We start from the raw sequence: 72089 nt of genomic DNA, 5'->3' as shown, positions 1-72089 counted from the left end.
GAACAAGTGCAACTAGAGATTTTGGATCTAAAAGCAATCCTTGATTCCCCTTTATCGCTACACCATGAAATGCCACATCTCTAGAATCTGCTACTACACACTAGTGCACAAACTTTTATGTTTGTAAACTATTAAGTTTTGGATTAACTTATGAGCAAATAGACTAGGAAATGGCAAAACGAGACACCACGAGGCTTCAGCGAGTTTTGGTCTGCTGAGTCAAATGAAGAAGCACAGATGAGCAATTTCTTGTATTTAGTATTTTTCATTTAGTAGAGAGGAGAATTCAATCCTCTCCAACCCTAAGAAAGAGGTTAATGACAAAATAATGATGGCCATCCTCAAGTTTGATACAAAATTTTTCTTGTCTTTTTACTTTAGTATTTGGTTGAATTTAATGATCTAATGTTTGTTTATGTTTTGTTGTAGCTTGGTTATATTAGAGTTTTCTAGATTAGAACAAAGCCATGTATACATGTGCGATTCCCTCCTTTTAGCTATACTTAGCAATAAGAAATATCCCTTAATGGATGTTTGCACTTGGTTACAACCTCTAAATTTGGAAGAGTTAATTTTATGCCATATTACGAGGTGTAAGTAACATCGCAGCCTTATTTTTACTCTTTCATTGGCAAGATTTTATCAAATAATGATTTTGTTAAGTGGTTATGCAACTCACATTGGAGTTAGTTGATGTTGGACCTTCAAGCAAACCACCACTATTTTGCCAATTCAATTGCAGGCTATCATGACATTGTATTAGGGTACATGAACTCTAATTTTGCTACAATTGGGGAGGAGCTCACAATTTTAGAACATGAGATTCAATGTTCACCTAGAACATCACAGCCTCTAGAGGAAGTAGAGATTTAGGCTACATCCAAAGCATCACAGCCTCTAGAGAAAAGAGAGGTTTGGTGTACACTTAAAGCTTCATAGCCTTTCTAAGAGGAAATAGAAATTCAGCCTCTAGAGGAAGTTGCTATTTAGTCTATGCACAAAGCATCACAACCTCCATAAGAAGCATCACAAGAGTCTAGTCCACATTCTCCATAGGCAAATTTACCCTCATGGAGCATGTAGCCAATGGTCGGAAAGCCAAATTTTCTTGTAATAAAAACAAATTCCATGTAAATATAACTATCTTTCATGTTTTCATGGTGCTTTTTTCTTGTTCTCTTCTTCAATTATATGACATGTATCATGATATTTTTCAATTATATTAAATGTCCAAATACATGAGAAGCATGTTCTCATAATGTTTACTAATCCATGTATTTGTTTAAAAGTATGTGAATATTTCATGATGTTTTTTTAACATTGCATTAAATGGAGTCACTGCAAATAATTAATTTAAGCATCTCATGATGCATTTTTATCTTTATAAGCAGTTTTATTATATTAAATGTAAGTGCATCATGATATGTTTTTTACTTTTATTAAATATGTAATCTTTCTTTAATGTCTCATGATCTTTCTAATTAATATTTATCTCATGATCTTTTTAGCTATATTATATGTCTACTCATAGACTATTAAACCTTGGTTGATACCGTCACATTTTGCATCTTCCTATGTAAATCCACATTCATAACATGTGACATTACTTTTGTCCCTAGGTTGTCCCTCCCTTCAACAGGTGGCATGTATAAAAGGCCAAAATTTTGACTTTGGTCTTCAGTTCTTGTATGCAAGTTTTGGTGGAATACAAGCTCTCTATTCCTTCATAAGTTGTGTCTTGTCTCCTTCATTCTCTTGCCTCTTGTGAATGCCAGTCATCCCCTTTCACCTTTTTTTTCCTACTGACTTCCCCTTCCCCTCTCAATTCCCCTCCCTTATCCCCCTTCTTCTCTTGTGGATTCACCATCGCAACAACTTTGGGAGCCACTTGCATGACACTTGTAGACCGTTTATGCTTGTATTTCTCTCACAAGGAGTAGCTTGGAATAGGAGACTTCATTGGCATTCTTCCGAGATCCCCCCTGCGACATATGAATCATCATCGGAGACTACACAATTTTGGTGCTATTACTGGGTAGTTACAGATATGCTTTTTTGCACGTGCTTCTCTCATTACTTTCCCATTTCCCAACACTTAGTAGCTTAGTGAAATGTGGTTGGTTTTGGTGTATAGGAAAGGTGTGATCTAAAAAGAGTGGAAAAGAGAGTGAGAGAGAGAGTGGAAGTGAATTTGAGTTGTTTTTTTAATGCTTTTTGAGGCTTTGAGCTATCCAAACATAGGAAAAGTTTTTGATTTGTCCAAAAACCGTAGAGACAAACATAGGAAAGACAGCTAATTGAAAAAGAAAAAGGAAGGAGATGGGCAACAATAGGATACGTAGGAAGCAAATGTAGCAAGTATTGTGTTGCAATATGGCTCAATTCTTTCATTGAATAATATTACTAATGTAGGGATAGTAAACTTAGGGACTTCATTCAATATTACTGATGTAGGGGTAGTAGACTTAGGGACTTCATTTCATGCTCGACCTCATAGGAACTATTTTCAAGGCTACGTTCAAGGTGATTTTGGACAAGTTTATTTAGGTGATGATGAAGCAAGTAAGGTTGTTGGAAAGGGCAAGGTGGTGATATAAAATTGTAGAATGGAAACCAATGGTTGTTGAATGAGGTAAGGCATATTCTTAATTTAAGAATAATCTTAATTTCATATGGACAATTGGATGATGAAGGTTGCACAACCACACTTATAAGAAATTTGTGAAAGGTCACTAAAGAATAAATGGTAATACCAAAAGGAGACAAGTTAGTACATTGCATTTGTGTATCGGTAATGTTTACTCCTCTATTTCTTTAGCTTCCACAAGAGTAGATACAGCTTTGTGGCATCATAAGCTTGGACACATGACTAAGAAGGGAATGCATATTCTTCACTCGAGAAAATTATTACCAGGTTTGAAGCGAGTTGCTTTGGATTTTTGTGAGAACTGTGTTTATGGAAAATAAAAGAGAGTTATACTTCTCAAATTTGGGAACTAAAAGAAGAGAGAAAAGTTAGATCTTATGCATACTAATGTATGGGATCCTACTAATGTATCATCTCTTGGTGGTTCTCACTATTATGTTCTGTTATTGACAATGCAACTATAGAAACTTGGGTTTATTGCATCTAAATAAAATCTGGTGTCCTTGAACTTTAAGAAATGGAAAGCTTTGGTTGAGAATGAGACAAGAAAGAAGTTGAAGGGTCTCTGATTAGATAATGGAGGCGAATACTCTAGCAAAGAATTTGACAGTTACTATCCATGCAATGGAAATTATAGAGAGAAGAAAATTCCAAGAATACCATAAGAAAATCCTGTGTGAGAGAGGATGAATAGAACAATCATGGAGTGTGCAAGGAGAATGAGACTCCCATGAGACTACACGCAGGGATAACCTTATAGCTTTGGGCTGAAGCAGTAGTGAATGCAACTATTTACTTGATGAATAGATTGCCTTCAAGTTCCTTAGATGGTGGCCTTCCAAAAGAGGCGTGGAAATGCAAAAAGGTTAACTATTCTTTTCTAAATGTTTTTGGTTGTGAAGCATTTGTCCATGTTGATAAGAAATTGAGAACAAAGATCGAGAAAAAATCCAAGAAGTGCAACTTTATTTGATATGGAGGTAGTGATTTTGGTTATAGTATGTGGGATTATGAAAGTAATAAAATCATTAGGAGTAGAGATGTTGTATTCAATGAGATTGTTATGTATAAAGATCCCTTGTAGAAAAGGAAGAAAGAAAATGAAGACACAAAATACACAAATCTGGATGAAATCATAGGAGATGAAAATCCATAGGTTGCAAAAGATGAGGATGTGTACCAGCAGCCACAAGAACCTCAAACTCCTCCGAGTGCACTTAGAAGGTCTATGAGGTTACTAGACCACTTTTTTCCTTCTTTCAACTATGTTTTGTTCACTAATTCTATCGAGCCAAAAATGTATGAAGAAGCATTGCAGGTAAAATCGAAAAAGGAATGGGAGAAAGGCATGAAAGAGGAAATGGACTCACTGCTACAAAACGAGACTTGGAGTTTGGTTTGCTTGCCTATGGGTAAAAATAGCATTGTAGAATAGATGGGTTTATAGGATGAAGGAACAAGATGGAGGAAAAAGGTGGTACAAGGCAAGGCTTGTTGTAAACAAGTTTGCACAAAACAAAGGTATGGAATTCGATGAAATATTTTATCTTATTGTTAACGTGACTTCAATAAAAACTATTTTGAGACTTGTCGATGTAGAAGACTTGCATCTTGAACAATTAGATGTGAAGATAGCTTTTCTTCATGGGGAAATGTTGGAGAAAGATATTTGTATGTAGTAGCCATAGGGATATGAGGTCAAAGGAAAGGAGTAATTGGTATGCATGTTGAAGAAAAGTCTGTATGGTTTAAAGCAAGATCCAAGGTAGTGGTATTTGAAGTGCAACAAGTTTATGGTAGAACAAGGTTATAGTAGATGTCATTTAAACCATTGTGTTTATTCTTAGAAACTAGACAATGGCAGATATGTTGTCTTATTATTGTATGTTGCAGGCTCTAACATGAAGGATATAAATGTGCTCAAGAGAAATTTGGCAAAATTTAATACATTTGCAATGAAGGATTTTGGTGCCACAAAGTAAATACTTGTCATGAGAATAACATGAGAAAGTAAAATTGATAAATTGACATTGTCTCAGAGTGAGTACATTGAAAAAGTAATGGAAAGGTTTGAAGTGCAAAATGCAAAACTTGTTTCTATACCTTTGGCTAATCATTTCAAGTTATGCAAGGATATGTGTCCTTAGGCATAGAAGGATATCGAGTATATGTCATGGGTTCCATATGCATCAAAAATTGGTAGCTTGATGTATGCAATGGTATGCACAAGGCCAGATTTTGCACATGCAGTGGGAGTTGTGAGTATCTTTATGAATAATTTGATGGATGTAAAGTGGTTTCTTAGATATGAGAGGTACAACTGCTTATGCATAATTTTTTAAAGGTTTAAACGCTTTTCTTCAATGATAAGTTGATTCAGATATGGCAAGCACCACCGACGCATATTTTTTTCACTATAGGTAGTAAGTTGGGTTTCAAAGTTGTAAAAGGTTGTTGCACTTTCTATAACAAAAGAAGAATCTATTACAGCTACAGAGCCTACTAAAGAGATGATTTGGTTGCAAAGTTTTATGAAGGAACTTGGGAAGAAATAAGAAAATTATAGCTTATATAGTGATAGATGTCCAAAGAATTGTAGTGTGTAGTAAAGGTGGAGTTACTATGATGAGTCTCAAGTGGGATATTATTGTATATGGATCCCGATACATTTCTAGTGCGGAGTTGTCCATCCTATGCACAAACATATTTCAATGGTAAATCATAAATTAATGAACGACACAAGAAGACAATATCTCAAAACATGCATGCTCAATCTTATTGTACGAGAAAGTCATCCTAAGAGAGAGAGAGAGAGAGAAAGAGAGAGAGCTTTAGAGAGAGAGAGAGAGCTGTAGAATCAACAGACCTCCAAGATGTGCTGAAGAAGACAATGCATTTCTTTCCTAATATGAAAGGAACCGTGAAGTTCTGGCAGGTTCAAGCAGTAGTAGAGTAACTGAAAGTGTGTGATGTATCTTTCTAAAGAGCAATCTCCAAGGGCATGATAACCAACCTGAAGAATTGTGTGGATGGAAAATCCCAATTGTCATCTCAATCCATTGGAGTTGCGATGTACCTGATGGCATCTACCCTCAAAGGGATTTTTTAGAAATACGATAAGATCTCTGAGAAAGTGACTTTCTACAAGAGAAATCCACCAATGTAGCAAAGGCAGCACAACTTCAGAAAATTTTCAGGGAGGGTGCAGAAGCCAAGGTAGAGGAGGCACAAGCGAGGGCCTTGCAGGCACAACAATAAGCTAAGGCCGCTGCAAAAATGGTGGTCGACATGGAAAGGCATAGAAGAGAAGAAGCAGAGAAGCGCATCAAGGAGCTCCAAGATAGGCTTAAAGAAGTCAGAAGTGATGGGGACATCACAGACAAGAAGATAGAAATGATGTGAAAGGAGCTTGAAGATCAAAGAGTCGAAAAGGAGGGTCTTAACAAATGACTCTGCAACATGCAGAATGCATTGAACTTTGAAAAAGACCAGATGATGGAGGAGTTGAAGAGAGAGAATGAAAAAACCAGAAAGGTTATGCAAGAACTGCGAGAGAGCTTCAAGGCCAAGAAGGATGGAGCATAGAGCAGCCGGGGTGGAGAAGACAATGAAATAGCTCTCTAGGCTAGGAAGGATGCAGAGAGCAGCCACAATGAAGCAAGTTGCGGCAGCCACGGTGAGGGTTGTTTTTTCGAAACACTGTTGGAAGTTCAAAGAGTAAGCTACAAGACCTTGCAATAATATTGCGATAGGGTTATGCACGAGCTTGCTGTGGCTTTCGACAATTTTGAAAAGTAGTCCGTCATCCTGAGAGATTTCCAAACTAGAGTGGAAGTCTTGGAAACAGACCTTGTTGATGTTTTTGAGCAATTTAAGCAGCTTCAACAGATGCTGAGGGATTCAAATGAAGCTATTGCAGAGAGTGAGCAAAGAGTGGAGGGAACTAGCCCCCTTTGGGAGAGGAGTACGAAAAGGAGCAAGGAGGGCTGAGCCTGCAATCAAGGAGCTCAAAAAGGCGACCTGCTCAAAGTAATGTGGAACCAACCCGCTGAAGGAAAGGAGTCCTTGAGATGTAATCTGAAGGAAATGAGTCTTTGAGATGTAATCTACGTAATCTGTGTGTAATCTATTGAATTATTAATCTTCTCCAGAGTTTACTTAGGCAAGTTTACTTAGGCAATGTTTTCTCAGCTATGGAGCAACTATGTGACTAGATAGTGTCCTTAGACACACCAATGACCATAAAGTGAGATGAAAGATTTCAATTAGACAACTAATGTAAAACGAAAGATTTTAATTAGACAACTGAGTGGATGAGAGGGGGGGGAGGGGGGTGGAGGGGGGTGGTGGTGGAGGGGGTTGAGACCGGGGGGGGGAGGGGGTGGAGGGGGGGGCAGGGGTGGAGGTGGAGGGGTGGTGGTGGAGGTGGAGACTTGACGGACGGGAACATTTGACATAAATTCAAAGGGAGGAGGGGATGGTCACCTAGAGCCACGTTGGTCCTTCTGATTGACAACATCTTCGACATTGTGTGCTCAAGCCGTTTCTCCTTTATTTCAAGGGACACTAACATAGCTAATGTCGACCTCTTTATAGTTAGTTTATCTAAGCTATGCACCCCTTTCACTTTCTGTAGGCCATTTCTTAGGCTAGCATCTTCAAAGGTCACGACCATGTGCACTATGAGTCTCCAAGCTGCCATGTACTGTTGCATGCAGAGATGACCCTCTTGGGCATACATCTCCCAAGGTGTTGGTAGGGTTGTTACTCTACAAACTTTAGGGTGCAGGCTAGAGCTTGTGAATGCTCAATATTAGTAGTCACCTGAATGACCTGATGTTACTACCTGGAATGCACCCACCAATTGTGACATCATAGCTCGTATTCTTCGCTCCTCTATGGCAATGATCAAATAAGTGGATCTGCAATCGCTTCCTGTTGCTGCTCTGCAAGGAGTCTTCTTTCTTCTTATTGTTTCTCCCTTCGAAGATGTTGCAAACGTGTCTTCTGTTGCCGTTTTGATACTGTGCCAGCGCTTTCCTCCACCCGCAATCTGTTCCTTGTGCCTTGACCTAGATTTTCAGCTATCCTATCTCGCAACCTTTGTCTGCTTCTCTTGCAAGCCATGGCAAGCTGCATGTTGCCATTTACGCCATGGCCATGATCAGTCTAGAATAGACCTAGAGAAGCTAGCCAGTGATGCTATGAAAGAATAGAAGGCAACTTACCTGAAAGAAGACAATGGCAAACCAAATTCTGTGCAAGCTCGCAGGGTGTTTGCAAGGGGGTAGGTTGCAGGTACTTAATCTTCCAAGATTTGATGGGCGAGGGGTGTGAAAATTTTATATTTAAGTGTGTCCTTGGGTTGAGTAGAAGCCGATGTAGTATACTTTTGAATGATTACTTGGTTGCATGTATGTATAAAATAAAATTTTAATGTTTTTGAATAAATTGCTATATCCTATAGTCTTCAGGATGCATTATTCACATGCAACATAGCACTTGTAATGCTTTAACGGTCTTGTTCCGAATCCTTATTCCATAGATTTTTGTTCTCATGTTCAAGTTTGAATGTGTACTACAACTTGAAGATAAAGTTTTTTGAATTTCGCTCAGCAATGCATAGGTTATGGGTCATGCAAGATACCTACACAACAACTATTAGCACGTCTATATAGCAAACAGACATGCCTCTAGACACACCTATAGATGTGCTTTTAGACACTCTGTAGAAATTTTTAAAAAACAAAAAGACGCATACATAGGCGTGCTTATAGAGGCTCTACAAAATCTTTTTTTTTAATAAAAGCAAAATTTTGTGTGGTTGAACAGAATGCTGTGTATGTTGTGTATGCTATGTGGTTACAAGAAATCCATTCCCACATTGTGCAATTCAATTCTTACAGCCAACCGCATTTTAATTAGCATGATTCCAAGCACGTCTATAGCCGATGATTACAATTCCGAATAAAACATTACAACTCCAAAACATTTAGTTCATAAGGCATTCATTGATAGAACGTTGCACAAGGAAATTGAAAGCCAAAAAAATAAAAGGAGTGCATATTAATTCATAGCCCAAAAAGTGTTTATATGTACATATAGCACGAAGTCAAGCCACATCTTGTGGCTTCAAGTATAGAAAATAAGAGGAGTGTATATACAAGAGAGGCACGAGAAGCCAAGCCAATGGCTTCAAGTACAAAAAAGAGTAGCTAGCACTACTTCTACAACTAATCTAAGTTCTCTACATCCTTGCTCCCTTCTTCACTCCCTTCTTCCTCATCTTCTTCCTCTTGATCAGCCCTAGGCCCTGTAAACGAGGGGCAACATGTATCAATGTATGAAAAATCAAATCTTTATTTATAATATTGACATTATTTAATTACTTTTAAATACCTAGGGGGGCGCTCCAGTAGCCCAGATATACTGCTCCTCAGTAATCAACTCGTCATCATAGAAGTGCCTCCATGTATCTCCTCTGTGATGGTGGCGGTGGTAGGCTGTCTCGACAGGAGTAGGGCACCTGCCCACAATATCAAGCTACAAGATGACACAATTTGTGGAGGGGTTAGTACAAAGAAACCACATAAACACAATATAATTTGAGATCGATACTTACAAATTGGGCCTCCCATGATTCAACACCCCCTGCTCTAAAATGCACGTTTTCATATTGCTCCTAATAAACCACATAAACATAATATAATTTGAGATCGATACTTACAAATTGGGCCTCCCATGATTCAACACCACCTGCTTCAAAATGCACGTTTCCATATTGCTCCATTTGGATCCTTCGTGCCTCCATGTGCTGCAGACTAGGGTCCACCTTGGGTGCCTTCATTGCTTTCTTCCACTCACGCTTGTGAGCAGTGTGGGGCTGTCCCCTTGGTGGTTGACCTCCCTCTCTCCTAGAAATCTCATCTAGTGCCTGTCTCTTAAGCAAAGATCTTTTATTGGCAAGTATCATAACAATCTTTGACTTTGCTCATTTACCTGTGAACTGAACATTGGGGGGATTGGGATACCTAGAGCGAACAGCAGTGATGGTCTCATCAGCCAACCTTTTTGGCTGCTCTTTGTAGTGAATAAAGCAATCTCTGTAGTTGTTAATAATTACAGAGCGCATGAAGGCCATGCTGTCCTTCCCTCGTGCATCCATCAAGATGCCTCATGTCTGAGTGATGTCATAGAAGATCATACCATCACCTTATGGCACATCTACATCATTCGAATCTCGCCCCCACCACTACCCCCCCCAAAGCACTGTGCCATGCATCCCCCACCTCTCTCCTTGTCGTGTCGAGCTAGTACGCTGGCCACTCGTAGCTAGAGAAGTGACTCTCGACTGCACGGGAGTACGTCAGTGGATATGCAAGGCAGAAGGGCCTCCTAACCACAAGGGAGGAGAAGGGGCTCAGTTTTATAGCCTGCTAGGCTGTCTCGACTCCACTAGGGTAATCTCAGCTGGTGTGGGATTGGGGTGGTTTGGAGTCTGTACTACCGACTCCTGGGGGGTGTTTAGAGTACCCGTCATGTATGTGTATAACTCCCCAAGAGTGGGAGGGTGCCCCAAAATGTTATATAACTCCCAAAAGATGGCATGCCAAAGATCAGGTGAGGCTGAAGAGCTTCCTATCCACATGATGAATTAAAGAAAAGAAAAGAAGAAGATTACCATTGAGCATGCCCTCTTTCCATCATGCAAAAGAAAAAATAGAGTGACAGCCTGACATTGAGCAAGCATTTATAGACTCTTGCATTCTTTGAATTAGAGTGATAGAAGTCTGTATCTGCTTGCTCAATGTCAGGCTATTGAAGCTTCACGTGGGGAAAAAGAGAGAAGGAAAGAGAGGAAAAAAGACAGGAAAAGATGGGAAAAGAGAGGTAAAAAGAGAGGAGAAAAAAGAGAGAAAAAGAGAGGATAAAAGGGATTAAAAGAGATTTGAAGGAGAAAAGAGATGAAAAGAGAGAAAAAGAGAGAAAGTGAAAATAGAAAAAGAGAGAAGAAAAGAGAGGAGAAAAGAGAGGAAAATAGAGGAAAAGAGAGGAGGAAAAAGAGAAAAAAAGAGAGGATATAAGAGAGAAAAAGAGAGGAGAAAAGAGAGGAAAAGAGACGAAAAGAGAGGATAAAAGAGAGAAGGAAAAAGAGAGAAAAAGTAAGGATAAAAGAGAGAAAAAGAGAGAAGGAAAGAGAGGAGAAAAGAGAGGAAAAGAGAGGAGAAAAAAGAGAGAAAAAGAGAGGAGATAAGAGAGAAAAAGAGAGGAGAAAAGAGACGAAAAGCAAGAAGGAAACAGAGGATAAAAGAGAGAAGGAAAAAGTGAGAAAAAGTGAGGATAAAAGAGAGAAAAAGAGAGAAGGAAAGAGATGAGAAAAGAGAGGAAAAGAGAGGAAAAGAGAGGAGAAAAGAGAGAAAAAGAGAGGAGAAAAGAGAAGGAAAGAGAGGAGAAAAGAGAGGAGAAAAAAGAGAGAAAAAGAGAGGAGATAAGAGAGGAAAAGAGATGAAAAGAGAGGAGAAAAGAGTGAAGAAAAAAGAGAGAAAAAGAGAGGAGATCAGAGAGAAAAAGAGAGGAAAAAAGATAAGAGAGGTGAAAATAGAGGAAAGGAGAGGGGAAAAGAGAGGAACAAAGAGGAGAAAAAAGACTGAAAAAGAATGCTCCATCATGCATGCCTCTTTCTTTATCCCGCCCTCATGCTTCAGTCCAATTTTCCTCTTTTTTGGACCTGCCCTCATGCAATCACTTATTTCCATCATTCATGCAATCCCTTATTTCCTCACGAATGCTTTAAGGAAAAGAGAAGGGGAAGGGGAAGGGGAAGGGAAAGAGAAGGAAAAGGAAGGGGAAGGGGAAAGGGAAGAATACATAAGAAACCATAAGAAAACTGTCATAGCGCATCTATAGGCACGTCTAACAGCGTGTCTACAGGCGCGGCTGCCTGTTTTTCCAAATGTTAGATGCGCTATTTGATGCATCTATAGATGCGCTCCGACAGATGACTTTTTAAAAGAAGCTGAAAAGGACATGCACCCGACCCCAAGAAGAACAACACTAGTACCAAAAACATCCCTTCCCTACATACGACAAAGGACAAATCCAAAGAGAGCAACGTCCAAAGAAGACCAACCGCCAAGAGACTTACCTTGGATAGAGGTATGGAAGCTTCTTGTCCTTCTTCAAAGTTTCTTCTCTTTCTTCTCTTCCTTGTTCACCCTCTTCTCTTGTATGCTTGGGGATGACTGTGTAAGCCTGGAGATGAGTGTGGGTGCTTGGAGATAAGTGTGGATGCCCGGAGTTGTGTCTGTTAATAGGAAAGCAAGCCGCGTGATGCTGAAAGTATGTGAAGGAAAGAAAGCACGCTAAAAGTAGGTTCGAAATCAACTCACAGTTTGCACGTCTAAACACGCGTCTAAAAGTGCATTTAAACATGCGTTTATCAGCATGGCTAGACGTGTCTATAGACGTGTTCCACAGTACAGACGCGGTGTTAGATGCACTTTTAGATGCTACACAGAGTTTTGACATTTACAACTCATGCAAGAACACATTTTTTGGGTTGTTTATCTATAGGATGTCTTCATCTTCAACAAGTAGCTCTAGTGAGGACGAATCCCTCCATATCCACCATCGCGAAATGTAGTTGAAGCAAAAAATCAAATGTATGTGTGATCGATGTCAAGGAAACATGTATCGTGCACGCAGAATTACACTCAATCACGTCTCAAAGTATGGAGAATGAGATGCGACCGTAAACATGGTAAGTGTTAAAGAGTTAAGGTTGATTGAGATACCTATGGGTGTTCATGTGTTTGATATATGATCCTTTTTTAATTTTATATAGGATGCAATGCCACACTCACATATGTTGCCCTATGCTCGTCATGAGGAGACGAAGCGTCGGTGATATGAAGTGGGATCTTCAGAAGGGACCGTTATGGATGCATGGAGTGATGGTGATAGTAACCCTCCACCATTACCTCATGAGGCCATGGAGGAGGAGGTGTTTGATGATATGGTACAAGATTTATATGTCCATCAGTCCTCAAGTAGGGATGATAGCATGGAGTAGGGCGATCTTTTTACTACAGCATCGACTCCACTATTTGAGGGGTGCATATTCTCTGTTCCACATGCCTCCCTTGGGTAACTAAACTTGCAAACCATCTATGGATGCAGCAATGCAAGTTTGAATGCTTTACTTAAGTAAGCTTTAAAGTCTATTTGGCAAACATGGTGAATTATGCTAGTGGGTCAATTACTCAAATGCTTTTTCTCATTTATGGTCTTCACGTGCAAGCTATTGTGTAAAATGCTTCCAAGGGAGAATAAATTACCGACCTCAAGAGATATGGCAAGGCAACATGTGACCTCTCTTGGAGGATTAGATTACAAGCGCATCCATGCATGGGTCAACAATTGCATTCTATTTCGTGGACCACATAAGGATGCAAGAGAGTGTCCTACTTGTGGAGAGGCAAGATATAGAGCAGATCTCAAAACTTTAGATGTGCCTCATAAGGTTGTGCGACATTTTCCCATAATCCCTCACATCCAACATATGTTCAAGTGCAGAGCTCATGTCATGGCATTCCTCCCATGGCAAGTGGAGAACTCCCACAGACATTCTTACATGGAAGCATATTGAAGACACATGGTCAAGCTTCAAGGAAGAACCTAGGAACTTGAGACTTGGATTGGGTATGGACGGTGTGAACCCATTTGGTCTCAAAAGCACCTCTTACAGTGTATGGCCAGGGATATTGGTGAATTATAATCTTCCACCCTCTATGGCGATTAAGAAAGAACATATTATGTTATCAATCACCTACTTGATCCCATGCATATCTTCAAGAATGTGGCGTCTACCATTTGGGAACATTTGAATGGGACATAAGATTTCGCAAGCATAAGGAAGGATCTACGCAACACAGGGAGGATGGGTGAAGCTTGGCCACAAGAGAGCCAAATGGGCGTGTCTTTTTACCTCGTGCACCGTGGAGGTTATCAAAGCTAGAGATGGTGGCGGTGAAGTGAGCTATCACTACAATTCGTACTCCCACTGGATGCATGAGGTGTTTGAAGGGGGCCCTCACAAAGAGCAAGAAAAGAGGTGTAGAGCAATCATATGGCTTGAAATCTCATGATTGGCACAAGATGCTCCAAGTAAGTATTTTATGTGCATAATATCTTTTTCCTTCCAAATTTGTGAGTGAATTAGAAGCAACTAATCAACCACTCCTCGTGTGTTCAGTTCATACTACCTACTAGCATTTCTCGTAGTGCATCGAAGGATGTGAAGGATTGTATTTACAAGATGGGCGAGCTTGTGAGGTACTTTATAAGATACAAAATGTAAAGCGTATCAATGCTCCATGAAAGGGTTTCAATAGATCCAACTATGCTTGAGAATGCTCGAGTTATGTCAGTGGAGGTGGTTTATTTAGTGGAGGAGACATTTCCACGTTCTATTCTCACAAGCCAACTACATTTGGTGGATGAGATTGCTATATGCGATACTGTACATGCACGATGGTTGTTCTTCCTTGAGTGCTTCATGAAGACCTTGAAGGGTTTCGTGAGACAAAATGCAAGGCCCGAAGGTAGCATGGCCGAGGGTTGGTTGGTACAAGAGTCACTTGTATATATTTCTGACTTTCTTGTTGATGTGGATAGCTCTCTCCCACGACTATGGAGAGATGATAAAGACCTAAGGATGACCTCTATTGTGCCTCAAGGGAAAGGACGGAGCAAAGAAATACACACGGAGTTGCTTAATAATATCAATCTTTATTGCATGCTTAATAGTGATGTGATGAAAAGATGGGTGACAAAATACGAGGATGCAAAGGCAAGAAGTCAAGGAGAAAGGGCCCTCTTTCATACACACCACGGATCTCGTGTGCCATACGCTCAGCATCTAAGAGTACTTCCAAAGGATATTCATGTGGATTGGCTACTTGACGAAATGGAGAGAGCAGAGAGAGACGAGGGGATGAATATCACAATGGAAGAATGGGAGTATACTAGGGGATGCATGAGCGAGGTCGGTATATAGAATGTTATGCATAAGTTAGGAGCTTTCAACAATTTAGATTGCTTATTTAATTGATTTTGTCTTGGTGTAGTGTACTATGTTTAATGCTATATGGTATGAGGGTAAGCATTTTCGAACACAACGGATTGATGATAAGAGGGCGTCATTGCTAGCTTTGAGGGAGCCAATGGAGCCATGGATGATTATTATGGCATAATCCAATATATTATTAAGCTCGACTTTCGACACTTCTTTGTGTATGTTTTGGATGTCAAGTGGTTTAAGGACGTGGTGCAAGGAGGCCCTAATGCAACAGTCAAACGCCATGCAAGTGGCTTTGTAACTATTGACTCCACAAAGTTTTGGCAGTTGCACCACCATCAACATATGCCTCTCCAACACTCATGCCTCCACACCATGCATCCACTCTTGGGCATATATCTAGAAGATCTTCCACAACCATCATCTCCATCTCTCTTCTTGTGGGCTCCTGCTCATTACTTTTTCTAGGATTGTCCAATTTCTTCCATTCTCTCTTGGGCTTTAGGCATAAACTGAGCAATTGTGTAAAAGATATATTGGTTGTCCTCCCCTTCAAAGTCATTCATAAGGGTGTATTCCTCTTGACGTTGACCAATATGCAAATTCAAAGTTTTGTAATGCTTCCTGGGCTTTCAACTCTTCTTTTTAGGCTGAGGGTTGAGATCAAACTCCACGTTCTTCCCTTTCTTGGTAGATTGTCCATTCTCTCCTATTGCACTTCTCGTTCTCTTTGCCACCAGCATGATCTCTGGAATAGTCTCTACACTAATCAAGCTAGTTGCCTTTCCTTTTCCCTTATCTTCCTGATTTACTCCACTAGTAGAGGGCTAGTTCAGATCTTTCACTTCCACATTATAGTCTCCTGATCTATCATTTGTGTGTAGTGGTTGGGTAGGCCGCCTAATTTTAGACTAGGTCAAAGACTAGACTCCATCATCACAGCACAAGAAAATAGACAATAAGTGTTTCATGTACAAATCTTCACATCATAATATAATACAAATATTTTTTTTCTCCAAATAAAATGATCAAGAAAGATCATTTCATAGTGGGTCTGAAGCCTACACTCAGATTAAAGATTGAGCTAAAAATTTTGGACAACTTTGAAGATGCAGTCAGAGTGGCCAAAGAAAAGGAGTGGAAGGTTAAAAGACTACCGCAATTAGGCATGCAAGAAAAGCCCAAGACATTGGCTAGTAGTCCTGAAGTGGTGAAGGCATATGTAGAGAGGGAGATTGTATCTGGTCTTGTGCAAGAGGATTCACTTCAGAAAGATTTGCATGAGGCAGTAGAATATATGAAGTCACGAAGCTTGAATTGGATGGCAACAAGGGGAAGAGGAAGAGGCCGAGGTGCACTGAATAATAAGAAGGATGCATTGGCAGGAGGTGAAAAAAGCTCAACTAGAGTAGGAAGAGGATGGGGTTATATGAGTAATGTACAATGCTAGAATTGTGGAGAGTGGGGACATATTAACCGTCACTGTGAAACCAGCTAGAGTAGGCAAAAAAGTCTATCATAAAGAGAATGTATAACTTCATTCAATGTCATGGTCATGGATACAACTGATGTGCTAAGCTCAACACCATGTACAATGCCATTGATAGTTGGGCTTTACAAAGTGGACAAATCGATCTAGTTGGCAAGTAATCTACTAGACAATAAAGATGAAATTTATGGCCGCAAGGCAGAGAGTAATAGCCAGTACAATTATCAAACAAGCATTGGCATATTGGGCACAAGCAATTGTCTGGGCTATCAGAGGGAAGGGGTTCCACGACATATGGTTGTGAGGATGGATGGCGATAAATAGTTAACCACGCCTCCACGCTTGCATCTCCGATTAGTGTTGCACGTGCTTCGTGGCCCTCTTCCCCCGCAACCCCGTGTTGAGGTCCTCCGAGCTCTTCAATTGGGCACGTAGAGCAATAATCTCATTTTGCAGCTGTGGCTTGGTTCGCAGTCTTTTAGTTTCTGGGTGTTGGACTTGCTCAAACCGGGCCACGTTCTCTTCACGAAGTTGCACCACTTGTTGCTCCAGTGGGCCACGTGCACCCTTCAATGCCCTGGACAATTGTGATTGGGTGATTATCACTTCTGTACAACCACGTGTACGCTTGTCCTTGTAAGAGGAGAAGTCCACCTGTATACCCTTAATGAAGTGCACATACAAGAATTTGGCAAAGTACATCGCCACTTCATTATGTGTGATGGCTTTCCATATACCTTGATGTAGATTTGCCTGGCATTTTGCCGAATCTATTCGTCTCCGCAATTGGTTATAGATAGGAAGAGAATAGAGAAAATCGAGGGGAAGAGAGGAGCCTAAGTGTCATTTTGTCAAGGGAAATCGAGAGAGGTCACAGGTGTTGATGAGATTTAAGTTCATTAAGGATAGCTATAAAGACTACACTTGCACCATCTTTCATAAAGATTAAGTTAGTATGTGAGCAAGGAAAGATTATCTATGAGGCCATAGTCTAACTGGGTGAAAAAAGATCAAAGATGATAAGAAACATTTACCCATCTATATCTATCTAAGGTCCCTAACACATCAAGAGACGTGTCATGGTACTCTATCATTATCATCATCCATGGCTATGTTTCAAGAGTTACTAATGGTGCCCATGAAGGAGGAAGAGCACTTCACAAATTTGCCCATGGTGGAAGTCTTGGTTCCTGCCTTCAAAACACACCCACATTCCTATAGCAAGTGAACAAGCCTTGGACTTCAGTATTGAAGAGAGATCGCTTTAGACAGTGAGCATTGAGGAGATCTAAGCGCCATTTGGAATTCATTTGTCCAATTAGGGGAGGCTTCAGAAGGCTATATAAATGCAAGGTCCACTCTCGATCCTCTTTGAACTTCATAGCCAACTAGATGAGTTTTCATGAGGGTTCATTTAATCTTCTCTATGTAATTCTCTTGATGCTTCGACCATCGTTTACAATCCCTCAAAGTCTGCTGTCCACCATTGCTCAATTGTGAGTTAAGATTTCCTTGAAGAAATGAAGAGAGAGAGAGAGAGAGAGAGAGAGAGAGAGAGAGCTTATTCAACAATATTTATGTGTCTTTACTTTAAAATCTTGATGTGTAACTAACGAATGACCTCATAACCTCGGACATCTCGCTGCCCTTTTTGCCACGACCACCTCGTATTTCTTTTGGATTTTTCCCCCTTTACCTCTAATCCCTTAGTGACAACCCCCCACTCCCTTTTTTCCTCATAATTCAAACTATTCTTTACTACTATACTAATCCTCCCCTTTCTACTATTTTTCTAATTTCCTACCCTCTCTTACCTTTATGCTTCCCCCTACCCCCCTTTCTAATTTCACCTCTATTCCCTTACTCACAATAAATTTCACCTTTTAATTTTTCCCCCCTTCTCGGTTCTTTCCCTTTCTTTTATTCATCTTCTTTCTTTTTTTAATTATTTAGTTCCCTTTTCCCTTGTTTGGTTTTTCCCACCCCCCTTCTCTTTATAGATATATTTCCTTTCCCCTCCTCTATTTTTCCTTCCCCTTTCTCTATCTATGTAATTCTTCCTTTATAATGTCTCTTTAAAATTTCCCTCCATTTCTTCCTTTAAAAATTCCCTTTCAAATTTTCCCTCTATAATGTCCCTCATTTACTTCCTCCCACTCTCCATGATTCTCTTTACTTTGTTAATTTTTCTTATACACTTACTCTCCCCCTCCACATGGACCTCGAGATGTTTCTGCCACCATATTCAGGATCATCCCACACCACAAGCTATAAATCCACCCTCATTACACCTACAATGCTACATTGAGCTGTTTAAGTCCACAATTAAGCGCTTATTTTATTGTGACCCCGATAACAAGGTGAGTTCATATTGTGTGAGATAGGACACGATGCAAATGTCACGTGCAATATGCTCGATGAAAGATGAAGATGTTACATATGCTATGCAAAATGTACATGTTGCAATCTTGGATAAATTCTTTCAAATGTTGCAATCTTTACATAATATAAAAGGTCGTACATCCAGTAGAGTACTCAGCAAGGCTCTTAGAGTGCCCTTTGTGGCTTTCATGTCTAGTCGAGCAACAGACTTGCTTTCCACTTCACATGATGCATATTGCCAGGATTGGATTTTAGATTCTGGTCCTTCATTCCATGTTACTTCCCATAGGGAATGGTTCTCCACTTATGTGATAGTGGAAAGATAGGTCGTATGCATCTTGGAAATAACTATGCATGTGACATAGTGGGAGCAGGTGATAAAGTTTGCTTTTGCAAATGGGTCTACATTTGTTTTCAAAAATGTGAGACGTGTTCCTAAGCTGACCAAGAGTCTCATTTCAGCGGGTCAGCTAGATGATGTTGGTTTTTAGACCAGCCCAATTAAACCAAAGCAAGATGTCTCTCCACTACCCGATTCCACAAGTGAAGTATCAATCCCATAAAGAAGGCCTAAATGTTGGATGCCTTTGAGATATCTGAAGACACGCTTCACGACATGCCAATGGTACATAGATGGGCTATGCATATATCTGCTCAACTGTGAGACAGCATACTATAGATCAGGTCTCATATGGCATAGATAAATCAAATAACCAACAGACTACTGATAAGAGTGACATCACATGTACCGCTGCTATCCTCAGAAGAGGTGAAAACCAGGCTCTAATGGTGTGGATCTACTAGCTTGCAATCCTCAAACTAAAAATGCTGCAAAACCTGTCCAATGTACTTGGATTGTGACATCAAAGACATTGGTTATGTCTGATCTTGGTCTTTTGCACTACTACCTTGGCATCCAATTTGCTAGTAGTAAGGGAGGCATTCTGCAAATCAAGCTTAAAATCTGCAATTTGCTTAGTATGTGTCCTAGTCACAAGCATGTCATCCACATAAAGGACTAAAATCAACAAACTTGTCCCACTCTTGTAGATGTAAAGTGTAACCTCTGTAGGGCTGTTCTGAAAGCCAAGTATGAGCAAATGAGTATGAATCCTGTCTGAAATACCGAGGCCTAGCGAGGTTCCTACTTCAATTCATAAAGAGCTTTCTTCAAGCAGCATACCTTGCTTTCAGAACCTTCAACCTCAAAGCCGTGAGGTTGGAAAATGTTCTGAACGCCGTGTGAGCAAATAAGTATGAATCCTGCCTGAAATACCAAGCCCTCGTAAGGTGCCTACTTCAATTCATAAAGAGCTTTCTTCAAGCAGCATACCTTGCTTTCAGAACCTTCAACCTCCGAGCCATGAGGTTGGGAAACATAGACCTCTTCCTGTAAATGCCCATGAAGGAAAGTTGTCTTGATATATCATTGATGTACCTCCCAATGAAAGTAGGCAGCAAAGGCAATAACAATGCGAATAGTAGTCATCCCAGAAGTGGGAGCAAAAGTCTCCTCAAAGTCAATGCCTTGCTGCTGACCATAGCCCTTAGCAACAAGATGAGCTTTATAATGGTCCACTAAACCATCGGCTTTCTGTTTAATTTTATAAACCCACTTAGTTCTAATTACATTCTTGCCAGGAGGCAAATCATAGAACTCCCAAGTGTTATTTTGATGGATAGAATGCAATTCAGCCTGCATACCCTTCAACCAACAATCATTCTGAAAGGCATCTTGCTGACATAATGACTTCATTGCATGCAGTAGCAACCAATGCATAAGCAACAAAACTAGCATGCTCTTTCCGAACAGCTGCTTTAGTATGAGCGCTTTAGTACGAGCTGGCAGAGAAGTATCTTGTTTGCTGTCTTTTAATGTGTCAAGGAGCCAACAGGGGACCTTTTTGGGCTCCTGGATTTCAGCTCTTTGCTGATCAAGAGCCCTGTGTAAATGGTCCTAATCTATGAGAGGCATATCAGGTTGAATATCTGGCTGCACATGTGGGTACATATGACCAACAGATGGAGGAGGTACAACCTCTCATATGGAACATCATCATGTGCATCAAATAAAAACAAAGGCATCAAGCTGTCAAAAATATCTGAGGCATCAACAATGGGCTGTTTTTGACAATCCAGCAAAGGCATAGTGGTAGATTCATCAAACACAACATCCCAATTGACAAAACACTTACTCATGCGGGGCTAATAGAGCTCATAGCCCTTGCTCTCTGAGCTATACCCAATAAAAATACACTTGACAGCTTTAACATCACACTTAGTGCATGTCTATGACGACACATGAGCATAGGCCAAGCATCCAAAAGTACTCATGTGAGAAATGTGAGGCTTACGACCCGTCCAAGTCTCATAAGGTGTGACAGTTTGCAATGCCTTTGTGGACATCCATTCAAAATGTAATTTGCACACATGATGACATCCAACCACAAATTATTAGGCAAATGTTTGCCTTTCAACATGCACGTGGCCATCTCCATCACTGACCTATTCTTTCACTCAGCCACGGGCTTCTGTTGAGGAGTATAAGACACTGTGCATCGATGATATATGCCACCGGAAGCCAAAAAAATAGCAAACTCTTTTGACATGTATTCACCCCCTCTATCAATGTGCAGCCCACTCTCATTCTCAGCCAAGGCAATAAAATGCTTGAAGCATGAAGAAACATCAGATTTGGATTTCAAGGCGAAAATCTAAGTATACCTGGTAAAGTCATCAATAAAAGTGACAAAATAATAGAATCCCCAAGAGCTGCAATCCTCATGGGTCCACAAACATCACTATGAACCAGATAAAGCTTGCATGAGGCACCAACTCTCCCATCCTTGGGAAACATAGCACGGTGCATCTTACCAAGCAAGCATGGTTCACAAACATGCTTTGAAGGCATATGCATTTTGGGAATATCAACAACCATACCATCCTTATATAATTTCACCAAAGCTCCAAAGTTGAGGTGTCCAAACCTCTCATGTCACAAATGGGATCTGCCATGGTAGAGAGTCAAGAGCCCCATGTGCATCTGCAAGTGCACCATCATCCTAACACCTATCATAGGCATCAAGTCTATAAAGACCTCTAGGCAAGGTGCCAGTCAAGACCATGGTAAAGGCATGCGTAGCATCATACACTACACACCTAACACCATAAAAAAGAACCTGAAAGCCACATGTAGCTATGGCTGAAATAGAAATGAGGTTCTTGCGAATGCCTGGAACATAAAGCACATTCTCTAGAGTGACAATACCACCAGAGATAGAAGTAAGAGCAACTTGCCCAATACATTTCACGGTATATGATGCATTATTGACGCATGTGACACTGCCCCCCTGAGATATATGCTCTAATAAGCTGAATAACTTCCTGCAAGAAGTGATGTGCTTGCTAGCACCACTATCAAAGAAATGGGCATCATGAACATCTGAAACTGCCATGCAAGCATCATGAACATCAAGATTATATTGACATGTAACCAAGAAAGCCCAATGCTGGTCTTGTGCAAAATTAGGAGACTCATGTCAATCTTCTGCACTAGAAGAACTAGATACTCCAAGACTAGACTCTTTCTTCTTCTTTTCAAATGCAATCCACTTCCTGCATTCATAAATATCATGCCCAAGTTTCCTGCAATAGTTACATCTCTTCTTTTTATTATCCCCTGAAGAAGAGGTACCATGTGAATGATCAGCATGTGAATGAGGGGGTTTATCAGCTGAAATCTTATCTTTGCCTTTGTTTTTGTGCTGGGCAACAAAGGCTTGGTCACTAGCCATAGAAGCATTGAGATTCGCACGACTTTGATCTTCCTGAAGAAGAAAGAGCAACCAGTTGGTCAAATGAGAAATGGTTGGCATTGCCACCTGCAACCAACCTCAATGTAGTAGCAAAGCCTTGATAAGACTCAAGCAACCCATCAAGGGTATTAGAAACAAGCTGAGAATTAGACATAATCTCATCAATGTTGACCAATTGCTCTTTCAAATCCTTCACATTAGTGAGATAGGCATCCATGTTACCACCCTCATCAAGCTTCAACTCTTTCAACTGCTTGCGAAGATAGGCAACTCTCGCCTCATTCCGCACCTGATATAAACATGCAAGCTGATCCCATGCTTGCTTAGCTGTCTTGCAAGAGCGGATATAAGGGATAATAACTTGTTTTACTGAAAGAGCAATCAAGGCATGTGCTTTGGCATCACAACCATCCCACTGAATCTGCTCCTGTGTAGGACGCAAAGTACCTGTAGTGGAAGATGCAGCTGCACCAGAAGTAGCATTAGACCCATCACCAAGCCTGAGGTAGTCCTAGATATACCAAAGGCATTACTGGTAGCAACAAGTCTAGTAGGTCTGACCTAAGCTCCTGAAACAATATTCCAACGATTCTTGGCAACCAAAACATGCCCCATCATATAGGCCCACATGGGGTAATTTGTGCCATCAAGTTTGTCCTCAAACCCAAGCATCTCAAACAAATCATCCTTACTGCCAGCCATGGTGCTGAAATGCAACGCAAAGGCACCAACTAACAATGCAAATGAGAGGGGGGCAACCTCTAAATCCAAAAGGCAAATTACTGCTCAAGCTTCAAAGCTTTTCACTGCAAATGTGTGGCTATCACAAGGTGTACCTGTTGCAAAAGGATTCCCAAAAGGCAACACGAGGCCTTCCAAGCAACAGAGGGCCTTTCCACAATGCCAATGAAGCAAACAAATGAATGTTTTGCTGAAAACATAGCTGCAAGTGTTCTAGAAGTAGCATTAGAACCGTCATCTGAAGACCCATCACCTGAAGTAGAGCTAGAGGCGGTAGGTGCAGCACCAGAAACGGCATTACGTGTAGGCCTGGCCTCAGAACCTGAAACAATATGCCATGAATTCTTGGCAACCAAAACATGTCCCATCATGTATGACCACATGGGATAATTGGTGCCATCAAGCTTGTCATCAGCCCCAAGCATGCCAAAAAGATCATCTTTGTTGCTAGCCATTGATGCAAATAGAGAAAAGCAAAGGAGAGATCTCTACCGCAAGAACTAAGGACTGCACAAGCCTCAAGGCTTTCATTGCAAGAGTGCAATAACCAGTCCCAAAAGCTGAAATGTATGACCTTCAATGCACCAAAGTGCATCAACAAGGTCCAAACACGAAAATAGATGAAGAGAGTTGCTCCAAAAAATGCCTTAGCAAACTCCAAAACTGAGATTCAGTTAATGTGTGTGCTTCAAAAGCTGGGATACTTCACGAGGCAGCACCAAACTGCTCGACCGTACTGTCTTAAAAACGTACTGCAGTTTTCATACAGTCAATAAATGGCCAGTACACAATCCGTACTGCAATCAATGCTCTTGCAGCAGGTCCGTACAGGTTCGAATGACCTGACAGCAGTCTGTACGTGCTGTAAATGCATGTTTCTGCGCTCGGTACTGCAATAAATGCTACTAACAACAGTCCATACAGTAAGTGCAGTCTTGTAGAGCTCACACGTGCCCCGAAATGCAGCTGCAGGCTGCAAAAGCCAAAGTCGGCTGCAACATGAGCTGTTTGAGGCAGACCGTACTGTCTTAAAAACGTGCTGCAGTTTCCGTACAGTCAATAAATGGCCAGCACACAATCCGTACTGCAATCAATGCTCTTGCAGCAGGTCCGTACAGGTTTGAATGACCTGACAGTAGTCTGTACGTGCTATAAATGCGTGTTTCTGCACTTGGTACTGCAATAAATGCTACTAACAGCAGTCCGTACAGCAAGTGCAGTCTTGTAGAGCTCACACGTGCCCCGAAATGCAGCTGCAGGCTGCAAAAGCCAAAGTCAGCTGCAACAAGAGCTCCACAGGCCACCGAATTTCACACGTGTGAAATGGCCGCTACAGCAGACGTCCAAAGAACTTCAAATCAATACCGTACCGCAGTTATTGTGCCTATCAATCGTCCGTACAGTTTGTACGGACAGTACGGCTTCCACGTGTGGAGACGCCTGCAAAAGAAGGATCTGTACAGATCTGCAGCAGAGTTCAAATGCTCCGAAAACAGGTTATCTTTGCAGCAAGAGCTCCTGGATGAAGTTTCTTGCAACAGAAAAGCTTAGAGAAGCCCTGAATGCTCACACATGTGGAAGCAGCCAGGGAAATGAACCGACCAGCACGGAAACAGGCTGCCAAACAGCTCCCAATGGCTCCAGAAGGACTCCGAGTGGCTTGAAATGGCTAGAGGGTGGATCCTTGATCTGCTCTAATACCACTGTCGGCTATGGCAGACAATGGAAGCTCAGAAATGAGCGATAGAAAAGCAAAAAAGAGCTATTGTATTGAAAATGTTGCAACAAGTGGAGGCTCAAGAGTTAGCCAATATCACAAAACCCTAGGGCTAAATGCCCTTACTGGACTAAGTGTCCTAACTGACCTAGGTGGTACATGTACTAACTATACCAATAGTCCTAACTGACTATAACTAGGCCTACAAGGCACATACCAAGGAATAAGTGGCACCTATGGATAGCCCATAGAATGGCCTACACATGGACAGAATTTATCTTGTGCCAAACTCAACATAAGGAGCTAGTCTTACAAGAAATGCATTCCTGTCCTATGGCTAGACATACAGGTGTCACAAAGACTTATGAGAGGGTCAGATAGAGCTTCTTCTAAGAAGGCATGTGGCGAGATGTTGAATGTTTGCCTTGCCAACAGAATAAAGTGGACAGCAAATGACAAAATCAGCTAGCATGAGATGACTTGGAAAGGATGGAGGCCCTTCTCCAATTGAAGCTAAAAAGAATCTGCAGGATAAAAAGAAGAAATATGCAGATGAATGCAGGAGATTATGTGCATTCACGACTCCACAAAAATTGTTATGCTTCATTGATGGATAATTCAAACACAAAGCTTGCTCATCAGTATTATGGCCCTTACAGGATCATCCACAAGATTGGGCAAGTAGCATATGAATTGGGGCTACCAAGCACTTCCAAGATTCACAATGTGTTTCATGTGTCTTTGCTGAAACCAAATATAGGTCAGCATGTGCATATACTTCTAGAGCTTCCACCTATGGATAAGGAGGGGCATATCCTCTACATTCCCAAGCGCATTGTGGGTTTCAGAGATCGAGTACTCTACAACAAGGTATACATTGAGTACCTCATAAGATGGAAAAGGATTCTAGAGGATGAAGAATCATGGCAGCCGAAGAGTATTGTCCAGGAGTACCCCTATTTTTTACCAGGCTAATCAACGTCACTTGATGTCTCAGCACCCTTGCATAGCAGCCAGTACATGTAATTTTGAGGGTGAATTTCTATGGGAAGGGATGGCTGTAATGAAGCAAGGAAAAGGGCTACTTTAGGTGGGAAATGTGGAGGGACTATTAAGTCCCCATCCACCACTCATTGTGTACTCTTTTATGTGACATCTAATCCTATCTACTCTCCTCCTTCCTTCCTCCTACTTGCTGCCTCTCTCTCTCTCTCTCTCTCTCTCTCTCTCTCTCTCTCTCTCCACCCCTCCCCCTTCCCACCTCTTCCTCTCTCTCCTACCCCTTCTCCCTTCCTCTCTCTTGCTTCCTTTCCTCAATCCCCCTTTCTCTAACCCCTTTTCTACGTTACATTTGCCTGTAAGGCAGCTGATGTCAACTGAACAGGACACCTGGCAGCCTATAGACAAGCACATGCATCATGAGCAGTCGCAAGCCACATCCACAAGTCAGCAGTCAGCAGGGCAGTTGGCAGACAGACTGTCCAGTCAGGTCGGCCTGTGGCATCTGGCAGGCCTTAGACTTCTCAGACAATTACCAACCTTCTTCCTATATAAACCAGCAGTCCCATTCCCTCATTCAGCATGATCAGTCCTCAGTACAGTAGCATCCCCAGCAGCATCTACCAGAGCAGCCTTGTAGAAGTACTTCAGCCTACAGCGGAAGATAACACAGCACTTCCAGCATCGGCTCCAGCAGATCTCAGCCACAATCTCCAGTAGCAGCTTTCATAGCAGCCTCTCCAACAGCAGAAATTGTAGCCTCTACAGGATCCTTCCTCCAACTTTCCTGGGAGTGTGGATGTCTCTTCAAATGCCCCTCCCCATTGGTTTATTTCAACGATCGTTGTTGTGCATAATGGGTGTCGCGGTTTTCTCCTCTTCTTAGGGTTTTGGATTAGATTAGCCTTTGCTCTCCCATCCCTTCTTTCATTTCTTGAGATGCAATACACTTTTTACATCTTACAATGACAATGGCAACAAAGAGCAAAAGATAGCTGACAAAAGATGTAGAAATGAGGAGCACAGAGGCTGCAAGAAGACAACGGAAAAGATGGGTGAGTGGTCAAAGAGCAAGGTGTCTTTACTCCTAATTTCTTTTGCTTGCTTTTCCATTTGTGTTTTTCTGCACTCATCAATTTTGTTCTAGCCATAATGATATTTCTGATCAATCTCCACTTAGTTAAGGAGGATTCCTCCAGAAATACCTCAGAAATATCACCTTGGCCCTAGTATATGTGGCCATACATAGGCCATTTGAAGATTTAGCTCATTGAAAGTGCTATGTCCATTGAGGATCGAAAAGTTGACGTCTTTCTAGCTGCATTTTTCTTAGCAAAGCTCTATTTGAAATAGTCTCTCCTAGATAGCTTTGGTGAAGGACCCACTACTAGCTTCTTAACAATTGCTGTAGGTAATAATCATTTTTTAGTTTTCACACAATAGATGATCTGTGTTTGGGGAAATACAGTGGTAAGGACAAACTTATGCCCCATATTACATGTATTATAAGCATTGGAGGAGAAATTAAGATCATGACCAATGCACGATTGCAGTTGAGGGACTGTGCATGATAGTTGACTGATTTGATTGATACACATTCTGATGATCTGGTCATCACATCTTAGGTCACTCTAGGGATAAGGAAATCCCAAAGGTTAAGGCAGCTCTGGTGAAGCTCTTCAGAACGGCATGTATGGTGGTGGACCACTTGTTTGTCTTCCGCTAGGTTACACTTTTGAACACTAACAGTGGTCTCTCCTTTCCAGTTTTTAAAACCCACATATTCTCTTGGGCCCATTTTTTTGTAACTGGCTAACCACTTATATTTATAATGGAAATTTAAAAATTTTAGCTTCCTCGAAAACTTTTCATGTCTCCTACAAGAACAATTGCTCAATTAAAAGTTCAAAATATAAGCCCCTTTGATCCCAGAAATACCCTGCAAAATGATGTAAGTCAAAATTCTTCTATGACCCTGAATGGAACACAATGAATTTTACGTGTGCTCTTCTACAAGGAGAGCATGATAAATATAAAAGGATCCCACGTGCTCTCTGCTTTTAACCATTACATCCTGACCGACCGGTCAACATGTATATCTCACTTGTAACTGAAACAGGGCTTGTAATAATCGAAACCTTATGGATCTTCAATATTCTGAAAGCCACCAGAGATCAAGGCAAAGTCCCAAACTTCTGTAAAGCCCAAGTTGACAGAGGAGCTGGCAGGGCCAAGCTTCAAGTTCATAGAGGAGTTAGTGGGGGCTGTGAGACCGGATTTGAAATGGAGGAAATATAGGATGAGCTTTGGGATGCAATATTTCAAATGAACCTTGCAAAGCTTGATGAGCATCAGATGTTTCATTTGGAGGTTGAAACATTGTTGCTATTGTGTGTGATTTGGGAGCTTGATTTTTATTGGACCTTTTGAAAATTCCTACATCTGTACTTTCAGACAAATTATTCTCAGCCAATCTGCAGCATCAAGAAAACCCTTTAGGTGGGCATGCACAAGGTGATTGGAAAAAATTATTATGAAGTTGACTTCATATATCATGTACCTTTGGTTTAAAATGTCATCCTGGTTGTCACTCAGTTCTTGGAGTGTCGTAACTGTGTCTCTCATCTTAGGACGAAGTTCTTGGGACTCATCAGCACAGGCCAATGCTAGCATTATGAAAGCCAGTAAATTATCATGGCTATATGATGTCTTCAAGAGGATTGGGTCCGCTATTTCTACCCCTTTCGAAGGAAACCTTTTTTTCACCCATGCATGCAAACTCTGATCCAATGATAGGCCAGACATCAATGGTTTCTTTCTTGTAATAAGCTCCAAAAGGAAAACTCCGTAGCTATAAACCTCTGCTTCTTTAGATAATCTTTCACCTGAAAGGCACTCTGAATATTTTTCCCCAAAAATACAGCAGGCAAGTTGTTCAGTTTCTCTGATGGAAGGAAACACATCTGATGTACAAAACTAACATTTGATGGCAAAGACATCTATCATTTTGTGGATATGAAAGTGTTAGAAAATAACCCAACAGAGGGTACACACAGCGGAAGACTTATAGTAATGCCCAGGAGCTCACACAGTGTGGTGTGGGGTGTGGAATCACAAACTTCTTTTACTTAATGTGCATAAAATAGGTGTGCAGACTCATCAATAGACAATGAACCAGCTAGATAGAGAAACCACCAAAATATATATTTCTGTCCAAAACTATGGACACAATACAAAATAGATAGATCCAGAGTCCCACCAATGGTGTGGTCCTCTGATCTAACCACAAGGTCCTTCTCCAATCTACTGGCTATCTCTAGACTCGCGCCCGCGTGCTCCACCTCGAGTGTCTGTAGACTTTCCATCCAGTGTGTTCTTCTCCACCTTACTGCCTGTGAATCAGCCTAGGTGGGCAGCCCCTGCCAAGCTTTGTCTGCAGCACACAGGTCCCCTTGGTCCTCCTGAATGTAGGCTCCAAGATAACTGTTCCACTGCTCCAACCTGCTTGTGAATGGCTGCTCCAGAAGTTATGATGATCTCAGCACCTTGCTGCCCTAGAAGACAGCCAAGGTCCAGCCTCTTCCTGGCTCAGTCTGCAGCACTTGTTGCACGCTCTCACCTCCTGTAGATAGGCCCAGAGAGTAAGCTTCCTGCTGCTCCTTTCTGCCCTGGAACTGCTGGCTATGCTGGATATTGAATGCCCTGCCAAAGGGCTCCTTTTATGGGCCCCAAAGGGGCTCAAAACTGACCGACTTTGTCTGTCCATCAACCGACCCCACAGCGCCCCATTTATGGGGCTGGGGGCTGTGTGCTGGCCGACTTTGATTGGCCAGCCGACCAGCCTGCTATCCCTATATAAAGGGCAGGGTACTGCCTTATTTGCTTATGCAGGGGGCATTCCACTGGCCAGCCCATAACCAGGCCTGTCTGACTGGCTATACCCAGTCCAATCAGCCTATCTACACAGACCGACCCTGCTGCTGCGCACCTGCCTTCATTGCGCCATATCCAGAGCATGTTGCAGGCCATGTGCCTATCCACAAACCTCGCTCAATAGCTCTCCATGTAGGCTTCTGTACCTCGGGATACCCCGCCAACCATGAATGCTCCAGATCTGTCCCAGATCCACACATCCAGGTAATCTCTCCTTGGGCACATCCGGAACAGGATAAAAGACCCAGTAACAGCCGGATTGTGCGCATAGGAAGATTACCCATCAGCTGGCAGGATATGAGCATGGCAAAAAAGCCGGAGCATGTCACAGAAGCAATCCCCCAGATTGAATGGGACTCAAAAGATGTGGTTGGTGTCCTCCACCAAAGGACACAAGCCCAATTAGTTCTCAAGGACAAGTTAGTAAGATGTAAAATTCTCAAGCAAACCAACAAGCTAAGAGGCACCAAGATATGGATCACAAAGGACCTCACCTTGACTCAGCTCAAGATGAAAGCCACAGAATTAACTTTTTTTTTTCCAAAGAAAGGAACCTTCTATTAATGCTTGAAAGATTTCATACAAGACAACAGCCCCGAAGGTGCTGAGTATGAAAAAAACCAGAAAAGGCTGAAAGAAAAAACTGGCCTGTTCCAGAGAAGCCCAGCTCACTGCCTAGGGGATCTCGGGAATTGGGGCTCTAACAGCCAAGTGAGGGGACTATACAGCCAGCGAATCCCTCGTGGAGTGAAAATGTAGAAAACACTTGCAGGCCAAGCCTTGCAGAAACGAGCACGCCTCTTGATAGTCGCCCTGGAGCCTGGAGTCCCACGCTCCCAGGTGGACCGTAGAGTGTAAATGATATCCTGCCAGATGGCAACCAAGGTAGCCGATGGTAGAACCGGGTGCTCCCCCATCACGAGACTGCAGCGAGCCACCCAAATGTTCCAAGCCGTGATGCCAACTGGCTACCACCTCCCAAACACTATCTTCCCTAGGGGAAGGAGTAGCTAAGGCGTCAAGGGGGGTGCCTCGTGGAGTGCAATTCTCTGAATGCTCTGACCCTGTATCCAGTAGGCTGGGGAGATCTCATCAATCTGGAACGTGTGTCCTCCCTCTGTCAACCAAGCCACCATCCCCCAGGTGTAGTCTCTGTGAAGACTCTGCATGCGTGTCATGATCCTGAGGGCTCTCATCCACTTCCTCGCTGCGCTACGACAGCTCCATAGGCAGTGTAGGATAGTCTTCAGGACACCATCTGAGCAGCAATGGCACTACCCCTCCACTCGCATCTGCTCCAACCACGGGCCGATGGGCAAGCCTCCGTGGGCTGCCACCCAGAAGAAGTAAGAAATCTTCCTCGGTCGCAAGCTGGACCACAACCGCATCCAAAACCTGGAGCGAACATCCCGGGGCACTCTCTGGGTCTCCCAGTGTCTCTCCCTCGAGGGAGTCCATCTCGTCGAGTCCATTTGAAGTCTCCTACCAATCCGTGTGGTGTAGGAAAAGAAAAGCACCTCATCTATTGTCTCAGCTAGGCCGCCCCTTGAGGGCTAGAACCACTCCCCGGGGTCCCACTGGACCTCCCTCAGGGGTCTACCCTCCCATAGCCAGAGGCGCCATCTAGAGGTGTCTTGCTCTAAGATACTGGGACGATCGATGTGCAACTCCTTCCCCAAGCGTCCTACCACTCTGATCATCTGCCAGTGTATCCCATCAAGACTCCCATCCATCTCAGGGTCACTCCCAGTGAGGGGCTGCAGTAGGCCTCCACGTCCTACACGGAAGAAGCCGGGGTGCGTGCTGTCGCGCTGCATCAAAATCCTCAAGGGAACACCAGTACGGGAAAAATTCTCCAGCCATCTGTTGTCTCTCCAAATGTGAAGTTCTTCCCACCAGGACTCAGGAATTGCTAAGTCGATCTCGCCCATCCGCTGCCCTGTCCCTCTTAGATGCGCTAGGGCATCAAGCCTCGTCTCTGCCTCCATAGGTAGTCTGCCCCAGCGACCAAAAGACCCTGCTCGACCACTGTCCCACTGTGCCCAACCAATGTGAGTCCACTGCCCAAGCATACGTCCCTCTTGATCTCTGACCTCTGGGTGCCACATAAGGGGCTGACGCTTGAACTCCTCTCTGCATCTGGACGGAGCACAAATGAGACCCCCTGCTAGTCTCTGCCAAACCCTGTGAAGACTCCTCATCAGGGGGGATCCCTTCCCCGTAAGGGGGGCCTCTGAGAAGATCCATCTATGTGAAGGCTGCCACTGTCCTCCAATGCGTGGGGTGTTCCTCAGAAGCCCTCTCTGTAAGAGGAGCTTCCAAGGCTCGGCACCTGGGGCGAGGCCACGAACCACCAGCTTGCCCAGAAGGGCCCTGCTCTGCATCTCTGGATCAATGATACGCAAGCCTCCCAGTGCCTGCAGCATGATCACCGTCTACCAAGCTACTCAGGCCCTAGTGTTCCTCGTGCCATGTGAACTTGCCTAGAGGAAGTTCTGTACCAACCGTCGGAGCTGCCCAATGCATCCTCTGTGAAAGCACCAACAGGAGGCAATATACCAAGCAGTGGCAAGAAGGACCTGGTTTGCCACTAAGGCGAATCCTGCGAGGGAGAGTTTGGTCGAGCTCCAATAGAGAAGCTTGCGCCGAACACTCTCAAGGACCGGGGCAATCTGTTGCTCTGCTGTAATGTTAATACCCACCTGGCATGCGAGGTATCTCGCTGTCTCACCCCGCGATATCCATTTGAAACCAAAGTCACTCCCCCACTCACGGATCTCCTGTGTCTCCTCAAAGCCCGTAAAGAAGCCTATGGATTTCGTCCAGTTGATCCGTGCTCCCAAGGCCTTACAATAGATAGCCAAGGCGCCTCTGACTCTCTCTAGACTTGCTATGGTACCCTCAACATACAAGGCCGTGTCATCTGCAAACTCCGACTCAAGGAGCTCTTCCTCTTGCCTGATTGGGAGCCTCAACCCTGTGAGACCCGCCACCTGTGATCTCAAAAAGTAGCCCAAAGCCTCCGCTACAAACAGGAAGAGGAAGGGAGCTAGTGGGCAGCCCTGGCAAACCGAGCGAGAGAGAGGGAAGGCCTCACCTGTGTGTCCTCCGATAATCATCTGACTAGAGCTCCCTGCGTATAGCGCTGAAACTCCTCTGACCCACCTATCTGAGAAACCCAATCTCCTCATAGTGCCCTCTAGGAAAGACCACTCCACCCTGTCGTAGGCCTTCTCAAAGTCCAAGAGAAGGATGGCCAGTGGCTATGACTCCTCCTTGGACCAATCCACTGCCTCCCAGAACGTGAAGATGTTGTCTAGGATGCTGCGCTCCTGGACAAACCCAGTCTGTGTGTCATGGATGATGTCGGTAAGATGAGGCCGTAACCGCAAACTCAAGAGCTTGGCGAGGATCTTGTATGTAGTATCAAGCAGAGTGATCGGCCTCCATTGTCGAATATATGACCTATCTCCCCCTTTCGGGATCAAACAGATCCACCCCCTGCACAAGGACTGAGGAAGAAGGCTTGTGTTGAAAATCTCCTGGCAAGCTAAACGGAAGGGGGTAGATATAATCTCCCAGAAGTTCCGGAAGAAGGCCGGAGTAAAGCCATCCTCCCCCGCGCACTTCTCGGTTGGAAGAGCCTTGAGGGCTTCCCTCCTCATCTGTGAAGGGCTCCTCAAGTGTGCTGCATAAGTCTCGCGAGACTACTGTTGGAACATGATCCCAACTGGGGTCATCCTCTCTGTCTGAAAGAGCTGGCTATAAAATTCAGTGGTCATGTCAAGAATCTCCTGCGGGTCAATGTGCATGATGCCCTGCGAGTCCCGAAAACGTTGTAGCTGTGTGCCGGTCGATCGAGGCCCAGTGGTCTAAAAGAATTGCTTCGTCATCATGTCCCCTTATTGTACCCATCGAGCCCGAGAGGAATGGTAGGAGAACTCGGCCCACCGCAGCTCTGTGTCCTGAAGCTCAAGACGAGCGCTCTCCAATTTGTCACTAAGCCACTGAGAAACCGAGTCCTGCTCCCTAAGCCTCTTGATGGAGGCGAGGTCTCTCCTCAAAGCCCGCTCTCGGTCCTGAAGGGTCCTCCTCCGCCTAAGGGTGTGAGCCTGCAGCTCCACACTGCTCCTCTGAATCGCATCAGCCACCCACGCAGCCCAGCCCTTACTCGGTGCCATCTCTGAGTGCTCCCAGATCTCTACCATAACCTGCTGAATCTCCTCGTCCTGCAAGAGGTCCTCTGGAATGCGGACCCCCTTCTGGGGGAGGCCTCGACGGGCTTGATCCAAGTGAAGTACCACTGGAGAGTGGTCAGACATCGTGGTACCTGCCAGAATCCCGGTAGAACCGCCTCTGTGTAATGCCTAGTCCCCAACATAGAAGCGGTCTAATCTCTTGAGCAATCCATCGTGTCTCCTCTGTCCAAAGGAGAAGAGAAGTCCTGCTGAACTCTGGCTCTCTCCACGGGTCTCTGCCACTAATCATGAAAATGAACTGCTCCCAGGTGCTACGCTCTGCTGCTGGCATCTTTGAGAACGAGGCGCCACCTTGCTTGTCTTCCCCAAACTCCAGGTTGTTGAAGTCCCCTCCAACAATCCAGGAATCAACATCCGAAAGACACTCTGACAACCTCCAAAAGGCCGGGCGATGCTATCTACACGCTGGGGCATACACGTTCAGGAATGCAATCCTAGACTCTCCCATCCAAACTGCCCGTGGAATGAGCTCGCCCTAATCGTAGACCTCTGAAGCCAAAGTCTGTGAGGCTGAGATGCAGACCCCTCCGCTCCGTCCTACTGCGGGAGACCACTCCTCTGGACCTCTCCCTGGGAGAAGGTGATGGCGTCGTCTGATGTCTGTTGCTGAAAACATGTGCTCCTGAATCATAAGGATGTCCACTGCCCTCTGTAACTCCTGCCGGAGCAACAGGTACTGCAGCCGACTACGAACACAGTCGTGGAGCCCGTGTGACACGTCCCAGCACTCCTGAAACCCCTGATCTGCAAAACAACCACACACAACATCAGAACTAAGCAGGCTGCTCACCACCCAACCGTGACATCTACGGGATGCGATCCCGAATCAGAAGATGTCCCCTCCGAGCCACGAGCTGAGCTACTGGCACGAACTCCCAATCAGATCCAAACCAGCCTGGTGTCCCATACCACCAGGTGGCGCTGTGAAGCCCTGGATCTGTCACTGGGCCTTGGGCTACGCTAAGATGCAGGCGCGCGTCCGCGACTCAATCCAGGATCAGACCTAGCACCTGGGAACGAGACTTGCTCCCAACTGCACACTGAGAACTGAACCCCCTGGGCCTCTTTTATAGACTCGGGCCCCGGCGCCAAAAATAGCGAAGACCTATAAATAGTTCGTACCCTTGCCACTCAACCCGAGAATCAAGCCTGCCTAGCTCTAAGCCTCCCCAGGCTAACCTGAGCTAGTTCTGTGTACCTAGTACACGTCAGATACCAATCCGTGCACATGACATACTCCCCCTCCTCTAAGAACTCACTCCTGAGTTCGCTAAGAAATCTGGAAATGTTCGTTGGAGGTTTTGTAATGTCTCCCATGTTGCATCCTCCTCAACACGATCCTTCCACTTAATCTTGTATTCCGTGATAGTACGATTTCGAATCTGTCTTTCACGAAATTCAAGAATAGATTCAGGTTCGTGAGGAATAAAAGTCAAATCTGTAACTTCTATAATCTCATGAGGAGAAACAAGTTGATCATCTGCACCCAATACTTCTTTCAGTCTACTGACATGAAAGACTGGATGTACTTTAACATCAGGAGGCAATTCTAGTCGATATGCAACTGGTCCAATTCTTTTAATGACCTTGAATGGGCCACAGTATCTGGGGGATAATTTCGGAACCAAACCAGTACTTAGGCTCTTGGATTCCTTAGGAATTCTCAAATATACCATCGTTCCTTCAGAGAACTCTCTGGGTGAACGATGTCTATTAGCATAAAATCTGTCCCGATCTTGGGCACTTCTAATAGACTCCTTGGCAAACTGCAACATTTCCTGCATGTCTTGCAAGAAGTTCTTAGCAGCATCATTTTGAATCCCTTTTAATCCTACCATAACTGGTGACTTAGGTTGAAACCCGTACATAAGCATAAAAGGACTATAACCTGTACTAGAATGCTTTGCACTGTTGTAAGCAAATTCAATCATAGGTAGATAATCTTCCCATGAAGACTGTCTCTTAGATACATATGCCCGAAGCATGTCTTCAACCAACTGGTTGACCTTCTCTGTACTGCCATCGGATTGTGCATGATCCGAGGAACTCATACTTAGAGTAGTTTCTAACTTCTCAAAAACAAGTGTCCAAAAGTTACTTGTAAACTTTGAGTCCCTGTCACTGACTATGTCAGATGGCAAACCATACAGCTTGAACAAGTGGTCCACAAACTCGTGAGCCAACTGAACAGCTGAAATAGTTATTCTTGTAGGTAAGAACCTAGCCATTTTTGTCAAACGGTCGACTATGACCCAAATAGAGTCATGACCCTTGCGCGTTCGAGGTAAACCAGTAATAAAATCCATGGAAATACTTTCCCTTTTATTACCTGGAATCTGTAAAGGCTGTAATAAGCCCGCGCTTCTAAGGCGTTCAGCCTTAGTAACCTGACAAACCCGGCAACCTACTACATAGTTCTCTATAAATGCACGCATCTTAGGCCAATAAAAGGTATGCTTCACAAGAGACAGAGTCCTATGTATACCTGGATGTCCCGCACTAGGAGCATCATGACACTCCCAGAGAATCTTGGATTTAAGGTCCAAAACATCAGGCACACAAATCTTTTCATTCCGGAACAGCAAGCCGTTCCTAATCATCCACTGACCTCCTGCCGCCTGTATCCTAGGTGGCACAATCCCTGAGTCCTGGTCAACCATGGAGCTCCCATCCTGGACTCTCTGCCAATAAGAACTGAAATGACTATCAGTTGCGTATAGCCCTCTCAAGGATTGAAATAGGTCTGAGGATATTTCCTTAAATGACAAAGCATTTACAAACTTAACTCGACTTAAGGCATCCGCCACACTATTCAACGAACCCTTACGATAACGTATTTCGAAATCAAAATCTTGCATTAGCTCTGCCCATCTAGCTTTCCTTCCTCTCAATTCTAATCCATCACACACATACTTAATTGACTGGTGATCAGTCAATACAAGGAACTTTGAACCATACAAGTAGTGTCTCCAAACCTTGAGAGCATACACTACAGCATAAAGTTCCTTCTCTAGTGTGGGCCAACGATACTGGGTGTCGTCTAGCTTCTTACTCTCAAAAGCTACAGGTCTGCCCTCTTGGAATAGAGCTGCCCCAATCGCATAATCACTCGCATCGGCCTCCAAAACATAAGGCCGGGTAGGATCGGGTAATGCAAGAACGGGTGCTTCCTTGATAGATAACTTCAAGGTTTCAAAAGCCTTGTTCATTGCATCATTCCAAGAAATCGGCTGAGTAGACCTGTGTCCACGACCTTTCAATATGTTGGTCAAGGGTGCCGAGATATGTGAATAATCACGCACTGACTTCCGAAGAAATACCGTAAATCCTAGGAAAGAACGAAGTTGTTTCACAGTCTGAGGGATAGGCCATTCTAAAAGCTTCTGGATACGATCCAGATCAATGCTAATACCTTCAGAAGAAATCTTGTGTCCTAAGTAAATGATCTCCTTCATAAAGAAGTCACATTTACTCATCTTGGCATAAAGCCTATGCTGTCTTAGAACAACTAAGACAACCCGGAGGTGGCCTATATGATCCTCAAGCGTTTTACTATATACCAAGATATCATCTAAGAACACTACAACAAATTTGCCCAGAAAATCCCTGAACAAATCGTTCATCATCTGCTGAAAAGTAGCAGGAGCATTGGTCAAACCAAAAGGTAATACGAGGAACTCGTAATGACCATACCTAGTCCGGAATGCGGTCCTATCTATGTGTTTAGCATAGATACGGATTTGATGATAACCCGTGCGCAAATTAATCTTAGTGAAATACTTCGCTCCGGCCAAACGGTCTATCAAATCATCAGAACGAGGTAAAGGATAGCGGTTCTTAATTGTAAGTTTATTTAATCGTTTATAATCTATACACATTCTCCAGGAAGAATCTTTCTTCTTTCTTAAGAGGACAGGTGCACCCCATGGTGATTTACTTGGGCGGATATAGCCCATATTCAGGTAATCCTGAAGCTGGATAGCTAACTCATCCTCCTCTACCTGGCTCATCCTATAAGGTGGTACACTGATAGGTTGAGCCCCTGGGACTAAGTCTATGCGATGATCTACTGCCCGTTCTGGAGGTAAACCTTCCGGCAGTTGAGCTGGGAATACGTCCTTAAAATTATCTAACAACATTCTCAATTCACGGTGTTCAAACACACTTAATTCATTCTTGTTAATTACCGAAACAACAAATGAAGAAAGTGGAATCAAAACACACTGATAGACATCATAATGAGAATTGTTTAATATATTCCGAAGCTGCATCGCAGATACAATAGGCCCCTGAGAAGGGGGGATTTTATCACACTGAATACAAAATTGGGTGTCCTTATCTACAAAAGAAAGCGTATGCTCCGTCCATCCGATCTGAATATTGTGGGTTTTAAACCACTCTATCCCGATCAACAAGTCTACATGCTCTAGATGCATAACATAGCATGTGAGAGCTCCCGTGTAGGCCTGAATCCGGATAGGAAGCGCTTCAACCTTGCGATCCCAAAACTGCTTCCCAGCTGGAAGCTGCACCTCATAGGTGTGGTCGCTAGGTACTGTGAACAGCCCCATCTTCTGCACAAATTTGTAATTAACAAAATTGTGAGAGCTGCCCGGATCAAAGAGAATGTGAACCTGTTGGTCCCTAACTTCTCCATAAACTCAGAAAAGATCATGGGAACCAAACAACGAAGTATTGAAAGTACAATTACAAGAAAGGGGGCAGGTAATGACATTTAGTGAAATACCTGTCATCGTGACTTGGTTTGCTCCCTTGGCTGCGGTACGTGGACCCGCCTGGAGCTTTGGTCCTAGCACCAACTTTTGGTTCTTCCACTTAGGACACTCATTCTTTGTGTGGCCCCGCTCCTCGCAATAAAAACATCAGCCTTCTTTCTTGAGCCTGAGAGTGCGAAGGAAACGGGCCTTACCATTCTTTGCTGGAGTTAAGCTTTTCCTGGAGGCGTTGTCCGTAGACTTCGTCTCCGCAATACCAGTCGTATGCTGAAAGAACTTGCGTTTGTTCTTTCCACTCGTTTCGGTAACTGTGGTTGCCTTGGTACCGGCCATGGTATCATCATATATGCGCGCATATGTCATGGCCTCCTGCAATGTGGTGCACTTGTTGTTCTTGATCTGCAACTTATAGGAGTCTGGCAAACCATCCACGAAGAAACCTAATAAGGTTACTGGATCCATTTTAGTGGCCCTGGTTTGCAGATCCCTAAATTTTTGAAGATACACTTCAAAAGTCAAATTCAATTTTGACATATCGAGGGCCTTGAGCTTGCCGACGATATCGTAGTCATCTTCCTTCTTCAGGAACTCCTTCCTGAAGATGCCCATAAAATCTGTCCAAGTATCTGGCTTAGGCTGGAGTTCTTTCCACCATAGCAAGGCTTTACCTGACATAAACCCTGCTGCAAGCTGGATCTTTTTCTCATCTGGATAGGGGTGGAATTGGAAGTGTACCTGCCACTTGTGTAACCAAGTGTCAACTACTTCCTTTGTTCTTGACTTTTAGTCACCCGGAAAAGGATCTGGAGTTATATTCGGGCCTAGCACCGAAGCCATGGCATCCACATGCGTGAGTGCCTGTACAGTGCTAGCCAGAAGAGTGAGAGTTGCTTGTATCCCCTGGAGTTGCTGTGTCAACCCCGATTGATTAGCATTGACCTGCTCGAATTTGCCATCAAGAGCAGTCGTAAATTCACTGAAGGCTTTTTTAGTTATCAGGTCGTCATAGAGACCCTGATCCTCCTCTCCCACAGGAGTGTAATCCAAGTCCTGCTCTCCCATGGTGAACTCGGGATTTTGAGCATCAGACATGGCTGAAATCTGATTTGAATACAAACGGAGAGAAATAACTGACTGAAACGAAGCACAGAGGAGGATGGAGCAGAAGAAAACCGTCCCGAATGAAGCTGACGGAAGGAGATGCTGAAATCTGGCGAATCGGAAGCCCGTGAGTCCCGAAGCCTCCCCGAACCCGCAATCCGGATGCGCGTGCTGCTGTAGTAGCTGTACGGTCTGCTGACGCAGGCCGTACGGTCGCTGACGTGGCCTGTACAGCTGCTGACGCAGGCCATACAAAGGCTGACGGAGGCCGTACAGTGCTGATGTAACTGTACGGCGTCCGTACAGTTCTGCAGGTACTGGCGCAGTCGCGAATCGGTGCAGCAGCAGGTACAGGGGCTGGCGAAAACAGTCCGTACAGGCTGTACGGCTGCTGCAGGGCCTTCGAAGGCTGCGCAGGCTGACGCAAGCAGGGGCAGATGCGGGAGACTGCTCGAGGCAGGGCGATGCTGACGCAGGCAGGGTACGGATGAGGCTGCCTGGCTGGTGCAGAATTCGAGGTGAAGGCTCGAAGTTTGAGGCTGCTTGTGGGTAGGCTAGCACCCTGCCCCCACCTATATAGGGTGCAGGGCAGCCTTATTTGGAAGCTGAGCTTCCAAAAAAGGCCAAGCCCCTCCAGCTTTGGAGGGGTGCTTTTTCGGAAAAAGCAACCCCCCCTGCGCAGGCTGCACGCAGCCCTAGGCGCAAGCTGTTCGCAGCCTGTTGCGCAGGCTGTACTCAGCCTATTGCGCAGGCTGTCAAGCCTCTACTTGCCCCGTCTACTCCGCCCCTTCCTAAGCACTGCATCCCCTGCACATCTCTCCTACTTTTCTGCTCTATTTCTCCACCCTCTAAACTTCTCTCAGAGGCCTTCAGAAATTTCGATTTTCTCTCTCTCCTATTCTTCTTTCTTTTCCAGATATCTCTTCACCCCTTTTATCCCAGGTAGACAGCAAAAACGCAGCAGGAAATTTCGAAATTTAGGGCATACCTGGAAGAGAAATCCGTCAAAATTCTCGCATCAAAAGTTCCTACCTCAGGAGTTGGCTCTAATACCAACTGACACGTCCCAGCACTCCTGAAACCCCTGATCTGCAAAACAACCACACACAACATCAGAACTGAGCAGGCTGCTCACCACCCAACCGTGACATCTACGGGATGCGATCCCGAATCAGAAGATGTCCCCTCCGAGCCACGAGCTGAGCTACTGGCACGAACTCCCAATCAGATCCAAACCAGCCTGGTGTCCCATACCACCAGGTGGCGCTGTGAAGCCCTGGATCTGTCACTGGGCCTTGGGCTACGCTAAGATGCAGGCGCGCGTCCGCGACTCAATCCAGGATCAGACCTAGCACCTGGGAACGAGACTTGCTCCCAACTGCACACTGAGAACTGAACCCCCTGGGCCTCTTTTATAGACTCGGGCCCCGGCGCCAAAAATAGCGAAGACCTATAAATAGTTCGTACCCTTGCCACTCAACCCGAGAATCAAGCCTGCCTAGCTCTAAGCCTCCCCAGGCTAACCTGAGCTAGTTCTGTGTACCTAGTACACGTCAGATACCAATCCGTGCACATGACACCGTGTACGTTCCAGCTCACTATGGTCCAGCTCATAAGGGCGGGGGAGTCGGGAACAAGGCTCTCCTGTGAGTGGGTGCCTATCCTAGAAAGACTACCTTGTGTGATTTTACCGGGGGTTTGCAGGGCGAGTAGTCAGTGTCTGTGCGGCATCGTACTAGGGTGGATACCGGCTCAATACTGATCTTTCGTGCCCACTTCATCATGAAGGAGGCTTCCACCCCGAGCAACTCGGCGCACGTCTGGAGGGACCATAAGTGTGCCTGCTCCATCTTTGCCTCCATCGGCAATCTGATAACTCTAGTCGCCAAACCACACACAGGCTCCTCGCGCGTGAAGCTCAGCTGAAAGTTCACCTCCGCGCCATGGGCGTACCAAAGATCTAGTCCCTGTGGTCCCATCCACTTGTCCATCATGAGCATAATCTGATTACCCAAAATAGCGTCAAACACCTCCGGGGACCACTTCTTCAACCCTGTGGAGGCAAACGGAAATCTCCAAACGGGGTGTGTCTGAGATCCCACTGCACCGATCAAACTCCCCTTTCGGGGTTGAAGGACCATGAGCGTGACCTCCAATGGTAAAGGGTATACGTCCGGAATCTCTAGATAGTTCCAGGGTCCCAACCTCCAGAAGTCCCGCGGTAAGGGATGCCCAGGCTGGAAGTTGGGAGCTGCTAGCCAGGAAGACGAGCCTCGCGTCCCTCAGGATCCCTCTCTGAGCGGACCTGCTATTGCGATGAGGAAGCAGAAGGGGGCGTCGTCGTTCCCTTGCCTGATGGCAGGGGTGTCGAAGAGGAAGAGGCTACTACTGAAGCAGAGAGGGGGGCGACGGGAGAGTAAGAGGTAGGGACGCGGGGGACAGGGGACGGGGGGCGGGTAATGAGGGTGACCGTAGAAGGGGGGGCTGAGGGGAGGGGGAGGGGGCGGGGGGAACCCTGGGGAGGGAGGGGGAAGTGAAGAAGAGGAGGGGGAGGGGGGAGGGGAGGGAGGGGTAGGAGGAGGGAAAAGGGCGACCACAGGCCCCCCTAGCTGATGCTGCTAATCAGGCTCGTCACGTCTCTGTATCAGCTCCTTCACGACCCTCGTCGGGCTAGCGTCTGTGGCTTCCGCCGTCATTGCCGCATCTGGAGCTCTTGGGGCTCTCTGCTACTACAAGGGTGGGTGCGGAGGTTGAACTTCCGAAGCTGGAGGATCGACTGGATGGGCAGTGGCCTCTACTGCTAGGGAAGGTGACTCCTGCTGCTCCTCTGAGGCCTCTCGGTCAACCCTGTCCCTCTCCCTACAGTTGGCCCTTTGTCTGCAGTGTTTGCGCTCTTGCTTGCTTGGTTTCTCTTTCTTTTTAACCTGTGTCCAGTTCCCTTCTGAGGGGGTAACCCATGGGATCTGGGACTCCTGCTGACTCTGCCTTCTCTGTGGAGGAGGGGGGGGAGGTGCACGAGGGTGGCCACGGGGGCAATCTCTGGCGAGGTGACCCATCTGTCTACAACGAAGACACTGGCCTGGTAGCCTGGAGATCTCCACCCTCTGGCGAAGTGTGCCCCCTTTCAGGGTCTCGAGAAGGATCAACTCTAGGAGGGACTTCGGGCTCTGGGAAGCGGAGTGTAACCGAAAATCGTGGAACATGGTGTGTCGTATCCATGTCCTCCACTGTGAACCCATGATACCAAGGAAAGAGGTAGACAAGGTGCGGGCCAAGAAGAATGGGGCTCTGCTCCACAAGTGTCGAGGCGGTATCAGGGGAGCTCAACTGGATGAGGAAAACACCTCGTCCATAGATGGTGACCTTCTGGATGTGGTCACCCTCTAATATCAAGCTCGCCTGGATCCACTCTCGCACTTGTCTCCGTGTAGGGGTGAGGCCCACAATTCTGCCTACAAGCGCCTTGTCCTGGAGGGATTGGACTGCCTGCTGTACCTATTGCTTGTCAGCTGGGGAAAGAAGAACCTTAATGGTTGTGGGAGTCGAGGGTGCTGCCATACAGCCCCTCTGGCCAGACCAAAGGTCACCACCAAGATTTTCTTTCACCGTAGCAAACACGAGTGCTCCCGCTGCAAGGAAGCAAATGAAAAGGGGACAAAGCGGAGAGGCGAAGGAGAGGGTAGGGAAGGAAGGAGGGAGCAAGGGGAGGAGAAGGAAGAAATGAAGAAAAGGAAGGAGGCGAGAGAGGCGGGAGAAGAGGAGAAAACAGTGGGAGGAGGCGGAATGGCGGGGGGGGCGCGCTGGCGGGAGGGTTGGAGGGCAGGAAGAGGTGCGAGGCAGCAAGGAGGGGAGGCAAGGAGGCAAAAGGAGGGGGGGAGGAGGGGCGGAGCGGGAAAGGCAGCGGGCGGGGGGGCGGAGGTGAAGCGGGGGAGAGAGCAGGGTGGGGAGGCGGAGGTGGAGCGGGGTAGATGGCAGAGGTGGAGAGGAGGGAGGAGCGGGGGAGGCAGGAGGTGGAGCGGGGGGAGGCAAAGCGAGACGGGCGGAGCGGAGGTGGAGCGACGGGAGGCAGAGAGGGCGGAGGGTAGGGGCGGAGGGTAGGGTGGAGCGAGGGAGGTAGAGTGGGCGGAGGTGGGCGGAGGTGGAGCGGGGGAAGCAGGGTGGAGCGGAGAGGGAGGAGGGGCGAGGTGGAGCGAGGGCAAGGGCGAGGGCGAGGCAAGGAGGGTAGGGCGGGCAGTGAGAGAACACACAGGCCACGGGCAGCCTCAGGCACACGATGCAGTTATTTTTGCAAATGTGATCCCGCCACAGAATTAACTAAAGTGAAGGAAGCTCACAAGGAAGGTAAATGGGCTGCTTACAGAGATGGGAAAGCACTTATTAGATATTTTAAATCCAAAGCCAAAGACACTCGGTCTTTAAATGATGTAATGAGGGCCATTTTTATCATAGTGCTAGAATCTAGATGTGTGCTATAATAACCTCGAGCTGAGTTGCCATGTGCACTCCTCGACCCTCTGGTGTATCCAGATGTTGTAAGTCATCTTTTTTGGTGTGTGCTTTGTCCCATAGACCCATGAGGTCTCCGGAGGACCTCTCTCTCTCTCTCTCTCTCTCTCTCTCTCTCTCTCTCTCTCTGTTGTATCGTATTGTATTGGATTAGGCTATATCTGCTATGATGATGATGATGTTAGTAAGGACTATGACTATGGTGACATCGATGATGATGACATTGACTATGTCCACAGTTTTCTAGCATGGGTTAGGATGCCCGTTTAGTAGCTCCACCCCTTTTGCTCATTGTATCAAGTTTTCTAGAAGTCTCATAGACCCATCCATCTTTAGTAGACACAACTGAAACTTGAGGATGTGAACATGCGCGTCAACCAAAGTGGACTCGGGGTTGACAGCAAAGCAAAGGCGGGGCCCACCTCAGCCTCAGCTTCAGCCTCTATCCCTACTCCGACTTTAGTCCCCGCTTTGGTTTCAGTTCCAGCCTCAGCTCCCTCTATCTCTACTTTGACTTCAGCCCCTGCTTCAGTCTCAGTTCCAGTTCCAGTCTCAGCTCCCTCTACATCCTCACTTTCGACTTCAGCTTCCACTTCAGCACGACTTTCAGCTACAGCCTCTACATCCCCAGCTACAGCTACAGCCACTATCAGTCTCATGCCCGTGGCGCCGGTTGTTTCCTTCCCTTCCTCTCCTATTAACAGCTCTCGCACCACTTATGACACCTACTTTGGAGGTGTCATACACTGCTCCGCATTACGCTTCACTCTCCCCTCTCCCTCTCAGTCAGCCCACGCTCCCACATCCCATTGGGACTGCCTCATCCATTCTACTGTCATCTCCGTACCTCACCAAGTTCACACAGTCACCGCCCAGCTTCCGGACTCATCCCCACAATTTCATGTCACAGCTATCACAGTTTCAGCTAGGACATGGGTGGGCTGATACATCATAGGCCTCGGATACCTTGCTCATGGAGGTACATAGTTTCCGTGAGCGCGAGATGGAGCTGACACGCTTCGCACAGGAGCACGTCTGCTTCAACCAGGAGCAGAGCAAACTCGGGCCATTCAGGAGCAGGCTGGTCTCATTCAGAGACTCACACAGAATATCTTGCAGCTCCGGCAGGAGGTCACAGCCATACACAGTCCCAGGGAGTACCCCGGTTGTCGAGGCACAGATTGCGAGCATGCAATCTACTATTGAAGAGACATCCAGATGGGTTGGCATGGCCAAACGGGAACCCGCTAGGGTAACCGTTTCGGCTACCCTCATGGAGCAGCAGCAACAGAGAGCCAATAAGGCTCTCAACATCAAAGTATGCGGGATCCCACGCACTAAGGCTACACCGATGACAGATGCATCTACTTTCGTGGCCGCTACTCTAGGTGTGGCTGAGCACATGATAGAGAGGGCATGGTGGGTGGCGAGACACCCCAACCGAGAGCGACCCTTGATCATACGGTTCCATGACACTCAGGCACGACTTTCAGCTCTACGACACAGGTCAGTCCTTCAAGATCAGCCAGCGATCTCCATGGATGAGGACCTCACCCCTCTACAGGTTGAGGAGAGATGCGCTTTGCTGCAACAATGGGATTAGGCCCGGAAGGAGAAGAAGTGGACAGTGATACAAGAGGGACGACTTCTGACAAGCCCTCGTAGGGCACCAGCCCCCTCCCCTACATACGGAAGCGGGGTCTATGAGACTCAAATATCCGAGACCCTATCCTGCACCATTTGGAACTCTAATGGTACCTTAGGGTCAGAACCAAGGAACTTCTCGGAATCCTATACAGGTCACGACATATTCTTTTATACAGAGACACATCAGAGTCTAGAGCGCCCACTTCCAATAGTCAATGGATATACATGGGAGTCTACCTACAGAGATGACAGAGAGGGATACAGGGGGGTTCGAGGGTCAAGTGAAGTTGTAGTCCTTTCCAGATCCACACTTTTGAGGACCATTTCAGTAGAGCAAAGAGATGCACATTCCAGGTTTCTTTGGATCCGGATTCGGCACACGAACAGCCGGGATCTGTTTGTTGCAGTTTGCTACTTCCCCCCTGAGACCTCCCACTTTGCCAGAGATCCGAGGAGAGGATGAGGCATCTCCATTTGCTGCTCTTTATCAATCCATTGTTGACTTCTCTAGCCGCGGAGAAGTCCTCCTAGTGGGGGACTTCAACGCGAGGACAGGCGTAGGGATGATTTCACTCTACTGCCAGACATTGACCTTGAGGAGGCAAGTATGCTACAGGTTTCGGCTAACAGATGAGGTCCATTCACATCTAATGGGCAGGCCATATTAGACCTCGGCAGGATGCATGATCTCATTATCTATAATGGTCTTGACAGATGGCCCACCTCAAGTGGTTTCACGTGCTTTCCATATGGGGGAGGCTACAGCGTTGTTGATTACATCATGGGATCCTCTGCCTTCACATCTCGCATCACTGACTTCACTGTAGCACCTCTCCCTCCAAGGGCTGATCACACCTATCTTTTCTTTAGCATCTCCACTCCACATCACATAGCACCTTCCACCCCACCGAGTTCTTACTCCACCTACCAGGATATATGCTTTGACCGTGATCACTCACCTACTTACTCTGGCAGTCTGTACATACTTCTCGCTTATATTGACTTCATATCCCTTTTCAAGGATCGTGCTGTCCTGGTCACCCGTTCACTACACGAGGCTTCCTTTCACGCTTTCCCCCACACCACCCGCTCCACCTACCCGCCACCCCCTAGGACCGTACCCTGTAATAGCTGATACGATGATGAGTGTAAGACTTTACGCTGTCAACTCAGATTCGAAACCAAAAACAGTCTTCCGAGCGAACCAGATACGCTACGTGAGTACCGCAGACTGGTACCTAGAACGAAACTAGACTTCACTCGTCAGAACGAGGAGAAGCTACTAAAGATTTTGTTTAGTAACAACTCTAAGGACTTTTGGCAGAGATTTCTTAAAGGACGGTCCCCCTCACCACTCACTGACACTCAGGTCTGGTTTGATTATGCACACACACTCTATGACATCCCAAATCAGCTAGTCCCTAACCTCTCACATATGCCACGCCCCACATCCTGCACCCTCTGCGCTAGGGAGGGGTAAAGGATGCCGTAATAAAACTTCATAATGGCCGAGCGAAGGATCATGAGGGGCTATGCACTGGGTTCATTGCATATGGGATTAACCTCCTAGCCCCGATCTTAGACAAAGCTCTTTAATGAAGCTGTTTGTTTGGGGGAAAGCGCATGTGGACAAAACACTAGCTGAGATTCGGAAACAAAGTAGGAAGGTACAAGAAGAATGGAGGAAGAAGAATGGGAGAAGGAGAGAGCAGAATGGGAAAATGAGAGGACCAAGTACACACATTGGGGACTGAGCTACAACAAATGAAGGGCAAGCAAACAACATCAGATGGAGGCAACAAAGTTATGGATGAGCTCAAAGCAGAAAATGCAGCTCTTAAGAAAGAGATGGAGGCCATGCAGACTACATGAATGGTAAGCATGCTGAGTTCGCACAACAGCTCAACAAGGGAAAAGAAGTGATGCTTGAATGGACAGAAGTTGTTAAAAAGGGATCAGCAGCTCCCAAAAAAGAACTCAATAATGAGACACTAGAGGAAGAGAAAAGACAGGCCAGTAAAGCAATGAATGTCCTCGTTAGAGGTTTCACAGTGGGAGTACCCCAATGGCAGATGCTCAAGCCCTATTTGCCAAGATGGGAGTCAATCTCGCATGTTAGGCAGCTTGGAGGGTAGGGAAGACGGAGATACCAACAAGACCATTAGTGCTGAAACTCCGGACTGCAATCGATAGGTCCAACCTCATGAGCATGCGAGCATCCTTGAAAGGGACCAAAATCTACTTGGATGATGACCTCACCCTTCTACAGCAGAAACATAGAAGGGAAGGCATGGCACGGGTAATGGCGGCAAGGGAAGCAGGGAAATGGGCTGCCTACAGGGATGGCAAAGTGATTATTCGAGAAAGAGTTGACAGAGGGGATAAGGGAGAAGGGGAGAAGGAAGAGGGGGAACTATGACGGTGTCAGGACCGGGAGGGGAGTGCACAAAACAAGCTGAGTATGGCTGTATGGAACTGTAATGGTACCCTTTGGTCCGACCCAGGTGGCTTCCCGGTGGAGACATACATAGGCAGAGACATCATCTTCTACACCGAGACACATGAGAACCCAGAGAGAGGGCTTCCCACAGTGACAAGGTACATTTGGGAGTCAGCTCATAGGAGAGAACTGAGGAGAGATAGTGGAGTAAGAGGCTCTGCAGGTGTATCTGTCCTTTTCAAAACACACTTTAGACCACTCATATCTGTGGTACTAAGAGAGGAACATGCACATCACATATGGATACGAGTATAGCTACTAGATGCCCGACCGATCTTCATTGCAGTATGCTATTTCCCTCCAGACACGTCATCATATGCCCATGATGTCACTACAAAGGGACACAGTCCTTATGAGACGATACATGATGATATCATATAGTTCTCCAGACAGGGAGACACCCTCCTTCTGGGGGATTTCAATGCAAGGACGAGGGATAGGCAAGTAGGCTTACTTGACTTCACATATGAGAGAGACCCCCACATGATGTCAGAGTTAGATGCAGCAGAGCTTGGGATTCAAAGGCTTTCTTCAGATACTTCACATGTGACAGCATACGGACGACACCTACTGAGTTGGGAGCTGTCCACGACCTCATCATCTACAACGGCCTTCAGAAATATCATCTGGGGGATTCATATGCTTCCCACATGGAGGCGGGACTAGCACGGTGGACTACCTCTTGGGTCCATTGGCTTTTGTCTCACGGATACATGACCTCACTATACCCCCCCCCCCACTTGAAGCCGACCACTCATATCTGGCCTTCAATGTTCTTGCTACTACGCCAGACACAGGGAGAGTTCCTACCGCAGCCCGTACCCAGATCCACTTTGATCGTGCCCTTGATCCAGTGTATGTGTGTCACTTAGCTAGAGAGCTTCCAAGCCTATTGGAGGGTGAGTTAGACCTCGCCCACACCTCAGCCACCCTTGTCACAGTGATACAAGATGCTGCCACCAGATCCTTTCCTACAACCCGATCTTCACGTGTACGAGATGGGAAGATGCCTCAAAACCCCTAGTTTGATGATGAGTGCAGAGAGATGCGAGCCCACCTCACACGGGAGCGAACCTTGGGTCAGTTAACGTCACATGAGGCACACAGGATCTTTCAGCGGTTGACACGTCGCAAGTGACGAGCCTTCCTCACACACAAGATGGATGAGATCATTAGATCATTTCACGGGAGAGACTTGAATAGGGACTTCTTTCGGAGGGGAATCCACCCATCCCCATCACTGATCCGAGCGTGTGGCACACTTATGCATGCTCCCTATATGATGTCCCGAGGCAGACACCTTCAGACATGTCCTCTATGCCCAAGCCCACTACCTGTCACCTATTCACTATGCAAAATGTGCGGGCTACACTTTGCCGGCTCCACAACCGGAAAGCACAGGATCATGAGGGCCTTCAGACAGAGCACTTCGCACATGGGCAGGAGGTTCTAGCACCGATTCTTGCACATATGTTTAACCTTGCAGTTTGTCACAGCTTCCCACCAGCATGGAGCACCACCACTATCGTATCGATACGCAAAGCAGGAGACCTCATGGACACTGGGAACTATCGCACTCTCATGATTGGCCACACATTGGCCAAGATCTATGGATCAGTACTAGAGAGGGAGATCGGTAGTCATACAGAGGCATGGGGGCAGCAAGCACTAGGGCAGGCAGGATTCAGGAGGCAGCCTCTACTCTAGACCACATTTTCACTCTAAGGGCTATCATAAAGGAGGCGAGGTTCAGACATCAGAGAGTCTTTACACAATTAGTATCCCGATGATCGTCGCCATAGAGGTATCCCACCGATCGCCATCATCATCACCAAATCACGCCAGTCGCCGCCCAAGGAAAATCACACCGACCACCACCATAAAGGTATCCCTCCGATCATTGCCAAAGAAAGACACATGTTTCATAGACTTTCGAAAGGCTTTCGACACTGTCCCACGATCTCGCATGATCAGGAGACTAGAGGAGATGTAGATCCCAGAGACGCCGATCTGAGGTGTGATGAGCCTATATGAGTCAGTCAGAGGTAGGGTCCGTGCCCCAGGCGGTCTATCGGATTGGGTCGGAGAGCACCATTGGGGTGAAGCAGGGCTGCCCTCTCTCACCGACTCTCTTTGGACTCTAGATCGATGAGATCACATCTTTCATAGATCGCCTAGGGGGCGAGGGTTCATTACTAGGTGATCTCCTCATACAAATATTATTATATGCTGATGATATAGTCCTTATATCCTCTTCGGCGGCGGAGGGACTGCAGAGGCATTAGAGATGTTTTGCACAGAGACAGACTTGACGGCCAACCTTGGGAAAACTAAGGTTATGATCTTCAACACCTCACGAGCAGTGATTCGCCAACTTAGTTTCACCTATTGTAGTGAGCAAGTGGAGATAGTGCAGTCGTACACATATTTGGGAGCAGTCTTCACAGGACCCATCTTCACGATGACCCATGCAGCCCAGGCATGGCTCACACGACGGCATGGTACTTTGGCTAGACTAGAGCGACAGTGCTTCCAGGCGCACTTCCCAGATCCACCGACGAAGGGCTGGCTTTTTGACACACTAGTGCGACTGACTGCCATGTATGCAGCACCATTCTGGGGATGCGATCTTCTGAGGACAGACTAGAGGAGCTTCAAGCGGCTACAGGTGACGATGGAATCCAGGATGATCCGATGTAAGCCCTCAATTCCACATGAGATAATACAAGCAGAGTTTGCCATGACACCTCTCCAGGTTGATGCCATCTTTCAGACAGTGACTTTCATCCACAGAGTCTGGGACCTATCCCACTAGAGACTTCCAAGGTTGGCCCTAGAGTCATCCAAACGACTAGCAAAGAGCGGGGCAGACACATGGTATGCACGCATATCCACATGGCTTGCCAAGCACGGTATCCAGATGGACAGGCTTCGCCCCTTTCAGTACAGCATGGATGCGCCTCCTGAGTCGATCCCACGAGATGAGATCAACCGTATCATACGGTTAGACCTCCTCCAACTTCATACATCCCAAACTTGGGGGGAGGACCAGGAGCTCCCCACCACCAAGACCTAGTTTTATTGCGACCACTTCTTGAGAGTATCAGAGGAGTGATTCATCATCAAGCCCCAATATCTCGAGGACAGAGGAGTCTCCCATGCACTAAGGATTGCCATTGTTCAGATGCGGTTCTGTCCCATCAATTGAGGATCGAGGCAAGGAGAGCAACAGGTCTGCACGCTATGTACGCTAGGGGCGGTTGAGACAAAGGAGCATTTCCTTTGTGTTTGCCCAGCCTACTACGAGGTCTGCTATCTGGATGTGAGGTCCGTCGCCCCTTCTGGTAGCTATTGGATGCCCGATGAGCGCAACTGTAACCCCCGTCAACCATACTCCAGGTCGAAAATGGAATGTCAGTGAGTGTGATTTGTGTAATCTAATGGGTGTGCCGCATCTCGATCTTGGGGTCCCTGCCTCTCCTATTATCTGTGGCCGAGGGGTAACATGTTCCGATTGGAAGAACTCTATGATCATATTTTGGGATGGACTAGGTAAGGCTCCCTACTTCTGTCTCCATGATCTGATGAGACGCTTCCTATGTCGGACCGCCTCATGAATGAAAGCGGCCAAGCATCTTTAGTCTGGCTATCTAAAGAGGCCCTCGAATCCGTCTCTAAAAAGGCAGTGGTATCGTCTACGGATCTCATAGTAGACTGGGCAACGGAAGACAAAGTGCTCCTCTAATTCCAAGTCATGCCAATCACATAGTGTGTAGATACGACTCTCTCTGAGGATCCCATCTGCTCGCCCACTCTCGATACAGAGTTGGTGCGATGACACGCGGAACTGTCCAATGGCAATCCTGAGTGAGTGTGGTAGGTGGATTTGGGTGTACCCTGGAGGAATAGTGAAACCCTCCTCAGAAATGTGTAGGCACTGGTCTCGATAGAAACTGAGCTTCACAGGAAGCTCTATCTGTGCCAACCAGGTCGTGAATGTGTGTAGCTGTAAGAGATCCTATCGGATCATCGGGTTGAACCCGTTGCCCCGAAACGGTGCAAACGGGGCATCAATGTTGTACTGAAAGAGAGGCGGCCTGTCTATATGGAAACCCAATCTCTCAAACCATTTGCATGTGTGCGCATACCAGCATCTCTTATCACCTTGAGCTGCCGATGCCATTAAAGATGCTAATGCCAACCAAGGTAGCCTGCGTCGCCCTACAGTACATGAGCCATATGCTCACATGCGGTATAGATAAGTGAGTCTGAAATGCCACATCTAACTACAGTGGGGAAGCCCTCAACTCAGCCTAAATGATCTGATGAGGGACATATGCCTTGATGCGGATCATCCGTGACAACAAGAGAACTGTAATTTATCCACTCTGTGTCGGATAGATCTGGCTCCCTGCAAGTGCTGCTGTACATGCCCGCAGTTCGGACCAAGGAATCAAAAATGAGAACTTGGTCTTGAAAATGTGAATGGAAGCATTGTCTCTCCAGTCGGGCAAGGGAGGCATATCCTCTTCAACACCTCACATGCAGTAATCCAACGACTCAGTTTCACTTATTGAGCCGAGCCGTGGAGATAGTGCAGTCCTACACATTTATTTATTTTTTTCAAAGAAAGTCCTACATGTATTTGTTGGGAGCAGTCTTCACACGACCCCTTTTCACCATGACACATGCAGCCCAGGCACGACTCACACGGGGACGGGGTGCTTTGGCCCGATTGGAGAGACAGAGTTTCCACGCACACTTTCAAGATCCACCAACCAAGTGTTGGCTTTTCGATGCGCTAGTGCGACCAACTACCATGTATGCAGCACCCTTCTGGGGATGTGATCTACCGATAGCGATGTCAAAGAGATTTGAGCGGCTACAAGTGACCATGGGATCTAGGATGATTCAGAGCAAGCCCTCAGTCCCGCATGAGATAGTATAGGTAAAGTTTGCCATGACACCACTACAGATTGATGCCATCTTTCAAACAATGACTTTCATCCAGAGTCTGGGACTTACCTCATTGGAGACTACCGAGGTTGGCTCTGGAGTCATCCAGGAGACTAGCTGAGGGTGGTGCGGACACATGGTATGCACGTATATCCACATGGTTTGCCAGACAAAGGATTCAGATGGACAGGCTCCCCCCCTTTCAGTATAGTTTGGATGCACCCCCTGAGTCGATCCCGCAAGATGAGATTAACCATACCATGCGGTTAGATCTTCTCCAGCTCCACACGTCTCGGGCTTGGGGGGGAGATCAGGAGCTCCCCACCAAGACACAGGTCTACCGTGATCATATCATGAATGTCTCAGAGGAGGGATTCATCAGTCAGACCCCTATATCTCGAGGACAAAAGAGTCTCACATGCATCAAGGATCGCCATTGGGCAAATGCAGGTCTCATCCCGTTAGCTGAGGATTGAGACAGGGAGAGCAACACGTATACCTAGAGAGCAGCGGACCTACACGCTATGCACACTAGGAGTAGTTGAGACAGAGGAACACTTTCTTTGCAACTGCACAGCCTACTACGAGATCTGGGGGCGATATCACTGCCTCTATCAGGATGGGAGTGGCTTCGGCCCACTATCACGATTGATCCACTTCCATGGCCAGGTCTGCATTGGGCTCTATTTGCTTGAGATCCGACGACATAGGGAGACCCTCCTACGACATATCAAAGAGCAGCAAGAGGCCATCACACCACAAGATGTAGAGGCTGACCACACACAGCGGCACGTCACAGATTTCTAAGCATTCGAGTCAACTCCAGGACACAGTGGGGTGGAGGAGGAGGAGCTAGCTGCTATGCAGGCAATCTAGATCACCGAGAGAGGATTGCAAAGGCCATCCACGACACGGAGAGCGCCCAGAGCACACTCGATTGAGGTTCGCCCTATCACAGCTTTCCTCAAAGGAGACTGCTCGAGACGAGGGGTCACTCTGAACATAGCTCAGCGGGTTCAGAGATCGAAGAGACCATGTCCCCCTCCGACACCACAGCACGAGACAGTTAGACAGACTTAGATTCGATACATTTTTGCCACTCATAGACAAGCCACCACAGTGCCGGGTTTCGGTTTCTGAGTTTCCGTTCTAGTTCCAGTTCCCAACCTACTTCAGATAGCAGATAGCACATGATATGATATATATTTTTGAACTTGATTTTGCATGAGCCATTGAGCTCTTTTTATACTCAGCAAAGGGTCTTAGTGCGCCCTTTGCCTCAGCCCTTGTGGCCTGTATGAGTTTTTCCCCTTTGGTGTCACCTTGTCCCATAGGCCCGCGAGGCCTCCCGTGGACCTCTCTCTCTCTCTCTCTCTGTCTCTCTCTCTCTCTCTCGCTCTCAAATACACATATACACACTAAGCACTCTCAAAAGAGTCAAGAGACGGGTGACAACTTGTACTAGGGCATTTCGCCCGATGCACTAGTGTTTTGCCCATTTCGACGAAACGTTTCTAAGCGTTTTTGCCACCATGGTCCACAGCGTCAGATAGCTCGATAGATGTAGATCCGAGATATCCTCGTAGCTCATCAAAGAGCCACCGTGGTGCTTGGTTTCTACTTCTGAGTTTCAGCTTTCAGCTTGATTTCCGCTTCTAAGTCCCAGCTTTGAGCTTGTATTTGAGTTTTTTGATTGAGCCCTTGAGTTTTTGAGCCTTTTATTAGCTTAGTAAGGTACTCAGCAAGAGCCCTAGTGCGCCATTTGCTTCAGCCCTTCCAAGCTTGTATGAGTTATTTTCCTTGGTGTATTCCCATAGGAAATTCTGGACAAGCCATGGACAGGAAGACCCTCATGAGCACTAGAGCGACTCTCAAAGAAAGCAGAATTTACTTAGATGACGACCTCACTCTCCTACAACAGGAGCACCAAAGGGAAGGTATGGTACGAGTAAGCAGGGAAATGGGCTGCATATAGGGATGGTAAGGTGAGCAGGAGAGAGAGAGAGGAGGAGGAGAGGGAAAAGGGAGAATTATGACGGTGTTGAGCCCATGGGATGAGTGGACACACTGGATTGAAAATAGCAGTGTGGAATTGTAATGGCACATTATGGTCTGATCCGGGAGGTTTCTTGGAGACATACAATCATAGAGATATGATTTTTTACACTGAAACGCACGAGACCCCAGAGAGAGGGTTGCCCACAGTATGCTGATGACATAGTCCTTATATCATCTTCAGTGGAGGGGCTGTAGAGACATCCGGAGGCCCTAGAGGTGTTCTGCAGAGAGAGAGACTTGACAGTCAACCTTGGGAAGACCAAGGTTATGCTCTTCAACACCTCACACGCATTGATCCGTCTACTCAGCTTCACTTATCGTGGTGAGCCACTCCAGATAGTGCAGTCCTACACATATGTGGGAGTAATCTTCACAAGATCCATTTTCACGATGACCCATGCAGCCCAAGCACGACTCACACAGGGGCAGAGTGCTTTTGGTCGGCCTAGAGAGACAATGCTTCCAGGCACACTTCGAGGACCCATCGACGAAGGGCTGGATTTTTGACACACTAGTGCGACCAACTACTATGTATGCAGCACCCTTCTGGGGGAGTGATCTACCAAAGATAGAGTGGAGGAAATTTGAACAACTAAAGGTGATTATGGCGTCCAAGATGATTCGGAGTAAGCCCTCAGTTCCACATGAGATAGTCCAGGCAAAGTTCGTCATGACCCCTCTACAGGTTGATGCCATCTTTCAGACAGTGACATTCATCCAACGAGTCTAGGACTTACCTCAATGGAGACTACTAAGGCTGGCCCTAGAGTCATCTAGATGACTAGCAGAGAGTGGAGCAGACACATGGTATGCATGTATATCCACATGGTTTGCCAGGCACGGTATTCACATGGACAGGCTTCCCCCCTTTCAGTACAGCATGGACCCTCGGCTCTAGAAGAGGGGTTTCCCTCAAAATGGCAGCTTACCAGGATTGTACCCATCCAAAAGGGAGGGGACAGCAAGATGCCAAAAAACTACTGCACAATCATGGTGACCAGCAAATGGGCGGGGCACAAGGAGTTAGGGCACCATCCTAGGAAGGTTCCATCCCAGCAGTCAATAGTGGACCATTCAAAACGATGTCCAATGTTTGTGTGGGTGCAACTTTGAGTGTACTGTTTTTCCACCCACCCGAAAATCTTTACGATGACTGTATTGGCCTCTATGTTGTTCTCCAGACATTGGCCAAGGAATGCTCCGGTCGAGGCTAAAATCTCTAAGGGAGACAATAAGCCTGGCACTCTGCGCTGCAACAGCAAAGATAATCTCCCCAAAAGTCCTAGAATTAGGATTGAGGCGTTCTAACCCTACTGACTAATGTCAAGAACCTATTGGCCCACTGATTTATTTTTTTGAAGATCTTATTGCTTTGTCCCTAAGACTTTGCATGGGACCACACATCTGCTTTGTCCTAAAGATCTTGGATAGGAGTCTGCTAATTACCTGTGAAGGCAAGATACTAATGGCAGTGGGGAATCAAGGAGAGCTGCCATATGGGCCCCTTGGACCGGACCAAATGTCACTGCACAACTCACTTCCCACAAGCTCCTCCTGCATCGCTGCTCCACGAAGAGGGACCACGTGTGAGGAGAGGAGGAGGGAAAGAGGATGAAGGAGATACAAGGAGAAGGGAGAAAGGAGAGCAACATCCTCGTGGTGGTGGTGTATGTGTTATGTGTTGCAGTTTTTGTGCCTGGAGGTTTGTGTGTGTGGGTGTGGGTGCATGTGTGTGTGTGTGTGTGTGTGTGTGTGTGGAAGGGGCGGGGGGGGGGGGGGGGGAGGGGCTTGGAGTACAAACGAGGGAGACAATAGGGGTGGGATGCAACCCACAGGTAGAGGAGAGGGCGCAGAACAACTGCAATGGGGGGGAAGAACAGAAGAAGAGGAGCAGCCTTGGGTTGAGCTCCCTATGCCTTATTGGCTAGGAAGTCCAGCAAATAAGACATGGCCAGGGGGTGAACAGCTGAAGCAAGAGGAGTCAGTAGAACCAGACCACAACGTCCTACTGGATGGGGTAAAGACAAGGACGCAGAATGCAAGAGGGAAGGAGGTGAAACAAGCCAAGAGGGTGGCAAAGGCCCAGGGCAGCAGCAAGCAAGCCTGTACATGGTGGGAAACAGCAGATTGAACAACAGGAAGGGAGGGAGGGGAGAAAGTCGGGGAGAGCAGGGAAGGCACAGGGACAGCAAGGGTGAAGAAGGCAGACACTGGATGGAGCAGAAGCAGGGGTAGGCCGAGTCTTCTTTTGAGTCTAAATTCCACTCATTTGGAACATACGCTAAGTGAAGAAGCTGTGATAAAGAAAAGCAGCGTTAGGATCCTAGCATCTGCAACAATCTGTCTTCATTAAAATTAGATCATAGACCAATCAACCTAGCAGTTCATGTGTGTCTACAAAACTCCACATACTTCTTCATTTAAATATACAAAACAGCATGAAAAGACTTTAGAAATATAATATTATCGTATGAAATAAAAATGAAACAGACTCACATAGAGCACAAGCTTCAGTTCAGTTGCAGTCCATTTGGTACAGGAACACACCTGGTGCTATATAGCCACTCTCATTTGCTTCGAACACAAAATTCTTCAGTTTGGATCTTCTTATCTGTCTCAATCCCGAGACATGTGCTGCCAGTTTCTCATCAAGAAGAATATGACTTGAATGCAAATTACAGTGCACAATTCTTTTTTTCCACCAGACATGATGCAAGTATGCAAGTCCCTGAGCAACATTTAGAGCAATCCGTAGTCTCTGAAACAATTGCAGGTTGCAAACAGTTGTTGGGTTGTGCAGATAATTCTGTAGGTCACCATTCACATAGAAATCAAGAACCACTAAAAGCTCCTTAGAGGTGGAACGCCAGTCGAGCACATTGACAATATTTTGGTGGCACATCTTTGCAAATACTCTGCATTCTTTCAAGGAGCGTTGAAGTTCAGATGGTTTTCCATGTATCCTTTTCACTGCCACAATCTTCTCTCCCCGCCATGAGATGCTTTCAACCAAAAAACCCTTATAAACTGTAGCTCGATCACCATTACCCACTACATTATCTTCTTTAAAGTTTTCAGTGGCACGTTTGAGAGTCTGCATTGTAATTCTTGGATGCCATGTGGTTAGGTGGAAACAATACAAACATGCAACCACTGCTGAAAAGCGTGTTTCTATACAATCAACAGCACACTCGTACCTTTCAATAAAACACAATCGCAAAATGAGCAGAATGACTATAGAAATGGCCATGGTGGCTAGAAATGTTAGGCCCATGGCTTTTAAAATATGTAGAGATCGTAAAAGCAAAACTCCAAAATCAATGTGTGTAGCATTTTGTTGCTTTGGTAACTCAGCAATACAAGGCATATCTATGACAGTCCCGCAAAGGTCTCTGTTGTTTAGAAAACAATCCTTTCCCAGGGTACGAAATAGAGAGTTATCGGGCACCTCACCAGACAGGAAATTGAAAGACAGATTCATTCTTCTAAGAGAACTTAAATCTGCTAGTGATGTTGGAATATCACCAGACAGCTTATTTCTGGATAGATCTAAAATGGAAAGTGACAGAATCTGCCCTATCTCAGGCGGTATCTCTCCGGAGAGATTGTTGGATGACAGATCCAACTCAATAAGAGCAAGCATGCTCATCCAAGCAGATGGTATACTGCCAGATATTTGGTTTACGGAGAGGTTTAAACTCATCAGGGATTCACAGCCACCCAAACTTTGAGGGAGTTCGCCAGACAGCAAATTATCAGAAAGATCAATCTTCTTTATCCACTTCATCTTACCAAGAACCACAGGTACCATACCAGTAAACTTGTTGTGTGAAAGATCTAGATGACCAGTCAGTCCTATCAGATTGCCAAATGAAATGGGAATTAATCCGGAAAACTTGTTCTGAGACAGACTCAGATCCTCAAGAAGGGCCAAATTGCCAATAGTCTCTGGAATAACCTCACTCAGTTGATTTGAGCTCAAATCCAATACAGTCAACAAGTTAAGCAGACCCAGTGCACCCGGAATGCATCCAGATATGGCATTGTTTTGAAGCCTCATTACAATAAGAGAGCTCGATTTTGCAACCTCCTTGGGCATCATTCCCCTGACCTTGTTGTATCCAAGATTCACAACCCGCAGTTTTCTCAGCTTTGCAAAAGGAATCAGTGATATATCAATATCTATATTATTGTGTTCAAGGTTTAATGTCTCCAGTGTTCTACAAGCTCCAAGATCATCTGTCAGTCCTGTATTTACAATCAAAACAGAAGTCTCGATTACAGTTTTAAAACTCTCTCTCTCTCTCTCTCTCCCCCCGCAAGTTCCGTTCAAGCTGAGCTTAATTTGCTGTAGGTGTTTCTGAAACCATTGTTCTATTTTTAAGCATAGATGGGCACCAGTAAGTTGGTTGTAGCTCATTTCTAGAATTCGCAGCATTTTGCCGTTGCAAAGACCATTTGGGACTGCTCCAAAAATGGTATTGCCGCTAAGGACGATCAATTCAAGGGAAGGAAGATCATTGAACGTAGAAGGAATTCTGCCATCCAGCTCATTGAAACTCAAATCCAGAGATACAAGGGTTTTGAGTGTTCCCAGCTGTAGAGGAAGTGCGCCAGTAATAAAATTCGTGGAAAAGTTTATGTATCTAAGATGTTGAAACCTTGCAAAACCGTCCCACATAGTGAATTCGAGTTCTGAGTCAACGAGAGAGATAGCATCGACCCAGCTTATCGACGCATCTCTCCCACATGTGATCCCGTTCCAAGTACAATAGTTTTCTCTGGCGCTGGGCACCCACGAAGCGAGAACCCCGCGAGGATCGTTCTCCACGACGTTATTTCTGAAGTCTAAGAGTATATCCACATCCGCAGCAAGTGCTGGAGGGGATGGACGTACAAGCAACAGCAATGAGAGAATATAGCGGATAGCCGGAATGGGGCATAAGGCCATTCAGGTTAAATTATGCACGGTTGTTAAAGAAGCGAAGGTAGTTTAGGGACGGGGTTTCATCAGTTAGAGGTCTTCGTCTTCTCCAGGATTCAGAGACTCCTTGAATCTTGAACACAGACAGCTCCCGATTAAGGTATTGCAGCATCTGTGTATCGCCACTGATGAAATTTGAAAGAGTCTTCTGCGACTGCATCTTCAAAGGATGGAAGGGAGCGCTTGCGTCGTAATTTTACGTCTGGTTGATTGCATCGAGTCTGGGATCATTCGCCATGCTGTGAATCATACAAAACAACAACGAAGAGAACCGAGGAGCTCAGTGCTAGGCTCGCGGTTTTTCACAAAATCATAACTCAACAGTAGAATTACAACGGAAAAATGTGATTGGAGGTTGGAATGGAGCCTAGAGGCTACATGCTGAAAGTCTTATTAGAAAAGTCACTCTCGCTTTCTTGGCTAAGAGTTCGTTGCTAAGAGCTCTTCACTCCCGAGGGGTGGTTTGCAACTCACCCTCTTCTTCTTGTCAATGCTGACCCCCTCCGTCGGCTCCCCCCTCCTCCGTCAACTTCTCCTTCCGCCTCCTCTTTCGTCTGCCCTCTTCTGCCTCGCTCCCATAACGTTTCCTTCTACCTTCCATAATCACTCCCTCCCTCCCATAACGATTCCTTTGATTTTATGCACCAATTTTCACGAATTTACGAATCTGTGTAGATCTAACGCTACGTGCGAATGCAGATACAAATAACGCAAAAAATTACGAAGCTGTTGCAACAAATCCCACCGAAATCTGATGCCGGAATGCAGAGATTTAGAATTTTTGAATTTAGAAGAACCTTGGGATTAGGATTATAATGAAATCCTACGCAAACATAGGGTTGAAATGCCTTTGAAGGCAGTGCTCCCCTCCTTTCTCCTCCATGGCAACTCGACCCTGTGCTGCTCCATTCACTTCGCATGCCCCTCCTCTCTGCTCCGTGGCGGCTTTACTTGATGCTTCCCTTTCTTCTGGTCCATTCAAGCCACATGCTCTCCCCCTTGGCTTGCATGGAGGAATGGCGATCCTCTGGCCTTCGGTTATGTAGTGAATATGACGATGAGTGGTGCTCTGCGAACCCTAACGGACGGATTTCGTTCATGCATGTAGAGTATTCGCGATGCCTTCTGACGGATGGGATTTTCTTCTTATTGTTTATCTTTATAGATCTTCGCAAATACAATCATTATGTGCTGACATTCCACTAAGTGTGTGCATAAGTTCTTGCTCACCGGCAACTCTTCAAAGCAATCCCTCCAACTTTGTTTTGCAAACGACTGCTCTTGGTTCATGTTTGCATTCGAGCAGCATATGTTCGACTTCTTTGATATTTTTGGTGTGGTTGGCAAGCAGTTACTAATACCTTGCATGATCTTCACTCAAGTCTACACTGTGACTGGCATATGGAGAAGATTCAGGAGATCCGCTGTGATAAATACGCCAACAGTGTCTAACAGGCAAGTCGATTTTTGTTTGGGTCGGATTGATGTAGAAGAAGGATTCTCTGTTCTCTCGTAGGCTTCTATATATCAAGGTGGGTCTTTTCTTTCCCTGCATGTCGCATCAACATTTATCTTTTCATTCTGCTATTCTCCTCCTCTGGCTTTGGACGTCATAATGGGAGATATCGAAGGTGTGAGTTCTATTTGTGGTTGATGTACTCAGTGTAGCAGACTCGTCCCTTTCCTACTTTCTTTGTGAATGGATGTCAGCTAGAATGTTAATCTTCCCGTTACTTTTCAACAGAACTTCAACAAGAAGAAGTTTTGGACATCTCAATTGGAAGCTTCTTTGGAGGAACAATTAGTCAATAATGAAAATAGGAGCTTGAGGCATATAAATGCTGCCTTCAAACATTATTCACATCGAAACGCATACAATCATACAAAAAAACAGAGCTATATGAAAGAGCAACCAAAAGTTGCAGCTCCTAAAAAATACAAATTCAACAATGTGATGCCAATTCTCCAATTCGTAGCAGCTGCAGTGCAAGAAAAAGATCAACAACAAAACCAACCACGAAAAAGAAAAAGGTCCATTGTTATCGTTGAAAATGTCGACAAAAATGAATATTTCTCCACGTTTAGAAATGCATTTAAAAGTGTTCTCAATACGTAGAAGCAACTAGAGACGCACCATGTTTCATGTGAGCAAGTAATTTTCAAGAAGCGAAACTTTTTCTTAAAGAAGGAAAACTATCAATGGATTACTAAAAGGCGAAAACACTGCCATCTTACTTTCAAAGTTTCTTGAAGAAGGAAAACTATCAATGGATTACTAAAAGGCGAAAACACTACCATCTTACATTCCACCAAAAGCATTTCATATATGCCACAAAGCTATTGAGAAAATAGGTTGCCCAAATAATTCACACCTACTTAGACAACCAATACAAGATGTTTCTATCTTAATGAAATAGAGGAAAGATTAGTGTCTCCAAGAATACCTTCCACACAAATAAGGAAACTCACTTTCGATGGCCAATATGGTGTGAAGGGCAGCACTATTAATGTCATGGCTGACACAACAAAAGTTCAAAACTTCTTGCCATGCTTCATGAACGATGATGCCAAAATGATAATTGGTATCAAGGAAAAAATGGAGTATAAGTCAAGTTATATAATTGGTAATGTTAGACCGTTGATTCTCATGGTGCAACGAACAAACTATTGCTAACCCCTCTTTACAAAAGCAATAATGTAACCATAAATAATGAATGGTACAATCACCTACACACATTAAAAGAACAACAAAGCACATATCCAAACAACATAACAAGACAGGTTACAAGAAGAAGAGAAGGATGAAGTTGAGATAGACACTTTGATACACAATCTCATCAGTGTAGAGCAAGTCCTAGAGTACGTGACAATTCTGCAATTTGTGGTGCCTTGTGTAAACCAAAAGCCATTGGGATTATTTTAGGACAAGCACAGTGAGGAGTTGAATTTCCCCACACTATTCTTTGGTTCATCTAGGCATATTGGAAACTTGAATTTGTCGTACTTAGATGTTTTGAAATGGGAACTAACACACGAGTCATTTAAATTTAGTCAAAACATATCAAATCTTTTCTTTAAATCAATAAAGGTACTTATCCATCAAGTGATGCAATCTATATGGGTCCGCTTACATTAAGGCATGCTGCACAACACAAGTCTTTTTACAAAGGATGTCATGAACAGTACAAACATTGAAAATGTTATGTAGTCACAAATAGGCAGTAGAGACTTCGAATCTTTGAGAACTTGGCAAATTACAAAGAGAAGCTACATAAGGAGGCATTCACAATGATGGGGCAGATAGGACCTTTGGCCTTCGGCCTTCTTTATTACCTTTTCTTGTGCAGAGCACTTGTGGAAGGCTCTCGTGTGTTGTTTGAAAAACCACTACTCCTCCCCAAACAACAACACTGCAAATATGGACTTAGCAAAAGTTGTGAGGCAACTTATTAGGGAGAACCCCTGATGTGCACAAGATATTACAAACCACAAGCTCGAGACATGATTTCCATGCTCAAGGGTAACAACTCTATACTAGGGAGCATAAAATATTACTTCTTTGTAACAGAATTCCAAAGTAGAGGTAGCCAACACAAGCATGGGCTTTTGTGGATCAAGAATGCTCCTTCCTTCACTCACAACAATGAGCTTAAGATTTCAACTTTCATCGAAAAGTACATAATGTGCGACAAGGATCCTTTAAATAACAATATCAGAGACATTCAAACACACAAGCACATATCCAAAGCTTTTGTGGGTCAAGAATTGGCTTTTGTGGGTAAAGAATGCTCCTTCCTTCACTCACAACAATGAGCTTGAGATTTCAACTTTCATCAAAAAGTACATAATATGCGATAAGGATCCTTTAAATGCAATATCAGAGACATTCAAACACACAGGCACATATCTACATACACCAAAGATAACAACAAAAAATGTTGACTCCAATATCCAAAACTTTTGTGGGTCAAGAATGGGCTTTTATGGGTAAAGAATGCTCCTTCCTTCACTCACAACAATGAGCTTGAGATTTCAACTTTCATCAAAAAGTACATGATGTGCAATAAGGATCCTTTAAATGACAATATCAGAGACATTCAAACACACAAGCACATATCTACATGCACCAAAGACAACAGTAAAAAATGTTGACTCCAATATCCAAAGCCCCCACTCTATCAAACCATGATAACTCATGCCTTTGAATTGTGTCGATAAGCAAAATTACAAAGAAATCTATCCAAGAATATGTTCTATAGTGTGCTCTTCATCGTTTGCCATGACTACAATAGAGGAATGGATACAAGCATTAGTAGCAACATATATTCGCTCCATAAGATCACCATTAACAAAACCAACATTGTCCTGAAAAAGGCAACCAAAATATATGTTTACAAATGCTTTCAATAGGATCCATATGGTGCAATGTCATATTGCATTTCATATATCACAAAGATGGATAACACAATAACCACAACTTATAGACTATGAAAGAATGTATGCGAGAAAGTACAAACACACAAAATAGAATGAGGAAAATGGGAAATGCCCAACAAATGAGTGCCTAGCTAGCATCCTTTATGACATTGTCATTGCATCGCACATAACATCGAGAGAGTTCCAATTTATTAATACAAATGAGCCTAACAACATAGCATTAATTTTAAAAGGAAACATCAACTACAAAAGTTAGATAGCAATTCCACTAGCATATCATGTGACACAATCATTAACAAAGTACATCAAGTGCCAAAGCATGGATTACCATTTTTTTTCTTTAAATCATGGAGTACATTTGCCTTGCCTCCTGGTAAAAAAAGATGCAACCCCAAGATTATAAAATTTGTGAAACTCAATCACGTGAAAGATCCAAACAATGATTACTATATTCTCCATTTAAAGTTAATGAGTTCTAACCTCTAAAACAATTCAACACTAACTCGCACAAGAAGCAATTATACTATATAACAAAACGATGTTCAATTTCAATTATGATGAATTGTTGCAAAATGATGAGGACATTGACACCTTCAATATCTCAAATGATATAGGAGACAAACACATTACAAAAACCTTAAATGAAATTGAAAGTAAAATAATATTGGATCAGATATGCCAATCCTCCAAAAACTCAAAGAATTGACATTTTAATCATACCTACTAAAAAACACATACTATTAGGCAACAAAAAGTACTTTAACCAAATTAGAAGCCTTAACAAAGAGTAGAGGGATATATTTGATGATGTGATTTTCCATAAGAGGATCCTCCCATCTAAGAAATTCACCTTTTCCTAACTAGTGGAGTAGGATGGGAAAAACATATCTTTTGCTTCTGTTTGTCCAAGGACAACTCAGATATTATAATCAAAGACTATTATCCAATGGCAACTTGCCCAAGGTTCTTTTGCTTGTGTACATAGGCAAGGTAGCTTACAACATAAATGAGACCACTATATATTCAGCTTTCTATCCATAGCAAAAACCTCACATCCCTCCCATGGGTGAAACTAGATACTTTGAGTGTACCATACAAGTGAGTTCAATTGCTTGTCTTTGATTAACTTTACCTCACGGGACGAAGGACTGAACTTCATAGACCTTGGCATGCAATCTTTGAAGGGGAGTTTTGATGAGCATTTGGCAATCTTGATGTCATATCTTGTGGGGATATCTATCAAGTAAAGCTAGTGAAAGATGCATGAGAGGTCAAACCAAATGAAGACACTTTAGCCTCTATAGCTAATATGTATTGAAGTAATAAAGTAAAATGTTATGAGCTCCAAATAACAATGAAACAATGAGATAATGCTTTCATAACAACTTTGAACTCATTTAGGAAATGTGCTCATACGCAAGAGCAAATTGATTACATAAACAACAAATGCTTCCACCCCCCACCATAGGATCACACTTTCCCACACCTCTTCTCCACAAACATGCAGATGAACAAACACAATGAGTTTGTCCCACAAACAATGCAAGGCAGAAAATATACTCTAAAACCAATAGATCATTTTATTGAGACACTCTACAACAACAGTCAAAAAATATTGGGTGACCCTAAGGCAACGGATGGTCTTAGAATAACCATAGAGATAAAAGAAGGCATGATCATTGAGCTATCTTTTGGAAACATAAACCAACAAGACAAGCTTGTCAATGGGGCTGACGGAGTCTTCAAGAAATCTCAACATTCAAAGGGAAAGATATTGTTCTCGCACGCTAAGATAGGGTTGACTACAAGAAACAACAACAAAGATGCATACAAAGGACAAATACACCACAATTGGACTCCTATCTTTGGAATTGCAAAAGCAGTCCAAATACGGCCATAAAAAACTAGCATATAATGCAAGAGCAATTTCCCATTCAACTAGCCATAGCAAGGACAACACACAGATCCCAAGGCCTCAATGGAAAGAGTGGACTTCTCTCCAAAACCTGTTCATGGGCATGGCCTTGTCTACACTGCAATATCACGTGTCAAAAAACTTGAGAATCTTTGCTTGTTGGATCCATTACAAAAGGAAAACTTCAATGTTGACAAGGATGTCCAAAGTGAAATGGACAGACTAAACACTACAAAATGATGACACATTGAAAGAACAAATATTCTAAACCTAAAGTTTCAACATAATTATTCAACCTTTGAACACAAGATCTTTCCAAAAATTTAGCATTGATATTCAAGGAACAAAACATCTTATACAATCAGATGTGATTTGCTTACAAGAAACCCAAGCACATAACTTTGAAGCATTCATGCCTGCTAATTTTCAAGCAATACAAAATTTGCTGAATAGAAGTGTGCTTGTCAAATATATGAGTTGCATGGCATACAGATCATGCAATTTGCTAAATAAAAGTGTGCTCCTCCATCGTTCAAATATATGAGTCGCATGGATATGAGCCTCATCAAACCTCCAAACCATCATTGACAAATATAATTACCAAATGCATATCAATGACCAACATATGAAAGCCTCCTTGATCACATATGGACAAACATACCGAAAGAGCACAAGATCATTTTTCCTAGTTCCTCACAGCAACGAACCTAGAAACAGCAACAAACTCGTGTGCATTGCAACTTCTTTAAGATTTCTCAATAGCTTCTCTTAAATTTCTTGTGCAACCACTGTGCCTTGTCCAGGGTTTCTTAAAAGCTTTTCTAAAATTCAAAAATGTGTGAGAGTGGTAGGGAATGGGGGGGGAGCATATTGGGCAAGGCTACATTGGAGAGGGTGCCATGTGGCAAGCCCTTCACGCCAATTCTTATGTTATTTCTCATTTTTGTGAGCTTTGTGAACGTGACATGTGTAGAGAGAGAGCATAAAGTTCTAGAGAGAGAACAATATCCAATTATATATATAGATATAGTTTTGTAAAAATATCACTGCTTTCATCACTATCATGGACTTCAATTATTTCCTCTTTGCTAGGCCCTCTTTCTCCTTAAACACTTTTCTTATTGATTCCAAACTTAGCATTAATAGGCATATTTGTCGTGTTTGTTTTGATGTACAATATGTCTCCCATTACAAATATAGGGATACACCTCCTTTCATTAGAATCATCAATATTTCAACCAAAAATCTTGGATTTCCTCTTGTAATATCTATTTGTGAAACCTAATCTAGTGAAACTGAATCTAAAGTTCTATCAACTCTAACCACTAACCTCTTTATCAAGGGGTAGTAGGATTCGATGGGCCAGTTTAGCACCTTTTCCTCTTCTCTCTTTTGCAAAGTGCCCAAAGAGTTTTCAAAATTCACATTGGTTATGTTAGTCCACAATCTCAACCCTTTATTTTAAAAAAAGAGTTGTCTAGTCATGAAGTATAATGTGGTTATCAGAGATATTAGGGTCAATACAACATAACCCTACTCTTAGGACCTCGACTATCATGCTTGCCTTTACTACAAAAGAAGGCAAACTAGGAAGAGGAGTGATCTCTATGACAAAACCAAAAGAGGCTCTAATCATGGCCAAGAGTTAATCAGACCTAAGAAGGTTAAAGAATTTGATAAAGAAGGAATTAACATGTATGTCCTTATCCATTGGGTCAAATCACACTCAGAATGTGAAAGAAAGATCATATTGCAACTAAATGCTCAAGGGGGACCCTAAAGCACCATAGTTGTGACTCTTGAGAGAAGCCTCTTCCCAATAAATGAATGCTTGAAGGATGTGGAGAGAAGTCAGAGGGAAGTGCAACAAGCCTCCTATCCCTAGCTAGAACCCTGGAGAGGTGGGATTGATGAATGCATGCAAAGAGGAACATAGAGTTCTCAAGTTGCTAGAGCTCATCTTTGGAAAAAGTGCATGTTTTCATGGATGGTGGAATGGGGTGAGGATTGGTTGAATAGGTAGCCATTTACCAATCTTAGATGGAAGGCCAATTTGAAACCTTTTGGAGGTCCTTCCATCACTTGCAAGAATTACGGAGAAAAGGAAAAGGAAGAAAAGTAGGTGAAAGTAAAGAAGAGAGTGTATGTGAGTTGTGAGAGAGAGAGTGGGTGTGTGTGCATGCGTGCATGCATGCATGCACTTAAGACAGATGAGTCTTACAAAAAGCATGCATCATAAGAATATGTTCAATTGAGCAAGTACATACACTATTCCACATGCATTTGTAAATGGTATGCTATATTTAGTTAAAAACTATACAAAATGTCACTAGGGTAAATAAATAATACATAGGTTGGGATAAAGGGAAACCTTGGAAGAATAGTAATGGTGGGTAGAGGGATTTAGGCAAAAAAACGTGCAAAAATTTCATGGCATGATTGGATATAGATAAAGAACACTTTCAAATGTTTTCAAATAACAAGGTAAGAACATAGAAGAAAGTCTGAAAATCTACATGCACCATGGCGCAAATGAAATAAACTAGTATTTTTTAACATATATACATGTTTTGGAATTTTTTAATGAAACATCCATCGAATGTCACTTTTGTTGAGTGCCTCTATTAAAAGTTGCTATAAATAAGACAATATTATTTGGCTGCATCATGTGTTACACCATTGAGAAAGCTGGAGCTCTCAATATGCAATCCAACACTTGTGACCTCAAAAGGTGTTACGAACATTTTCTTTGCATGGCCCATCTCTAGATCTAGATCCGCTTCTCACCCGAGTAGGTTGTGGGGTTACAAATGGTAGAATTTCAAATTGAGTTTTGGCAGATCAAGAGGCCCCTTCTCAAGAACTTTGTCATCCATCTCACCCTGAGCAAGCCCTTTCTCCTTTTGATTAGTAGGTCCTTGTTCTTGATGGGTGGCCTCTATCTCCACCCTCACTCTCTTACAAGCAAGACTTTGACTCCATTTCAACTTTGGCTGAAACTTGGTAGAGTTCATACCTTCCACATTTATTGATACTCCTTTCGCAATCCTTGTTTAAAATAGTGTTAACCTCAATAAGTTTGGGATTGTTTCCCTAGTGAATTTCCCTCCTCTTGCTCTCCTTCAATACTTTAGCAAATTATCTTTGTAGGAGGAGTTGCTTTTGTCACACCACCACGACAAGGAGGCTATTTTGGGCTACTTCCTCCAATCAATGAGGATTGTTATCTGGAACAAAGGGTCTTGGTAGAATTCCTCGTCATCATAGAAGATAGTTGATTCATCCATCAACTTCATCCAGGTGTTATTGGGTGTCCTATTAATATTCTCTTTATGTAGGAACACAAGTTGGATGGTAGAGCCTATAAAAGGTGTCATAAATTTCTTTTTTATCACACTTTGGATCTCTATCTTTTGGCACTAGGGGAGAAACTTGTATTTTATTTCTAGATTCCTTTCTTCCCATAGTGGTCAAACATGAGATCATCACTTACTTTTGATTGGTGTAAGGAAGGCTAGTCTTCTCAACCTTTATGCCCAATAATAGAGAGGAACATGTTTTATTTTAGAAGGAACTGCTATCTTGGGCCCCCCTTGCAAGATCTTGGATTTTTTGGGGTGACTTCAACATGGTGTACTATAACATGAAGAGTACAAAAGTTCTATAAAAAGCCCTACTTATAAATTGGGATCACATTTTAGAACAAGAAATACATATACTGAACATGATTTGGAACTTACAATCTAAAATCAATGGTATAGACCACTTAATCCAATTAAATGGAAATTGCAAACTCCTTTATATTGATACAAAAGACATAAAAAAAGATTAGATTCATCATAGAGTGCACAATTACAAAATTGTAGAATACACACTTGGAAACAAAGATTGTAAAGACTGTAAAAACTCTGTGTATATTCAATCATGGATTCCATAATGTAATCTAAAGTCATCTTAACAAAAAATTACTTCTCAAACCATACATATGAGAAGTTAAGAGTTCCACCCCAACAAAGGTGGCTCTTCATCTCTATAGAGATACAAAAGAATGCTCTTATCCATTAGGTTATATTGCATATGTATTTATTAAGCATATTCGGAGTATATCTATCTTCATTTATCACTGGCACACCCATTGGTTGGAACTTGGAAAATATTTTAGACTTAAACCCACCCATATGTGTTAACCCTATGGCAACAAGGACCAGAATTACAATCTAGAGCAAGCAAGATGTGTGTGCATAGAGTAACGACAAAGCTCTGCTTATAATATCTTGAGATTGAAAGATGGTATGATGAATCTAGATAGGAAGCATCAAATCTGGCTACCACCCTCAATCAGGCTTGACTACAACACTCCACAGCTGCTTGGTTCCTTATGGAATGTGTTTTTGGTTCCCCCAAAATCTATTGAAAATGCTACACCACTGCTTGGAGGATTAGATCTAGCGTATGTCTATCTACTTTGAGTTCTTCAATGTTTTCCTGGACATGCTTCTTCCTGATGAGCATCCTAAACATTCTCTTGTCTTCCCTGTCCTCTTTGCCTACCCACCACTCTCTTATGTATATGTTTGCTTGCTGTGTTTCACCTAATATAAAAAGGGAGAATAGAAGGCCTTCACTCACTAGAGATAGTTACCTAGGATGCTTTCCTTTTAACTCAGTGAGGACAGAGACTCTTGGATAGATGATGCTTTTGATTATTTGTTTTATGCGCTCCTATTTTCTTAGTTAAATGAAATATATAAGATACCAATTCATGCATAGATTGATGGATTTTATGTTGATGATGGGCATTGGATAGAGGTGGGACTATTTGCATTGCCCCAAGGGCCCCACTTCAAATCACTCTTCATGGTTGTTGAGCCTTGTATGCATGCCCATTTTTCCTCTATCAAGACTCCAAATGGTTGGAATGTAAGAGGATAACCTTTTAAAGATACTATTATATATTTGAATGTCCATATGCAAGCTAGTGTGCTATTTGAATGTCCATATGCAAGCTAGTGTGCCTTCATCTCTAGATGTGGCAACATCGATGATCCCTCACTGGTGTTAGTGATTTTTAGCACTCCATTTTTAGTACCAAGAGATATGAAATTTTGAGATAGAATGTTGGTATACATTAGTAGAGTTAAAGGCCATGTGGAGGAAAGAACAAAGGCGGTCTATATACTGTTGAATT

General features: G+C 44.5%; 1 protein-coding gene across 3 annotated transcripts; it reads right to left on the bottom strand.

Annotated features, from left to right (window-relative positions):
• Positions 1-27921: 27921 nt before the first annotated feature.
• Positions 27922-62030, bottom strand: LOC147891703 (uncharacterized). 3 transcript variants are annotated; one of them, XM_087388613.1, is made up of 4 exons: positions 61377-62030; positions 58113-59813; positions 28430-28766; positions 27922-28343 (listed from the first exon to the last, which is right to left on the bottom strand). In XM_087388613.1, exons 1-4 carry the CDS (start codon positions 61456-61458, stop codon positions 28124-28126), a joined length of 2340 nt encoding a protein of 779 aa, XP_087244739.1. In that variant the 5' UTR covers positions 61459-62030; the 3' UTR covers positions 27922-28123. The 3 variants fall into 3 exon arrangements, with proteins under 3 accessions (XP_087244739.1, XP_087244738.1, XP_087244737.1); XM_087388612.1 differs by lacking the exon at positions 61377-62030 and adding an exon at positions 59964-60850; XM_087388611.1 differs by lacking the exon at positions 61377-62030 and having other exon boundaries at positions 58113-60850.
• Positions 62031-72089: the final 10059 nt, after the last annotated feature.

This window comes from Dipteris shenzhenensis, chromosome 17 (genome assembly GCF_047967505.1).
Source record: "Dipteris shenzhenensis isolate YYH24624 ecotype China chromosome 17, Dip_SZ_1.0, whole genome shotgun sequence".
NCBI classification, from domain to species: Eukaryota; Viridiplantae; Streptophyta; class Polypodiopsida; order Gleicheniales; family Dipteridaceae; genus Dipteris; species Dipteris shenzhenensis.
The sequence above is the reverse complement of the archived record's forward strand: the minus strand, read 5'-3'. Positions and strand labels throughout refer to the sequence as shown.

What these genes read in the sequence shown, in the direction of transcription:
- LOC147891703 (XM_087388611.1), bottom strand. Translation starts at nt 60,516, where the DNA reads ATGGCCTTATGCCCCATTCCGGCTATCCGCTATATTCTCTCATTGCTG. An exon ending in GAGTGGCTATATAGCACCAG is followed by an intron (nt 28,767 to 58,112) that starts GTGTGTTCCTGT and finishes AAAAATATTCAG; the next exon opens with AGTGCCTTTCAGGTGAAAGA. An exon ending in GATGACATTTTAAACCAAAG is followed by an intron (nt 28,344 to 28,429) that starts GTACATGATATA and finishes TTGATGCTGCAG; the next exon opens with ATTGGCTGAGAATAATTTGT.